General features: G+C 43.4%; 1 protein-coding gene across 1 annotated transcript; it reads left to right on the forward strand.

Annotated features, from left to right (window-relative positions):
- Window positions 1–2,041: 2,041 nt before the first annotated feature.
- PRMT2 (protein arginine methyltransferase 2) lies at window positions 2,042–49,660 on the forward strand. Its single transcript, XM_059065560.2, is given in 12 exon segments — window positions 2,042–2,167; window positions 2,169–2,218; window positions 3,506–3,602; window positions 10,224–10,331; window positions 10,992–11,174; window positions 22,421–22,582; window positions 23,508–23,672; window positions 44,323–44,498; window positions 45,972–46,101; window positions 46,872–47,008; window positions 48,373–48,544; window positions 49,090–49,660. Coding segments are annotated over 12 exon segments (1,524 nt in total). The 5' UTR covers window positions 2,042–2,056; the 3' UTR covers window positions 49,123–49,660.
- Window positions 49,661–72,089: the final 22,429 nt, after the last annotated feature.

Here is a 72,089-nt window from a genome sequence, read left to right on the forward strand (position 1 = left end):
ACTAAGGTATTTCTATTTCTAGTTTTGTAAGAGTTTATTGGGTGTTGAATTTTATGAAATGTTTTTTTCTGCACCTATGTAGATGCTCATGTTTTTTCCCCTCTAATCTGTAATGGGGAAATAACATTGATTTTTGAATACTAAACATTCTTTCATTCCTAGAATAAACCACACTCAGTCATGATATGTAATCATTTTATATATCACCGGATTGTTTTTGCTGATGTCCAGTTAAAGAAAGACGCACGACATAAGGGTTGTGAGTTTAAGTTTTATGTAGGGTCTTGCTGAGCATTATAGCTCAGGAGACAGCCTCTCAGTGGCTCTGACGGAACTGCTCGGAAGAGGTAGGGGAGGAGCCAGTTTATGTATGATTTTTGGTCTGGGAATACATGCAGTCAAGCATACATTTTGGTAAAAGATTGCTGTTAATCACCAAGAACAGATATCCCAAGTTAATGATTTTAGTACTTTTCTATGTATGGGAAGATACAAGAATCCAGGTCATTGAAATTCTTCCTGAGCGATGCATCTAGGGGTATGTGTATGCAAAGCACAGAATGCCAAAGCCTGAATTCCTCTCAGGGTGCACTGTCGTCCAACCGCAGTGGGTTACGACTTAACCCTTGTAGAACTGCGTGGTGAGCAACGCTCTCTGTCTTAGCCATTTTAACTTTTTTCTGCGTCTACTAGTTTGTTTGTTTTTTTTTTTCTGTGGTACGCGGGCCTCTCCCGTTGCGGAGCACAGGCTCCGGACGCACAGGCTCAGCGGCCGTGGCTCACGGGCCCAGCCGCTCCACGGCATGTGGGATCTTCCCAGACCAGGGCATGAACCCGTGTCGCCTGCATGGGCAGGCGGATTGTCAACCACTGCGCCACCAGGGAAGCCCCTCTACTAGTATTTTATAGCAGGGTTATGCTGGCCTCATAGAACCAGTTAGGAAGTGTTTCAGTTTTCTTTATTTTCTGGAAGAATTTGTGTAACAGTGTTATTTTCTTATATGTTTGGAAGCATTTACTGGTGAAGCCATCTACTCCTAGAGTATTCTTTGTAAGAAGATTTTAAATTATGAAATTAATTCCTTTCGAAGATCTAGAACTATGCAGATTTTCTACATATTCTCGTTTAGTTTTGGTATGTTGTTCTTCCAGGAATTTGTCTAATTTGTTAAATATTTTGGACAAAGTTTCATAATATTAGTATATTATCTTTAAAAAAATCGACAGCATCTGTACTGAATTCCTTTTTCATTTCTTGTATTGGTAATTTGTGTTCCTGCTCTTTTTTTATTATGGTAAGATACACATAAAACTTATCTTAACCATTTATAAGTGTACAGTTCAGTGGTATTAAATAGCTCACATTGCTGTGCAACGATCGCCAGCATCCATCCCCGTTAATTCTCATCATCCTGTGAAACTGAAACCCTATACCCATTCACATCGTCTCCCTATTTTCCGCTCTCCCAGGCCCTGGCACCCGCCACCGTACTTTCTCTAGGATTTTGACCACCTTCTCCTACCTTCCCGGCTCCAGCCACCACCTGCCCACCCCCATTAGACCACCACATAGCAGTGGCCAATAACGTTATTGTTTTTCTTTAAATCCCAAACTTCCTCTCGGTAAAATAAAAAATCACTCTGCTTCCATTTGTCAACTGGAAAGAACGACACGGGGTTTACACTTCGCAGTGCGGTTGGGAAGGTTAACTGAATTATTACAAGAAAAGCACGAGAAAGAGGGTCCTGCTCCGGAAATCAGCCGCTTCTGTCACTCATAGCGGGTTTCTGACCCCCAGACCAGGATGGCACCCGCTCCCCGCCGCCTATGCCGCCGCCACGCCTCCTCCCCGGGCTGCCCCCAGCGCCCGGGGACGCGAGCCCGAGCCCGCACGCTTGGAGCGCAGCGCTCGGGCTCGCGCAACAGCCGAAGGCGGGACCGTGTGGGTCGCTCCCCAGGACCCGGTCTTCTCCGGGTTGCCCCCGAGAGCACTGCGCCTGCGCGGTCCAGGGCGTTGGATCCCCTCTCGGGACAGCGGGGTGTGCACGGCGGCGCATGCGCGCGAAGCCGGTCCCAGGGCGGGGCTTTCTACGCGGGCAGCCTGCGCACATTGCGCCTGCGCGGGCCGAGGGCGGCGGCTCGGGTTCTTGGTGGGTGCTAGCTGCCCCTCCGTGCCGGAGGTGTGGACGCCAACCTCAGCGGAGAAACGCGGCTGAGGTAGGTTTCCCGTGGGCAGATCGGACGGCTGGACCGCGCGTGGGGCAGGACATGCCAGGGGAGGGGTCCTTGCCCGATGTGTGCGTCAGCGGGCGGTCCGAGGCCGCCGCCCCCTATCAAGATTTCTCCGCGCCTTCCCGCCTCTGTGCTGACCTCGAGCTTGGTGCCCCGCCCCCGCTAGGGCCACGCCCTCCCTCCGAGCACGCCTACGGCGCCACACCCATCGCCCCGCAGTCCCTCTACCTCCCCAACCACGCCCACAGTGCCCCGCCTCTCCCCGATCCCCGCCCCAGTGCCACGCCCACATCCCGTCTGCCTTTGGCTTCCGGGCCAATCTACCACCCTCTCAGGGAGCAGGTCACATTCCTTTCCCTCACTACCCATTCTGCTCTCGCATCACTCCCTGCCCCTACTGTCATCCTCTCTTCCCGTTTCTCTCCCCACCCCGTTGGCCACCTGCCCTTCAGGATCCTTGGCCCTCTCCCCCAACCCTGCCCCGCCCCTCAACCGAGCTCCGCCCCATCCAGGCCCTGCCTCATTATCCTGACCCGCCCACCCTGGCCCCATCCGTCAACCCGGCCCCGCCCTCCCACCGGCCCAGCCCCATGCTGGTCCCACCGCCATGGCACCGCCCACCCGCCAGGCCCCGCCCCATTCTGGCCCCAATGCAGTTTCCAGCGAAAATGCAATGCATGTGTATTAGTATTTATAATTACAAACGTCACCCAAAGAAGTATTAGGTCTTGATTGATAAAGTGAAGCCCTCATTTTAAACAAAGGATTGCTGTATAATTGAAAAAAACACACATCCATCTCAGAACGTAGTATGAGTTACACTGTCACTGTAAAAATAAGATTGAGAATGAGAAGAAAAGCCTCTGGGAGATGCAGACCGTGGTTCCTGTTAGTGGAAACGCTTTAAAGCCCCAGATAGGAAATTCTAATTGGATTAAAGTTGTCAGGGTTCCAAGGAAGGAATTGACATCAATTTATTGTTTTAATTCAACCCAGTGATCTAACAGAAACTAACAGTCTTTGGCCAATAAACAATTAACACCTTGCAGGCTAGTGATGAAAATATACACTGTTTGGAGTTCATAATTTTAAATGCTTTCAATTGATTTTGTAAGAATTGTGTTTATAAATGTCATTTCTGTTCATTCTTTACATTCTTCACATTTATTTCCACTTGGTAGAGGACCTTTTTCATGGACCTTAGAAGTTATGTGGACGTAATTATTATGCAACATAACAAGCATTTTCTCATTCTTTCTCTTTTTAAAATAGAAATGGAGGGGAAAATGAAACATTAAAGCAGCAGCTATGTGCAGATCCCAAAGGAATTATGGCAACACCAGGTGACTGCCCCAGAAGTGAGTTGCAGGTAATTTCGGTTCTGCTGTGTGAGAACTTATATTTAAAGACCAGGACCATTACAGAGAGTGGAGCTCAGCCCAGAGTGAGGGCATTTTCCTTGGACCTTGGAGGGTGGCCACTAACCAGGGGATGCTTAAATAAAGGAAATGCACAGTGTGTAAAGGTCCCACATGACGTTCTGAAATGGGCACTGTAAACACTTCCAAGGGATCTAGGGTTCCATTTTTGGCTCTTGAGCTGGTTAAGAAAGCACATTTTTTTTAGTTGTTTAAAAACATCCCAGACATAATATGTGAGAGACAGGTTGGACATTAGAAAAGATTTATATATTCATACTGTTTTTCTGCCTGGGACACATATAATTTCATTCAAGTTAACAGTAAAAAAAAAAAAGTCACCTTAAATTTAAAGGAATGTCAATTATGTAAAATTAAAAACCAGAATACTCTAATAAATAATATTTTTTAAAAAACATTTTCATGTCTGTGATGTCAATTTTAACTTTTTTTTCCTCTTTACATTCTAATTATCATTCTAAATTCATTTGGGTTTTTATATATAGAAATTTTATTTATAGTTGGATAATTTCATTAATCTGTTTCTTAAAATTATGAAAATATGATTCTTAAAATATGATTCTTAAAATATGATTAAAATCAATCATAAAATGTTTTAATTTCATGTATCTCAATTTTCTTTTGAGAAATTAGAAAACTACTGGAACATTTACAGAATAACATTGCAGACATCAAGTATCAATACATATTACACAGAAGTGGAAACTTGCTAACATTTTGTCATATTTACTTGAGAATATAATAAGTATATATATGAATAAAAAACATAAATAAAGTTTATTCCCCAACCCCAGTCCCAGTCTTCTTCCTCTGTCTCAGGGGCAAACACTACTATGAATTATGAATTTATATTTGTGTTTCTACACCATCTTTTATACTTTTATACCTTAAGTAGGCATCTTTGAGCAGCATATGATATTGTTTATGTGTGTTTTTTAGAATTTACCTAAGCGGTGTCATAGTCTGTGTGTCCTCTGCAGCCTGCCTTTTCCACCTACGTTACTTTTGAGGGATTTGTCTTTAATGTATGGGTACAGCTGGTTTAGTCCTGAAGGATGGTCCCTGTAGTGTGTTCCTTATATGAAATGTATCACATTCACAGGTAGGTATGTAGGTCTGTTCAGTCTTACTGTTGTACGTTAGGTATGTACCACATTTTATCTCTTTCCCTTTTGTTGGACACTTACATTGCTTCCAGTTTTTCTCTATTTCAAACAGTGCTGCAGTGAACATCCTTCAGTGTGTCTCCTTGTGCACATGTGCTCCAGGGTATTTACCCAATAATGGCATTGTAGGATGGGAGGGATTGCATATTTTAAGTTTTACTAGATAATGAGCAGTTGTTCTCCCAGGTGGTTTACCAGTTCACAGGTTTGCCAGGAGCCCAAAGTGCTTGCTAACACTTGAGAACATCAGGCTTTTTAATTTTGGTCAGTCTGTGGGTTAGAAATGGTATCTTGTGATTTTAGTTTTCCTGGTTATTTATGAGTCATGTTAGTATTTCAATAATATTTGTGTTCATCCTGGTAATAGCATTCTTCATCATAGAAGAGATGCCTGATAGTCACAGTTTGCGTTTTATCTTTTTAGGATTTTATCAATTTTATGTTTTCAAAGAAACCTTTGTTAACTTTCTCTTTGTCTATCTGTGTTCTATTTCATTGATTTCTGCTTTTATTTCCTTTATTCTACTCTATTTGGGTTTAATTTTCTCTTTTCATAGCATCCTGATATGGAAGCTTGGATCACTGATTTTAAACCTTTCTTTTCATATATATTTGTGTGTGTGTGTGTGTGTGTATATGTGTGTGTGTGTGTGTGTGTGTTTGTGTATATATATATATATATATATATATATATATATATATATATATATATCTTTAAAGCTATAACTTTTCCTCTATTCACTGCTTTAGCTGCACCTAACATTTAAATGCATTGTATTTTCATTATTGTTCACTTAAAATACTTTCTAATATATCACAATGGAAATGAGAAATTTTCTGGGCTATTCAGAAGTGTGTTGCTTAATTTCCAAACGTGGGAAATTTTATATTTTTGTTATTTAATTTTGGTTTGATTATGTTTGGTCAGAAAATATAACATTTCAATCTTTGGAAATTTATTCAGGCCTGCTTTATGGTCTCATCATAAGTGTTATTTGGTGGATGTCCCATGTGCACTTGCAGAGACTAAGTTATTCTGCAGTTGTTGGGTGTAGTGTTCAGTGTCTTCACTGTCAAATGGGTTATTAGTATTGTTCACATCTGTATCCTGTTTGATGTTTTGTCCATTTGTTCTATCAATTACTGAGAGAGATGAGTTTCAAAAATCTCCACAGTGATTGTGGATTTGTCTATTTTTTTTGTTATTTCCTTTTGGATCTATCACTTTTTGCTTCATATATTTTGAATCTCTGTTATTTGGTGCATATGCTTAGGTTAGTTTTTGTTTTCTAGATTAGTTGACCCTTTTATTTTTCTGAAGTCTCTCTTTTTACCTATTAATACTTCTTGCCTTGCATCTACTTTGTCTTAGTGCTTGCATGGCACATATATACCTACATTTTCAGCCAAACTAACTCCATATATTTAAAGTGTTCCTCTTGTAAAGAGCTTGTAGTTATATCTTTTATTTTCCTGTTGGATAATATTTGCCATTTAATTGGAGTATTCAGTCCATTAACATGTAACATAAGTCTAACATGAGTCTAACATCTTGCTGTTTGTTTTCTATTTGTCACAGTTCTTCCTTTTTACCTTTCTCCATTCTTTCCTTCTCTTAGATTAATAAAATATTTTCTATAATTCCGTGTTATCTCCTCTGTTGACTTTTTAGCTGTACCTTTTTGGGCTGGCCAAAAAGTTTGTTTGGGTTTTTCCTGAAGATGTTTTGGAAAAACCTGAACAAACTTTTTGGCAAACCCAATATTATTCTAATGGTTACCCAAGAAATTATGATATGCATCCTTAACCTATTCTAGTCTTTTTTTTTTGATCACAAGAATCCTCTAAATTAGTTCCATTTACCAGCCACTATTTTTGTGCTGTTGTTGTAACATATTTTACTTCTATATATGCTATAAACCCCACAATGAATTATTATTGTTTCTCTATACTATCAAAAGTCTTTTTTATAAAGTATAAGTAATAGTGTTTCTTCACATGTTTACCTTTTCTGGAGTCTTTACACCTATTCCTCTGGCAAAAATTAAAGACGTTACTCCATGCAGTGCTGGTGAAGTGTGAAGTGCTGCATCCTTTATGGAAAGAATCGACAAATGTTTGAGTGAAAACTATGTTTATGTTTCAGCCCTGTCAGTCTATCCCATAGAGATAAAATGTCATCATGTCAGGATAAATGTGCACAGACGTTTGTGGTGGTAGAAAACTGGACATCCAGAGCAAGTCCATCAGTTGAAGATGACTTAAGGCTCAGGCAGAATCCTCGCTGCGGAATGGTATGCAGCCATATGTTATGTATGTACATGTGTACGTACATAACATATATACGTATGTTATGTAGAGTTCTGCAGGTCGGGAGTTTGCCACAAGTTACTGTGTGAGTGAAAAAAGAATTTTTTTTTTTTTTTCTGTGGTACGCGGGCCTCTCACTGCCGTGGCCTCTCCCGTTGCGGAGCACAGGCTCCGGACGCGCAGGCTCAGCGGCCATGGCTCACGGGCCCAGCCGCTCCGCGGCACGTGGGATCCTCCCGGACCGGGGCACGAACCCGCATCCCCTGCATCGGCAGGCGGACTCTCAACCACTGCGCCACTAGGGAAGCCCCCCCCCAAATTTTTTTAAAGCTGTCTGGTATCTTTTATAAAAAGCGATGTCAAAAGAAAAACTAAGTTGTGTGTGTGCACGTGTGTGTGCGTGCACGTGTGACACGAGCATGGGAGGTGTGGGGACCCTCCTCCCTCTCCGTGCTCTCCATGTACACCAGGCGACTGTGAGGATGGGGGTGTGGGGGGCCGGTGGCAGACAGCGCGGGTGGAGCCGGACAGGACGAGGGTGAGCAGAAACGAATCGTGTTACTGTGATAGGAAAATGTGCAAAGGATACAAATAGGTGATTAGTAAAATTTAAAAAATGGCCAGTGTATAGGTAAAATCATGTTTGATCACTAATAATCAAAGGAAGGCAAATGGAGGTAACCAAGAGGTAATTTCTTGCCTTCAGACTGGCAGGTGCTGCAGTGATGAACACCCGGTGTTGATCAGGCGCGGGGAACTCATGAGGCTGTGTCCTCGCACGCAGGAGCTCGAGCGGCCGCCCCGTGGAAGTCATCGGGTGGCGGTATCAAAGCCGTAAAAGACCTTGACCCTCAGTGTCATATTCAGGAATTTATCCTAAGAAAACTATCAGGGACAGACCGATTCATGTTAAAGTTCACCTTAACATAATTTATACTAGTCAAAACTGAAAACAGTTTAAATGTTTATAGGAGATTTGATAAATAAGTTACAATAATTCATGGAGTGGAAAACTGTAAGATACTGAAAATGTGCTTAGAAGTGTATTTAATAATGGGGAAAATGTTCAGAATTTAGTAAGTGCAAAATATGTCATAAGGCAGAATTTTATGATCCCGGTACACACCATATAAGGAGGTATTGCATGCACACGTGAAGAAAGCCTGAAGCCTATAAATAACGTGTAACGGTTACATGTTACCGTCATTGATCTCTGACCAGTGAACAAGCTCTCACTTAGTTTTAACTTTCCTCTTTGTGCTCTTGTTCTTACACACATTTTCTAAAATGACCGTGAATGATGGTTACGTGTAGGAAAATCTGTTTAAACGTATGTCCGGGCGGGGTTGCTGCAGTGAACTGGTTGGCGAGCTGGGGCCCTGCCGCCTCTGGGGTGGCCTCCAGGGATACCCGTTTGGACATAAAGGGAAGCGGGCCGCGTGCAGCCGAGACCCAGGGCGCCTCCTCCGAGTCCTGAGCAGCAGTGCGCCCCCGAGGGCTGCGCCCTGCCCCCCGTCAGCCCCCAGCACAGTTGCCCAGCTCTGCCCTCGGGTCTGACGCCCAGACAGGGCAGCTTTCTCCTGGGCCGGTCACCACCTTCAGAGCGCTGCTGCTGATGGGGTCAGTCACTAAGCGGTCACTCACGGTGCCTCTTTCTTGTTCTTTCTCTGACGTTCGCTTAAGGATGCGAGTCATTTTGTACTAGAGACTAAAGTCAAGGTGGAGGGAGGGTGAGATCCTTTCATTCTGCTGGTGGAGACGACCCCAAGTGTTTGTAGGATGAAAACGTGATCACGTGAATCTTGATTTGAAACCATCCTAATAACCTGGAGCCAAGAGAGACAGAGACAGAGAGAGAGCCAGAGGTGGAGAGAGAGACAGAAACAGAGATGGAGGCAGAGATGGAGAGGGACAGAGACGGAGATGGAGGCAGAGACAGAGAGAAGCAGAGACAGAGAGAGGCAGAGAGACAGATGGAGAGGGACAGAGACAGAGACAGAGAGAGAGGCAGAGGTGGAGAGAGAGACAGAAACAGAGATGGAGGCAGAGATGGAGAGGGACGGAGATGGAGACAGACAGAGAGAGAAGCAGAGACAGAGAGAGAGAGGCAGAGAGAGACAGATGGAGAAGGACAGAGACAGAGACAGAGAGAGGCAGAGGTGGAGAGAGAGACAGAAACAGAGATGGAGGCAGAGATGGAGAGGGACAGAGACAGAGATGGAGACAAGAGACAGAGAGAGAAGCAGAGACAGAGAGAGGCAGAGAGACAGATGGAGAGGGACAGAGACAGAGAGAGAGGCAGAGGTGGAGAGAGACAGAAACAGAGATGGAGGCAGAGATGGAGAGGGACGGAGATGGAGACAGACAGAGAGAGAAGCAGAGACAGAGAGAGAGAGGCAGAGAGAGACAGATGGAGAGGGACAGAGACAGAGACAGTGAGAGGCAGAGGTGGAGAGAGAGACAGAAACAGAGATGGAAGCAGAGATGGAGAGGGACAGAGACAGAGATGGAGACAGAGACAGAGAGAGAAGCAGAGACAGAGACGGAGAGGGACAGAGGCGGAGAAAGAAACAGAGGCGGAGATGGAGATGGAGACAGAGAGAGAGACAGAGACAGAGAGAGAGAGGCAGAGAGAGACAGATGGAGAGGGACAGAGATAGAGACAGAGAGGCAGAGACAGACAGACAGAGAGATGGAGAGGGACAGAGGCGGAGAAAGAGAAACAGGTGGAGACAGAGATACAGAGAGAGAGGCAGAGACAGACAGATGGAGAGGGACAGAGATGGAGAGGGACAGAGATGGAGACAGAGAGGCAGAGACGGAGAGGGACAGAGACAGACGGAGATGGAGACAGAGACAGCAGAGACAGAGAGACAGTTGGAGAGGGACAGAGACAAATAGATGGAGACAGACAGATGGAGAGGACAGAGACGGAGAGAGAGACAGAAAGAGAGATGGAGACAGAGAGGGAGGCAGAGACAGGCGGAGTGAGACAGATGGAGAGACAGGCAGAGAGAAGGGCGGAGAGGAATGGCAGCCCCACAGTCACCTCCCTTTCTCCCTTGCTTTGAACAGGAGGGAGAGGACCCCGCCGTGCAGGGTGAGGAGGGGAACCTCCAGGGTAGTGTGCACCCCGAGGAATTCGTGGCCATCGCAGACTATTCTGCCACCGATGAGACGCAGGTAGCCATGTGGGCTTATGCTTTGTGGATTCAGCATGTTCAGGGACAGGATTAGATGTAAAATTTGCAGAAGTCATAGCAGATTTAAATAAAGAAGTATTCAGATACTTCACTGCCACAGGAGACCTGTGGGTGACCCAGCCTAACAAATTCGGGTCCCAAGCCTGATGTGAAGGATTCCCGGGTGAGGAACGGGGGGTGGAGATACCTGCTTCAGTTTCTGTTTTGAAAACCCTTACTTAGAACCTATTCTAATTAACGAAAAATTGGGTGTTAAATAAAAATATCTACTTGAATGTAGCATTATTTGCTTTGTAATAGGAATTTCTTAGCATAAGCCTCCAGTAACTGAATCAGCTACCACCTAGCTGAGTTATGGTGAAGGGGCTGTTAGAAATTGTGTTCTAAGAAACTTACAGTTTGAAAATGTTTGATCTTTTTTAAAAAAAAATATCAATTAAGGTATGGTTTTGTTTCATGTAGATATTCCACAGAAATCTTAAAATCCTGGTATCATTTTCATATCTTGTCAGTTGATGCATTTACCCATTGACTCCTTTTCAAAATTGCTGTGATTTGGGCCCCAGTGATGGTGGATTTATCACTGAAATACGAACTCCAGGTTTTTCTTTAATTTTCATTTCTCTCTATGTTTGTATAGCTCAGCTTTTCGAGAGGAGAGACAATTCTCATCCTGAGACAAACCACTGCCGACTGGTGGTGGGGTGAGCGCGCCGGCTGCTGCGGGTACATCCCGGCGAACCACCTGGGGAAGCACCTGGAGGACTGGGGCCCCGAGGACTCGTGGCAGGACGAGGAGTACTTCGGCAGCTACGGGACCCTGGTACTGCCTCCCTTGCCTGCCCGGCCGGCTGGCGCTAGCTTCTCGCTAGTTTTAGGTTTTAAGTTTAAAAATAATTTCTGAGCTTCTACTCATCCTTCAGAGCAGGGCCCACAGATGTTTTCTTCACCTTAGCTGCTCAGCCCTGCCATCCCCATGCTGAAGCAGCTGTACACAACTTCGAGTGAGCAGGCCTGCATTCCAATAAAACTTTATCCATAGACACTGAAATTTGACTTCCATATGATTTTCATGTGTCATATTCTTTTGATTTTTAAAAACCGTTTAAAAATGTAAAAGCCATTCTTAGCTTGTAGGCCATATAAAAGCAGGTGGTAGGCTGGACTGGCCCACGGGCTGTAATGTGCAGACCACTGGTTTAGACAGATTGTTTGAGCAGTGGAGTTACGAGCCTTTCTCAGTATTTAAAAAAAAAGTAATAAATTTTACATTTAAAATGAAATACAAAAAAATTATATAAATCAACAGTAATACCTATAAATAACTAGCTTATTAGTTTGTTATTTTTCCAATGTGAATAAAGACCCGAAGTCCTGTGGTCCAGACAACCCTGTTTATATTTTAAACTAAATAAAACTAAATGCATGATGAACGTTGCAAATACAATGTTGAGTGAAAGAAGCAAGACATCAAAGAATACCTTATGTTTGATTCAATTATATGTTATAAGGCAGCATTAAAAGGTGTTGCCTGTGAATGTATATATAAGTGGTGGAGCTCTAGAGATGAGGGACCTGATTCCCCTGAGAATCTGGATGGGGGTTACTGGTAAGGGGGGGTTCTATGTTTGTCAAGGCCCGGTGAGATGATCCGGGGTGCTGGCAGTGTTCTGGTGTGGGTACAAGGGTTTGGAATGTAACTATGTTAAGTAAACTCGAAAGTACTTTTTAGTGTACTTTTTTGTAGGTATGTCATAGTTGACAATTAAAAATGTTAAAGGAAATGAAAAACCACTGATGTGTGTACATATTTAGAGGTTTCCGTCTACTAAGAAAGACATAGTGATAATCTGAAGTCTGTCTCCTCACTCTGCTCCTTGAGATTTCTTTCAGCAACAGTGCTTATGCTTCTTCCAAATCTAAGCTGCATCTGTTTTATTCTTTTAAATTTATAGAAGAGGAATAGTTTCACACACACTGTTTTTCACCTTGCTCTTCTCACGCAGCTGGACTGTTTTGAAGGTCTGTTCTTTACAACAGCTGCAGAGTATTGTGTTGATTTGAAAAGGATCATATTTAGTTTTCATCACAGCAAGCAATGCTGTAATGGATGTCCTCCTACATAAATCCTGCTAAACCTTTGCTGGAATTTCCACTGGGTAAATTGAAGGGTGTATGTATGTGTTTTTTACTTGGGTGGATCTTGCCAAGTTGCCTGCCAGAAAGATACCACCAGCATAGAGGGTGTATTTCACCACCACAAGTCTTCAGAGTGAAAAAAGGTTTCCAATCTTTTTTTTTTTTAAACATCTTTATTGGAGTATAACTGTTTTACAATGGTGTATTAGTTTCTGCTTTACAACAAAGTGAATCAGTTATACATATACATATGTTCCCATATATCTTCCCTCTTTCATCACCCTCCCTCCCACCCTCCCTATCCCACCCCTCTAGGTGGTCACAAAGCACAGAGGTGAACTCCCTGTGCTATGTGTCTGCTTCCCACTCACTATCTAATTTACATTTGGTAGTGTATATATGTCCATGCCACTCTCTCACTTTGTCACAGCTTACCCTCCCCCCTCCCCATATCCTCAAGTCCATGCTCTAGTAGGTCTGTGTTTTATTCCCGTCCTACCACTAATCTCTTCATGACATTTTTTTTCTTAGATTCCATATATATGTGTTAGCATACGGTATTTGTTTTTATCCTTCTGACTTACTTCACTCTGAATGACAGACTCCAGGTCTATCCACCTCATTACAAATAACGCAGTTTCATTTCTTTTTATGGCTGAGTAATATTCCATTGTATATATGTGCCACATCTTCCTTATGCATTCATCTGTTGATGGACACTTAGGTTGCTTCCATGTCCTGGCTATTGTAAATAGAGCTGCAATAAACATTTTGGTACATGACTCTTTTTGAATTATGGTTTTCTCAGGGTATATGCCCAGTAGTGGGATTGCTGGGTTGTATTTGTAGTTTGTAGTTTTTTAAGGAACCTCCATACTGTTTTCCATAGTGGCTGTATCAATTTACATTCCCACCAGCAGTGCAAGAGTGTTCCCTTTTCTCCACACCCTCTCCAGCATTTATTGTTTCTAGAGTTTTTGATGATGGCCAATCTGGCCGGTGTGAGATGATATCTCATTGTAGTTTTGATTTGCATTTCTCTAATGATTAATGATGTTGAGCATTCTTTCATGTGTTTGTTGGCTATCTGTATATCTTCTTTGGAGAAATGTCTATTTAGTTCTTCTGCCCATTTTTGGATTGGGTTGTTTGTTTTTTTGTTATTGAGCTGCATGAGTTGCTTATAAATTTTGGATATTAATCCTTTGTCAGTTGCTTCATTTGCAAATATTTTCTCCCATTCTGAGGGTTGTCTTTTGGTCTTGTTTATGGTATCCTTTGCTGTGCAAAAGCTTTTGTTTCATTAGGTCCCATTTGTTTATTTTTGTTTTTATTTCCATTTCTCTAGGAGGTGGGTCAAAAAGGATCTTGCTCTGATTTATGTCACAGAGTGTTCTGCCTATGTTTTCCTCTAAGAGTTTGATAGTGTCTGGCCTTACATTTAGGTCTTTAACCCATTTTGAGTTTATTTTTGTGTATGGTGTTAGGGAGTGTTCTAATTTCATACTTCTACAGGTAGCTGTCCAGTTTTCCCAGCACCACTTATTGAAGAGGCTGTCTTTTCTCCACTGTGTTTCCTTCCCTCCTTTATCAAAGATAAGGTGACCATATGTGTGTGGGTTTATCTCTGGGCTTTCTATCCTGTTCCATTGATCTATATTTCTGGTTTTCTGCCACTACCATACTGTCTTGATTACTGTGGCCTTGTAGTATAGTCTGAAGTCAGGGAGCCTGATTCCTCCAGCTCCATTTTTCATTCTCAAGATTGCTTTGGCTATTCGGGGTCTTTTGTGTTTCCATACAAATTGTGAAGTTTTTTGTTCTAGTTCTGTAAAAAATGCCAGTGGTAATTTGATAGGGATTGCATTGAATCTGTAGATTGCTTTGGGTAATAGAGTCATTTTCACAATGTTGATTCTTCCAATCCAAGAACATGGTATATTTCTCCACCTATTTGTATCATCTTTTATTTCTTTCATCAGTGTCTTATAGGTTTCTGCATACAAGTCTTTTGTCTCCTTAGATTTATTTTATTTACTTGTTTATTTATTTATTTATTTATTTGTTTGTTTATTCCTAGATATTTTATTCTTTTTGTTGCAATGGTAAATGGGAGTGTTCTTAATTTCACTCTCAGATTTTTCATCATTAGTGTATAAGAATGCCAGAGATTTCTGTGCATTAATTTTGTATCCTGCTACTTTACCAAATTCATTGATTAGCTCTAGTAGTTTTCTGGTAGCATCCTTAGTATTCTCTATGTATAGTATCATGTCATCTGCAAACAATGACAGCTTTACTTCTTCTTTTCCTATTTGGATTCCTTTTATTTCTTTTTCTTCTCTGATTGCTGTGGCTAGAACTTCCAAAACTAGGTTGAATAATAGTGGTGAGAGTGGGCAACCTTGTCTTGTTCCTGATCTTAGTGGAAATGGTTTCAGTTTTTCACCATTGAGAACAATGCTGGCTGTGGGTTTGTCATATATGGCCTTTATTATATTGAGGAAAGTTCCCTCTATGCCTACTTTCTGCAGGGTTTTTATCATAAATCGGTGTTGAATTTTGTCAAAAGCTTTCTCTGCACCTATTGAGATGATCATATGGTTTTTCTCCTTCAGTTTGTTGATATGGTGTATCACGTTGATTGATTTGCGTATCTTGAAGAATCCTTGCATTCCTGGAATAAACCCCACTTGATCATGGTGTATGATCCTTTTAATGTGCTGTTGGATTCTGTTTGCTAGTATTTTGTTGAGGATTTTTGCATCTATGTTCATCAGTGATATTGGCCTATAGTTTTCTTTCTTTGTGACGTCTTTGTCTGGTTTTGGTATCAGGGTGATGGTGGCCTCATAGAATGAGTTTGGGAGTGTTTCTCCCTCTGCTATCTTTTGGAAGAGTTTGAGAAGGATAGGTGTTGGCTCTTCTCTAAATGTTTGATAGAATTCGCCTGTGAAGCCATCTGGTCCTGGGCTTTTGTTTGTTGGAAGATTTTTAATCACAGTTTCAATTTCAGTGCTTGTGATTGGTCTGTTCATAGTTTCTATTTCTTCCTGGTTCAGTCTCAGCAGGTTGTGCATTTCTAAGAATTTTTCCATTTCTTCCAGGTTGTCCATTTTATTGGCATAGAGTTGCTTGTGGTAATCTCTAATAATCTTTTGTATTTCTGCAAAGTCAGTTGTTACATCTCCATTTTCATTTCTAGTTCTATTGATTTGAGTCTTCTCCCTTTTTTTCTTGATGAGTCTGGCTAATGGTTTATCAATTTTATTTATCTTCTCAAAGAACCAGCTTTTACTTTTATTGATCTTTGCTATTGTTTCCTTCATTTCTTTTTCATTTATTTCTGATCTGATCTTTATGATTTCTTTCCTTCTGCTAACTTTGGGGTTTTTTTGTTCTTTCTCTAATTGCTTTAGGTGCAAAGTTAGGTTGTTTATTCGAGATGTTTCCTGTTTCTTAAGGTATGATTGTATTGCTAAAAACTTCCTTCTTAGAACTGCTTTTGCTGTATCCCATAGGTTTTGGGTCACCATGTCTCCATTGTCATTTGTTTCTAGGTATTTTTTGATTTCCTCTTTGATTTCCTCAGTGATCACTTCGTTATTAAGTAGTGTATTGTTTAGCCTCCATTTTACAGATCTTTTCCTGTAATTGATATCTAGTCTCATAGCGTTGTGGTCGGAAAAGATACTTGATACGATTTCAATTTTCTTAACTTTACCAAGGCTAGATTTGTGACCCAATATATGATCTATCCTGGAGAATGTTCCATGAGCACTTGAGAAAAATGTGTATTCTGTTGTTTTTGGATGGAATGTCCTATAAATATCAATTAAGTCCATCTTGTGTAATGTATCACTTAAAGCTTGTGTTTCCTTATTTATTTTCATTTTGGATGATCTGTCCATTGGTGAAAGTGGGGTGTTAAAGTCCCCTACTATGATTGTGTTACTGTCGATTTCCCCTTTTATGGCTGTTAGTATTTGCCTTATGTATTGAGGTGCTCCTATGTTGGGTGCATAAATATTTACAATTGTTATATCTTCTTTATGGATTGATCCCTTGATAATTATGTAGTGTCCTTCTTTGTCTCTTGTAATAGTTTTTATTTTAAAGTCTATTTTGTCTGATATGAGAATTGCTACTCCAACTTTCTTCTGATTTCCATTTGCATGGAATATCTTTTTCCATCCCCTCACTTTCATTCTGTAAGTGTCCCTAGGTCTGAAGTGGGTCTCTTGTAGACAGCATATATATGGTTCTTGTTTTTGTATCCATTCAGCCAGTCTGTGTCTTTTGGTGGGAGCATTTAATCCATTTACATTTAAGGTAATTATCAATATGTATGTTCCTATTACCATTTACTTAATTGTTTTGGGTTTGTTCTTGTAGGTCTTTTCCTTCTCTTGTGTTTCTTGCCTAGAGAAGTTCCTTTAGCATTTGTTGTAAAGCTGGTTTGGTGGTGCTGAACTCTCTCAGCTTTTGCTTGTCTGTAAAGGTTTTAATTTCGCCATCAAATCTGAATGAGATCCTTGCTGGGTAGAGTAATCTTGGTTGTAGGTTTTTTTCCTTCATCACTTTAAATATGTCCTGCCACTCCCTTCTGGCTTGTAGAGTTTCTGCTGAAAGATCAGATGTTAACCTTATGGGGATTCCCTTGTGTGTTATTTGTTGTTTTTCCCTTGCTGCTTTTAATATGTTTTCTTTGTATTTAATTTTTGACAGTTTGATTATTATGTGTCTTGGCGTGTTTATCCTGTATGGCACTCTCTGTGCTTCCTGGACTTGATTGACTATTTCCTTTCCTATATTAGGGAAGTTTTCAACTATAATCTCTTCAAATATTTTCTCAGTCCCTTTCTTTTTCTCTTCTTCTTCTGGGACCCCTATAATTCAAACGTTGGTGTGATTAATGTTGTCCCAGAGGTCTCTGAGACTGTCCTCAGTTCTTTTTTTTTGCGGTATGCGGGCCTCTCACTGTTGTGGCCTCTCCCATTGTGGAGCACAGGCTCCGGACGCGCAGGCTCAGTGGCCATGGCTCACGGGCCCAGCCGCTCCGTGGCATGTGGGATCTTCCCGGACCAGGGCACGAACCCGTGTCTCCTGCATCGGCAGGCGGATTCTCAACCACTGCGCCACCAGGGAAGCCCCTGTCCTCAGTTCTTTTCATTCTTTTTTCTTTATTCTGCTCTGCAGTAGTTATTTCCACTATTTTATCTTCCAGGTCACTTATCCGTTCTTCTGCCTCAGTTATTCTGCTATTGATCCCATCTAGAGTATTTTTCATTTCATTTATTGTGTTGCTCATTGTTGCTTGCTTCCTCTTTATTTCTTCTAGGTCCTTGTTAACTGTTTCTTGCAACTTGTCTATTCTGTTTCCAAGATTTTGGATCAACATTACTATCATTATTCTGAATTCTTTTTCAGGTAGACTGCCTAGTTCCTCTTCATTTGTTAGGTCTGGTGGGTTTTTATCTTGCTCCTTCATCTGCTGTGTGTTTGTCTGTCTTCTCATTTTGCTTATCTTACTGTGTTTGGGGTCTCCTCTTTGCAGGCTGCAGTTTCGTAGTTTCCGTTGTTTTTGGTGGCTGTCCCCAGTGGCTAAGGTTGGTTCAGTGGATTGAGTAGGTTTCTTGTTTGGGGGGACTAGTGCCTCTGTTCTGGAGTATGAGGCTGGATCTTGTCTTTCTGGCGGGCAGGTCCACGTCTGGTGGTGTGTTTGGGGATGTTGGTAGCCTTATCATGATTTTAGGCAGCCTCTCTGCTAATGGATGGGGCTGTAGTCCTGTCTTGCTATTTGTTGGGCATAGGGTGTCCAGCACTGTTAGTTGCTGGTCCTTGAGTGAAGCTGGGTCTTGGAGTTGAGATGGAGATCTCTGGGAGATTTTCGCCATTTGATATTGCGTGGAACTGGGAGGTCTCTTGTGGACCAGTGTCCTGAGGTTGGTTCTCCCACCTCAGAGACACAGACCTGATGCCTGGCTGGAGCACCAAGAATCTTTAATCCACATGGCTCAAAATAAAAGGTAGAAGAAATAGAAAGGGAAGGAAGGAAGGAAGGAAGGAAGGAAGGAAGGAAGGAAGGAAGGAAGGAAGGAAGGAAGGAAGGAAGGAAGGAAGGAAGAAAGGAAGGAAGGAAGGAAGAGAGGAAGAAAGGGAGGAAGGAAGGGAGGAAGAAAGGAAGGAAGAAAGGAAGAAGACAAAATAAAGTAGGATAAAATATAGTTATAAAATAAAAAATTATTAAGAAGAAAAATTTCTATTTAAAAGAAAAACGGGTCGGTCTAACCCTAGGACAAATGGTGAAAGCAAAGCTATACAGACAAAATCTCACATAGCAGCACACACATACACACTCACAAAAAGAAAAAAAGGGGAAAATAATCATATATCTTGCTCCCAAAGTCCACCTGCTCAACTTGGGATGTTTTGCTGTCTATTCAGGTTTTCCACAGATGCAGGGCACTTCAAGATGATTGTGGAGTTTTAATCCGCTGTTTGTGAGGCTGCTGGGAGAGACCTCCCCCTCTCCTCTGTGCTCGCACAGCTCCTGGGGTTCAGCTTTGGACTTGGCCCCACCTCTGCGCGTAGGTCGTCCGAGGGCGTCTGCTCTTCGCTCAGACAGGACAGGGTTAAAGGAGCAGATGATTCGGGGGCTCTGGCACAGGCCAGCGGGAGGGAGGGGCGTGGATGCGGGGCGAGCCTGCGACGTCAGAGGCCGGCGTGACGCTGCACCGGCCCGAGGCGCGCCGTGCGTTCTCCCGGGGAAGCTGTCCCTGGATCCCGGGACCCCGGCAATGGCGGGCTGCACGGGCTCCCGGGAGGGGCGGTGTGGAGAGTGACCTGCGCTCGCACACAGGCCTCTTGGTGGCGGCAGTAGCAACCCTAGCGTCCCACACCCGTCTCTGGTGTCCACGCCGACAGCCGCGGCTCGTGCCCATTTCTGGAGCTCCTTTACGCGGTGCCCTTAATCCCCTCTCCTCGCGCCCCAGGAAGCAAAGAGGCAAGAAAAAGTCTCCTGTCTCTTCAGCAGCTCCGCGCCTGGAGCTCCTTTACGCGGTGCGCTTAATCCAAGATTTCCAATCTTAAAGGTGAAATATGTATCTCGGTTTTGATTTCCATTTTTAAAGTGAGATTGATCTTCTTTCATTTTTTATTGGCCTTTTGTATTTCTTATTTTTTGATAAACTTTCATATAATTTGCCCATTTTTCGTTTGATTTCTGTCAATTTATATGTTAAATAGGCAGTTTAGCTTGTATTTATATGTATCACACTGACCATTTGCTGCTTTTTTTTTTCCTGCGGTACGGGGGCCTCTCACTGTTGTGGCTTCTCCCATTGCGGAGCACAGACTCCGGACGCGCAGGCTCAGCGGCCACGGCTCACGGGCCCAGCCGCTCCGCGGCACGTGGGATCTTCCCGGACCGGGGCACGAACCCGTGTCCCTTGCATCGGCAGGTGGACTCTCAACCACTGCGCCACCAGGGAAGCCCATTTGCTGCTGTTTTTCCCCCATGGAACTTTCTATCTTTATATGGTCTAATTTGTCCTTCTTTTCTTTGTAGCTTCTGCGTTTGTGTCCTATTTTCAAGGCCTTCACTCTGAGATTATAAATACCCATGCTTTCTTTTAGAATTTTTGTGATCGCATTTTTTTTTAACAATGAAATATTTAAATCAATCCGGAATTTACTTGTAAAGAATAAGGTAAAATTCCGACTTAATTTCCCCACAAATATACAGCTGTTCCAGCTTTTGGTTAATCTTCCTTTTCTGCATAATGTGAAATGCTCATTTATCATATGTCAAATTGTTAGGATCTGTTTTGTGAATCTCTGTTCTGTGTCATTGATCCGGTTATTTCTTCTGCAGGTCCAGATGCTTTTTAATGATTGGAAGAGCTAGGCCTCTAGCAGTTCTCCTAATTTTTAGCATTTTCATGGCCTCGTCTGTTTATTTTTTTGAAACTGTTGCCAGCAAATTTTTGCTCCCTGTGTGCCAATGCGGAATAGAAATACAGAGACAGAGATTTGGAGGATAAGAAATAGAGAGGCTTTGTATTTTCTTTGCCAGGCAAAGGGAAGACCCAGCAGGCTAGCCCCTCAAGAACTGTGCCTCCCGTTCTGGGGAATTACAGGGGCTCTTATAGGTGGGACTTACAGTCCAGGATAAGTGCTAGGGTCAAAGTGGTGAAGGTCTTGCATTCTTCTTCTTGCAGTATTTTAAAACAGTCACTTGGGCTTCCCTGGTGGCGCAGTGGTTGAGAGTCCGCCTGCCAATGCAAGGGACGCGGGGCCGTGCCCCGGTCCGGGAAGATCCCACATGCCGCGGAGCGGCTGGGCCTGTGAGCCATGGCCGCTGAGCCTGCGTGTCAATTGGGTCCGTTCATCTCTGGGTTATCGGCCTGTGACCTTCTTTCTGAAATGTAAACAGCTACAAGGGGTGATTTGCTACAAGTGAATGCATGGAGAGTAAATGCCAGGTGCAGGGTTCGATTTATATGGAATCAGAGTAATTAGCTTTGTTTAGCTTTGTGAAGGACAAGTCTAGCTACCAGTATTTGTTAGTAGTAATAGTTAAAGAATAACCAAGATGGCTTAATTCTTTCAGGCCTGTTTATGCTGTTTCCCCAGCCCGTTCATTGTTGCTTATTGTTCTTGTTTATCAGAAAAGTCTCATTTCTATTTTTGCTGCAACGAAACTAATTTTATTATCGTGTTTTTGTGCTCCTCCTCCACCCCTGTCCAGTTGTTTGGCATTCTAATGTGTTACATGGAAAACGTGCATTAATTTAGGGAGAAGTGACATCTTTGTGATGACCTCTCTCATTTCTTAAGCCTTGTGTTATGTGTCAGAGTTTTAAGGTTTTGATCATACAGGGTTGTGTACCTTTCTAGGTAAATCTGTTCCTAGATATTTTTGTGTATTATTGTAAATGGCCAAGTGAAGTGTTCTATTAGTTGGATTAAGTTGCCTGAAAGTGTTGTTCACGTGTCTGTCTTTTCTGATTTTCTGCTTCTGTCAGTTGCTGAGAGAAGGGTAACTGGGAGTTCGTCTGTTTCTGGTTGCAGTCTCACTGGCTTTTGCTTTGTGCACTCCGAAGCCCTGTTATTAGGTTCAGAATATTTAGAATTATTATGGGCTCTTGCTGAAGTGATCCCTGATCACAGTGACCATCTCATGCTCTTTGCTCTGCAGTGCATCGTGTCCGAGGTGAAGGCAGCGCTGCCGGCCTCCTCCCCTGGGGCCTCCGCAGCCTGCTTCTGACTCGGCGTCAGGGTGGCCCTGCAGGCAGGACAGCTGGGGCTCGACTCCGTCCACCCCGGTGGCCTCCCTTTGTCCGTCCCCGAGGAGCCGCGGGGCTCGTGAGGCCCGTGCGGGCCTCCTGTCGGTGCTGACCTAGCCTGGGGGCCGGGCCGTCTGTCCCCCTGGGCGTGGTGCTGCCCCTCCCACCAGCGCTGAGGCTCCTGCTGTCCCCAGGCAGCAAGGGGGGGGGGGGTCACGTGAGGGGTCACGTGAGGGGCCTCGCGGGACGCCGCGCGGACAGGGCGCGGCGCGGCGCGGTGGGGCGTGCACCTCCCGCAGCCTTTTCCAGGCTTGGCCGTTCGCTCTCGGCCGGTTGACGGGAACGTGGCTGCTCCTCCGCGGTCCACACCCGCTCCTCCGCTCGCCTGGCTGTCGGGGCGGTGCAGCCCGCTGAGCAGGGAGGGTTCCGGAGGCTTCCCTCTCATTCCTTCAGTGTCTACTCTGACTTGTGTCTGCTGCATGTTTTGGCCTTTTATTTTTTAAACGCTGGCACTCGTAGTTTAGGTGTGGGGTGGCGGGGCCGAGTGGGTAGGTCAGGCTCTAACCCTGCGCCTTAAGCCAGAGCTCGGCATAGCTCTAGCTGCAGGCAGTGACCCTCCCTTCATGTGTATTTCCCCTAGAAACTTCACTTGGAGATGTTGGCAGACCAGCCACGAACGACTAAGTACCACAACGTTATCCTGCAGAATAAAGAATCCCTGAAAGATAAAGTGATTCTGGATGTCGGCTGTGGAACCGGGATCATCAGCCTCTTCTGCGCACATTATGCTCAGCCTAGAGCAGTGAGTAGGAGGCAGCAGCCCTTTCACAACTTCGGAGCCGGGTCCTGGTGAAGCTCCCGCCGCGTAGGTGAAGCCGGCGGCGTGTTCTTGCAGGCTGAGCCCGCCAGAGGCTGCGACGTGGGTTTAGTGAGTCGCAGACAGCACAGAGTGCATAGGCCAGAATAGAAAATATCCCAGTGAGTTGCAGCTGGTGGGCTGTGCTTGTGAAACTTATTTCAGTCACGCAAGGAGACATGTGCGTCCACGTGTCTGGGCTGGGCTGCTTGTGTAGACCACCGTCCCGTGTCCTCCCCCGCCGAAAGTGACCCTTGGCAGGGACAGGGTGGACCACTCTCTGGGACTCCTGCTGGGCTCCTGTCCTCCTCCTCCTGTTAAAGCCTGTCTGGGCCAAGGAGAGGTGCCGCCTCTCGACGGCCCCAGCACAGGTGGATGAGGTTCCTAGCTCACAGGTGCAACTGCAGGGCAGTGACCGCCCGAGTCCAGACCCTGCCAGAACCAGGACGTAGCATTCAGGACCTCCTGAGAATCTGGATTTGTAATTAGCCGCTGCTACCCTAAAAGTCTGACTGTTTAGTGGAGTGCCAAGAATCTCCTGTGTCGGTTACGGACTGTGTCGCTGCGTGTGTCGGAACCGGGCCCTGGGGCGGGCGGCCCACGTGGGTGCAGAGGCTTCTGTCCACCTGCAGCCCTGTGTCTGCGTTTAGGCAGGAAGTGGAGTTACGAGTAGAGGCAGGTCCTCCCAGGGCTCCGTCAGGTGGAGGTGGCACAGCGTGGCCGTCTGCCGTCCACCGCCGCCGTCCAGCACGTTGCCTGCCTTCTGTTGCTGGCTCTGACTCAGCCGAGGAGACTCAGGCTTGGGGAGAGTGGACGGCGGGCCGCGGTCTGGGGCCGGGGCGCGCACGGATGGTGCTTCTGTCACGTGCAGGTGTACGCGGTGGAGGCCAGTGAGATGGCCCAGCACACAGGGCAGCTGGTCATGCAGAACGGCTTCGCTGACATCATCACCGTGTTCCAGCAGAAGGTGGAGGACGTGGTGCTGCCGGAGAAGGTGGATGTGCTGGTGTCTGAGTGGATGGGGACCTGCCTGCTGGTAAGGGGCAGTGGGCACTGCTGGGGCGGCTGCTCTGGGCTCTGGAATCTTCATAAATCATGATTCATTTTGACTTTTTTCCTAAGGTGATGTGTAATTGATTTCTTGTGTGAACATTGGCTCGAAGTCTTGAATATTTAACTGATTAAAAAAATGCCTTTATGAGAAATGTAAATCAAAGCTAATGTGACTTTCTCGTGAGTGATTTACATAAACTCTGTTCTCTTTGGGAACCTGCGAATATCCAGTGCTTGATGTGTGAGGCTGTTTTTAATGCCAGCAGAATCTTTGTCTGCAGCGCCTGATTTGCATCCGTGACCAGCTCGAGGCCCAGGCTCTCCCACATTCTCTCCCCAGTCTCACGTGGGTCGGGGTGGAGAGTTTTCTGGTTCTGCCCACCCACCCTGCTCACGAACTCTCTGTGCTCCGAGGGTAAGTGAGAGGTGGGTGGAAGCCGGGCCTGCGGGTCTCCTCAGACCCTCGGCCCAGCCCCCTTTCTGGCTCAGCAGTCTGAAGTTTAGTCTCTGTCAAAACCCAGAAAATGACATCTGGGGGAAGGGAGGGGAGCACCACCAGGGTTTCCAGCAAGAAATCCATTTAAATAGTAAATGAGTAACTTATATGAATAATAAGAATGCTGGCCCTAGCTTCTTACAGATCGCAGAGATTGAGGAAAATGATAGCAAATGACATTGGGCCTTTAGCCTTGTTGAAATCGTGTTGTCTGGAGATAGAGTGTAAATAGACACAACATCCGTGATACAATTTTGTTGTTAATAACAGCTGTGGATTCACAAGATGATGCACGGGAAAAAGGGACTTGCTACACCTTTAATCCAGGAAGTGGGCATTGGCCTTTGCCCCCAGAACGCTAGCGTTCTTTCGGTAAATGTTATTGAGCACCTTGGGGTGGTGGGGGCACAGAGAGCCCGGCTGCGGTGATGTGTCCTTTGGGGCAGTGCAGGTCGGGGAAGCCTGGCTGCCTAGGGTCCCGCTCTGCCCCTGGGAGGGGTTATGTGGAAACAGAGACGAGGGGTGGGGGGAGGGGAGGGGCAAGAGGTTGGAGGGGAGGGGTGCGGGCGGGGGGAGAGGGGGCGGGGAGCAGAAACCTGGGATTCGGTGTCCTTGCCCCTATGTGCCCGAAGCCCAGTGGTGTGGGCCGGGGGCGGACTGCATGTGTCCAGCGGGGGAGGCTGGACTCGGGCTCTCTGCCTCCCCGTACTTGCGTGTGTCGGGTAGCCAGCCAGCGGCGTCCAGGACTTGGAAGAAGTGGGGTAGGGGTCATGATGCGGTGGCCCCAGGACTGCAGGGCATGGTGAGGCCTGCAGAGCAGAGGGGGGACGGTGCAGGGACCCCTGGGGCGTCTGGGGGTGGGGCCTTGGGGCACCGCAGAGGCCGCTGGGGATGCGCCTGCCGAGGGGGCGGCTGAGGAAAGGGCTGGAGGGGGGCGGGTGGGTGGGCCAGCGGGGTTGGGGAGGCCTGTTCACCCACAGGTGCAGGGTCCGCGGAGGGGGCGTGGCCGGGCCAGGAGGGGGCGTGGTCACGGGGGGCAGCCGAGCAGAGCACGTGCAACGAAGCCGTGGAGAAAGCCCGCGACCCTCTGATCCCCGCCTGTCCATTGCAGAACGTATGGTCAGAGGGGCAGTGAGGACTGTGGCGACAGGACAGTGAGGACAGCCTGAGGTACCGAGTGGCTCAGGGCGAAGTGCCTGACCAGGTGGAGCTGGAGGGCCTGGTGGTTTTGTGCAGACCGGGAGGAGCCGTGTGGCGGTGGTGGCCGTTGTGGGCCAAGTGGCAGAGGTGGAGACGGGGCTGTGAGTCCGGCAGTATCACAAATCCATCAGCTGGACCATACCGTGTCCCACACAGAACCCTCCGTCCCCTGTGGCTGCCCGTCTTCTTCTGTGCTTTTTTGCCTCCCTGGCGTCTCCCCTCCTGTCCACTGCCTGTTCTCAGACCTCAGGTCTCCAGTCTCCCTCCCACCTTCCTACTCTGCTGCTGACATGTATAAAGTTGGGAAACAAACCCCAATATACATGTATTTAGTTTATAATAATAAGTTTCTAATCAGTGAGGTAAAGCTATATAATCATTCAAAGATGGGGCCGAAGCAATTGATTATTTTGGAGAAAATGTTTAGATTCTTCCTCATACCATATGCTGAAATAAATTCCAGATGGGTTATAGAGTTAAGTTTTTTTTTTTTTTTAAGGAAAGAAACATGAAACAATCACTAAAAATATATCTGATGTTGGAATGGGAAGATCTTTCTAAGAACAAAGCACATAGAGAAACTATAAAATATTTGATAAATTTTATGAGACCAGCATTATTACACTAATACCAAAACCAAAGTTAGTACAAAAAATGAAAACTACAGACCAGTAGCACTCAGGAACATTGATGTAAAAATCCTTAGGGCTTCCCTGGTGGCGCAGTGGCTGCGAGTCCGCCTGCCAATGCAGGGGACATGGGTTTGTGCCCCGGTCCGGGAAGATCCCACATGCCGCGGAGTGGCTGGGCCCGTGAGCCGTGGCCGCCGAGCCTGCGCGTCCGGAGCCTGTGCTCCGCAACGGGAGAGGCCACAACAGTGAGAGGCCCGCGTACCGCAAAAAAAAAAAAAAAAAAAAAATCCTTGAAAATCATAGCAAATTGAATTGAGCAATACATAAGATGAATACCACACTGCAACAGAGGAGAGATTATCTTCAGAATTCAAGGCTGGTTCAGTATTTTAAAGTCATTTAATGTAATTGACTGTATTAATAATCTAAAGAAGAAAAATCACATGACTACCAATTAATGCACAAAAATTTGACAAAATTCAAAATACTTGAACAATTTCTGTTATGATTTCTTTTTTGACCCATGTTGTTATTTAGAAGTGTGTTTAATCTCCAAGTATTTTGAGTTTTACAGTTACCTTTCTGTTACTGATTTCTAGTTTACTTCCACTGTGGTCTGAGAGAAGGCACTGTATGATTTCTATTCTTTTAAATTTGTTAAGGTTTGTTCTTGTCCCGGAATGTGGTCTGCCTTGGCGCATGTTCCGTGTGAGCTTGAAAGAATGTGTATCCTGCTGTCGTTGGATGAAGTAGTCTATAAATGTCAATTATATCCTGATGATTGATGGTGGTGGTCAGTTCAACTATGTCCTTACTGGTTCTTTGCCTGCTGGCTCTGACCATTTCTGGGAAAGGGTTGTCAAAGTCTCCAACTATGACAGTGGATTGATCTATTGGTCTTTGCAGTTCTATCACTTTGCTGCTCATGCAGTTTGATGCTCTGTTGTTAGGTGTGTACACGTTAAGGATTGCTATGTCTTCTTGGAGGACTGTCCCTTTATCACTGTGTAATGCCCCTCGCTATCCCTGATCACTTTCCTTACTTTGAAGTCTGCTCTGTCTGAAATTAACACAGCTACTTCTGCTTTCTTTTGATTAGTGTTTACATGGTAAATCTTTCTCCATCCATTTACTTTTTTGTTTGTTTCTTTTGAGCTGCGCTGCCCGGTATGCGTGCGGGGTTTTAGTTCCCTAAACAGGGATGGAACCCGTGCCCCCTGCAGTGGAAGCGCAGAGTCCTAACCACTGGACCATGCCCCCCATCCATTTACTTTTAATCTATAACTGTATATTTAAAGTGGGTTCTTGTAGACCACATATAATTGTTTCTTGTTGTTTGATCCACTGTGACAATCTCTCTTTTAATTGGTGTATTTAGACCATTGGCATTCAAAGTGATTATTGATATAGTTGGATTGATATCTACAGTATTTATTACCATTTTTTATTTGTTGCCCTTGTTCTTTGTTGTTTTTTTTCTTCTCTTTTTCTGCTTTTTTGTTTCTGTGTGTGTGTGTGTGTTTTAAGCAGCTAAAGGTAGGGAGTTTAATCAGCATGAATTAAGGGTGAATTAATTCAGTGCTCACACATATGTTGCTTTAGAGCCTGACATGAACATGCTTTGATAAAAGTAAACTTAAGATACATATTTTCACAGGGTATATGTCCAGTAGTGGGATGGCTGGGTTGTATGGTAATTCTATGTTTAGATTTTTAAGGAACCTCCATACTGTTCTCCATAGTGGCTGTATCAATTTACATTCCCACTAACAGTGCAAGAGGGTTCCCTGTTCACTGCAGCACTATTTACAATAGCCAGGACATGGAAGTGACCTAACATGTCCGTCGACAGATGAATGGATAAAGAAGATATGGTAAATATATAGAATGGAATATTACTCAGCCATAGAAAGGGACCAAACTGGGTCATTTGTAGATACTTGGATGGACCTAGAGGCTGTCATACAGAGTGAAGTAAGTCAGAAAGAGAAAAACAAACCATATATTAATGCATATATGTGGAATCTCAAAAAATGGTACAGATGAACTTATTTGCAAAGCAGAAATAGAGACACAGACATAGAGAACAAACGTATGTAGACCAAGGGGGGAAGGGGGGCGTGGGATGAATTGGGAGATTGGGACTGACATATATATACTACTATGTATAAAATAGATAACTAATGAGAACCCGCTATGTAGCACAGGGAACTCTGCTCGGTGCTTTGTGGTGAACTAAATGGGAAAGAAATCCCAAAAGGAGGGGATATGTGTGTACATATGGCTGATTCATTTTGCAGAAACCATCACAACATGGTGAAGCAACTACACCCCAATTAAAAATATATATGTTTTCATAAATTGATGGGATATTCACTTAATAAGCCCATTTCCAAGTTTTAAAAATTCTCAGTTTTTAAATTCCTCTCTCCTGAAGCTCACATCTTTTATCTATTTTCACTTTTATTGAGGTATAACTGACCAAATTGTAAGGTATTTAAGTGTACAGAATGATGATTTGATATCTGTATACATTGTCAATGAATTGACCCCATTGAGCTAATTAATACATCTGTCACCTCACATATTTACATTTATAAAGTGAGAATACTTAAGTTCTACTCTCTTAGCGAATTTCAGTTACACAGCACAGTGTTATCAACTGTGGTCACCGTGGTATATAGCAGATCCTCAGACCTTGTTCACCTCGTTACTGAAAGCTTGTGCCCGAGTACCAGCCTCTCCCTATTTCCTTCACCCCCACAGCCCCTGGCAACCACTTTCCTACTGTTTCTCTGAGTTCAGCTGTTTTTAAGATTCCACATATGAGTGACACCATGCAGTATTTGTCCAGCTTCTTTCTCTTAGCAGAATGCCTTCTAGGCTCATCCACGTTGCTGCAGATGACAAGATTTCTTTCCTTTTCATGGCTGAATAATACTCCATTGTGTGTGTGAATATATATAGTCACATTTTCCTTATCTATTCCTCTGTCAATGGATAGGTTCTTTCCATATCTTGGTTATTGTGATAATGCTGCAGTGAACATGGGAGTATAGGTATCTCTTTGAGACAATGGTTTCATTTCCTTTGGATATAAACCCAGATATGGAATTGCTGGATCATATGGTAGTTCTGTCTTTAATTTTTTGAGGAGCTCCACAGTGGCTTTACCAGTTTACATTCCCACTAACTGTGTACGAAGTTTCCGTTTTCTCCACATCCTCGCCAGCTTTTGTTACTGCTTATTTATTTATTTATTTATTTATTTTTGTGGTACACAGGCTTCTCACTGTTGTGGCCTCTCCTGTTGCGGAGCACAGGCTCCAGACGTGCAGGCTCAGTGGCCATGGCTCATGGGTGTAGCCACTCCATGGCATGTGGGATCTTCCTGGACCAGGGCACGAACCTGCATCCCCTGAATCAGCAGGTGGACTCGCAATCACTGCGCCACCAGGGAAGCCCCCTGCTTATCTTTCTTTTTTTTTTTTTTTTTTTTTTTTTTTTTTTTTTGTGGTACGCGGGCCTTCCACTGTCGCGGCCTCTCCAGTTGCGGAGCACAGGCTCCGGACGCGCAGGCTCAGCGGCCATGGCTCACGAGCTCCGCGGCATGTGGGATCTTCCCGGATCGGGGCACGAACTCGTGTCCCCTGCATCGGCAGGCGGACTCTCAACCACTGCGCCACCAGGGAAGCCCTGCTTATCTTTTTGATAATACATACCCTAACAGGTGTGAGGTGATATCTCATTGTGGTTTTGATTTGCATTTCCCTGATGATTAGTGATATTGAGCACTTTTTCATGTACTTATTGGCCATTTATATGTCTTCTTTGGAAAAATATCTATTCAGGGTCTTTGCCCAGTTTAAATTGGGTTGTTTTTGTTATTATTTTTGCTATTGAGTTGTATGAGTTCTTTGTATATTTTGCATATTAATCCCTTATTAGATAGGTGGTTTACAGACATTTTATCCAATTCTATAGTATATCTTTTCATTTTGTTGATGGTTTCCTTTGCTGTGCAGAAGCTTTTTAGTTCAATATAGTCCTTCTTACTTTTTTTTGCTTTTGTTGCCTTTGCTTTTGTTGTCTAATCCATAAAATTATTGGCAAGACCAGTGTCTCAAGGAGCTTTCATTCTTATGCAAGTGGCTGTTGAGTTTTCCCAGCACTGGTTTGAAGAGATTATCATTTCCCCATTGTGTATTCTTGGCTTATTTGTTGAAAATTGATCGACCTCATATGTATGGGTTAATTTCTGGGCTCTCCATTCTGTTCCATTGATCTATGTGTCTGTTGTTATGCCAATTCCATAGTTTTGATTACTCTAGTTTGAAACCAGGAAGTGTGATGCCTCTAGCTTTGTTCTTCTTTATCAAGATTGCTGTGGTTATTTGGGGTCTTTTGTGGTTCCATACAAATTTTAGGATTGTTTTTTCTATTTCTGTGAAAAATGCCATTGAAATTTTGATGGTGATTGCATTGTATCTGTAGCATTCTTTGGGTAGTATGGACATTTAAACAATACTGATTCTTCCTATCCATGAACATGGGCTATCTTTCCATTTGTTTGTGTCTTCTTCAATTTCTTTCATTAGTATCTTTTAATTTTCAATGTACAGATCTTTTACCTCCTTGGTTAAATTTATTCCTAGGTGGGTTTTTTTTGATATAATTATAAATGGAATTGTTTTCTTAATTTCTCTTTCTGATAGTTCATTGTTGGTGTATAGAAATGCAACTGATTTTTGTTGATTTTGTATCCTGCAACTTTACTAATTTTGTTTATTAGTTCTAACAGTTTTTTGGTGGAGTCTTTAGGGTTTTCTGTATATAGTGTCATGTCATCTTCAAATGGAGACATTTTTACTTCTTCCTGTCCAATTTGGATGCCTTTTCTTTCTTTTTCTTTCCAAATAACTGTGCTGGGACTTTTAGGACTGTGTTGAATAAAAGTGGTAAGAGGGGCATCCTTGTCTTGTTCCTGATCTTAGAGGAAAAGCTTTTAGCTTTTAACCATTGAATATGATGTTAGATGTGGACTTGTCATATATGGCCTGTATTATGTTGTGGTATGTCCCACCTATACCCAGTTTTTTGAGAGGTTTTATAATGGAAGGTAGTTGAATTTTATCAAATGCTTTTTCTGCATATATTGAGATGATCATATGATTTTTATGCTTCATTTTGTTAATGTGGCATATTACATTTATGGATTTGCTAAGTTGAACCATCCCTGCATCCCAGGAATAAATCCCACTTGATTATGGTGTGTGATCCTTTTAATGTATTTTTTTAATTTTTAATTTTATATTAAAGTATAGTTGATTCACAATGTTGTGTTAGTTTCAGGTGTACAGCAAAGAGACTTTAGTCATAAATATTCATATATCTATTCTTTTTCAGATTCTTTCCCATGTAGGTTATTACAGAGTACTGAGTAGAGTTCCCTGTGCTGTACAGTAGGTCCTTGTTGATTGTCTGTTTTACATTTAGTAGCGTGCATATGCCAATCCCAACCTCCCAATTCATACCCTGCCCCTGACCTTTCCCCCTTAATGTATCGTTGAATTGGTTTGCTAATATTGTATTGAGAATTTTCCAACTATGTTCATTAGGGATATTGGCCTGTGATTTTCTTTTCTTGTAGTGTTCTATGTCTGGCTTAGGTATCAGAGTAATGCTGGCCTCTTGTAGAATGAGAAGTGAGTTTGGAAGAGTTCCCTTATCTTCTGTTTTTGGAAGAATTTGAGAAGGTTTGGTATGAATTCTTTGAATTTTTGGTGGAATTTGTCAGTGAGGCAGTTTGGTCCTGGACTTTTGTTTGTTGGGAGGTTTTTGATTACTGATTCAATCTCCTACTAGTAATTGGTCTGTTCAGATTTCTTGTATCTTCATGATTTATTCTTGGTAGGCTGTATGTTTCTAGGAATTTATCAATTTCTTCTGGGTTATCCAATTTGTTGGCATATAATTATTCATACTGTCTCTTATGATCCTTTGTGTGATATCAGTTATAATAGCTCCTCTTTCATTTACAATTTTATATATTTCAGTCCTCTTCTTGGTAAGTCTGGCTAAAAATTTGTCTATTTTGTTTATCTTTTAAAAAAGGAAACTCATTGATCTTTTCTGTTGTCTTGTTAGTCTCTATCTCATTTATTTCCTTCCTTCTACTAACTTTGGGCTAATTTGTTCTTCTTTTTCTAGTTCCTTGAGGTGCAAAGTTAGATTTGCTTATTTGAGATCTTCATTTTTTCTTAATGTAGGCATTATTACTGTAAACTTCCCTCTTAGAACTGCTTTTGCTGCATCCCATAAGTTTTGGTGTGTTGTATTTCCATTTTTGTGTGTTTCAAGATATTTTTTGATTTCTCTTTTGAATTCTTCTTTGACCCATTGGTTGTTTGGGAGCATGTTGTTTAATCTCCACATATTTGTGAATTTTCCAGTTTTCTTCTTGTAATTGATTTCTAGTTTCATACCACTGCTATGAGAAAAGATGTTTGATATGATTTCGGTCTTCTTAAATTTATTAAGACTTGTTTTGTGGTTTAACATATGACCTATCCTGGAGAATGTTCCTTGAGTTCTTGAGAAAATGTATATACTCTGCTGCTGTTGCCTGGAATGTTGTATAGGTCTGTTAATCCATCTGGTCTAATGTGTAGTTTAAGTCAAGTGTCGCCTTATGATTTTCTGCCTGGATGATTTATCCATTGTGGAAAATTGGCTACTGAAGTCCCCTACAATTATTGGATTTCTGTCTATTTCTCTCTTCAGCTCCCTTAATATTTTCCATAATATTTAGGTGCTCTGTCTTTTGAAGTTTTAATTGAGCATGTTATATGACTCAATTTTCTCTCTTTCCTTAGCATAGCAGTTATACTTGATCTTTTTTGCTTTTTTAATTGGTTTCCCTACAGTTTTCAATATGTATTTACAGCTGTTTCGAGTCTGTTTTCATCTAACACTCTTAGGCTTCATGGTTAGTGTGAGCACTTTATGATAACAGAGTAATCCTGATTTCTCCCTCCTGTCCCTTGCATCATCATATTCATTCATTTTATTATACATAAGCATAGATATACATACATACATAAGCATACATGGTTAAATACTGTGTTGCTATTATTTTGGACAAATTGTTAGATTCATTAAGAATAGGAAAAATAGGGCTTCCCTGGTGGCTCAGTGGTTGGGAGTCCGCCTGCCGATGCAAGGGACGTGGGTTCGTGCCCCAGTCTGGGAGGATCCCACATGCCACGGAATGGTTGGGCCTGTGAGCCATGGCCGCTGGGCCTGTGCATCCGGAGCCTGTGCTCCGTGGGGGGAGAGGCCACAGCAGTGAGAGGGCCGCATACTGCAAAAGAAAAAAAAAAGAATAGGAAAAATAAAAGTTTTAGTTTTATCTTCATTTATTTCTGTTTCAGTGATTTTCTTTCTTTATGCAGATCTGTGTTTCTGATCTACAGGCAGACCACAGAGATATTGCAGGTTCATTTCCAGACCACCGCAATAAAGCAAGTTGCACGAATTTTTTGGTTTCCCAGTGCATATAAAAGTTATGTTTACACTATGCTGTTGTCTGTTAGGTGTGTGGTAGCATTATGTCTAAAACAGCAATGTACATACCTTAATTAAAATATACTTTATTGCTAAAAAATGCTAACCATCATCTGAGCCTTCAGTGAGTTCTAATCTTTTTGCAATAGTAACATGAAAGATGTTGATCACAGATTACTGTAACAAATACAATAATAATGAAAAAGTTTGAAATGTTGTGAGAATTACCAAAATGTGACACACAGACACAAAGTGAGCAAAGGCTGTTGGGAAATGGCGCCGATAGGGTTGCTCGATGCAAGGTTGCCACAAGCCTTCAATTTGTAAAAAGTACGGTATCTGTGAAGCACAATAAAATGAGATCTGCCTGTATATCATTTTCCTTCTTTCTAAAGAACTTCTTTTAACATTTCTTGCAAAGCAGGCCTACTGGCAACAAGTTCCCTCTATTTTGTTTGTCTGAGAAAGTCTTTATTTCTCCTTCACTTCTGAAGGATAATTTCACAGGGTGCAGAATTCTAGGTTGGTGGGTTATTTTCTCTCAACACTTTAAATATTTCACTCCACTCTCTTCTCACTTGCATAGTTTCTGAGAATTCAGATGAAATTTTATCTTTGTTCCCCAGTATGTAGGTGTTTTTTCCCTCCAGCTTCTTTCAGGATTTTTTCTTTATCTTTTTAGTGTCTGTAGTTTGAAAATGACATGCCTAGTTTTACATTTTTTTTTTCCCCCCACATTTATCTTGCTTGTGTGCACTCCTGGATCTGTGGGTAGGTGTTTGACATTAATTTGGGGAAATTCTCAGTCATTAGTTTTTCAACTACTTCTTCTGATCCCACCTCTCATTCTTCTCCTGGTACTTCCGTTTTGTGTCTACTATACCTTTTGTTGTTGTCCTACAGCCCTTGGATATGTTGTTGTATTTTTTAGCCTGTTTTCTGTGCTTTTCAGCTTTGGAGGTTTCTGTTGTCATTTCCTCAAGCTTGGAGGCTTGTTGCTCAGCTGTGTCCTTACTAATGAGCCCATTGAAGACATCCTTCATTTCTGTTACGTTGTTTTTCATCTTGAGCATTTGTTTTTGGTTCTTTTCAAGAATTTCCCTTTCTCTGCTTACATTGACCATCTGTCCCTGCACACTGTCTGCTTTATCCATTAGAGCCCTGAGAATATGAATCATAGTTGTTAAATTCCCAGCCTGATAATTACATTATCCCTGCTGTGTCTGAGTCTGGTTCTAAGCCTCGCTGTGTGTCTTATACTGTTATTATGTCTTGTGGTTTTCTCCTGATAGCCAGGCATGATGACTGGATAAAGGTTCAGTGCAAACAGGCCTGTAGTGATGTGGTGGTGAGATGCAGGTTGGGGAGAGTTCTGTGGTCCTTCTGGGGTCTCAGTGTTTCAATGAGCCTGGGCCTTTGCACTGTGAACTTCACAGGTGCTTCTCAGTTTCTTTTCCTGTTTTAGGTTGGACAGGATGGCTGGAGGGGGCTCAAGTTGGATATTTCTTGTTCTCCAGCTGGTTAGGTTCTGTTAACTAGTTTCTCCTGAGTGGAGACCCTGTTAAGAAGAACAGAATACTCTGGTGTATTTCAAATGCTTCCTTTCGAACTTGTCAGAATCACGAGGGGACTTTTCTCTGATGTTTACTGTGGGGACCCCTGTGACTGAGTCCATCCGGAGTTTAGACTCTCAGGCTTGTCCACAGTGGGCCCCAGCAACTTGTCAACCACAGTTCATGTTTCCTCCCCTGGCAAGTTGTGATTCTCTGTACGATCCTCCTCAACTTATGAAGGGGCTACGTCCTGACACACCCATCATAAGTTGAAAATATCAAAGTCCAAAATGCAGGGACTTCCCTGGTGGTGCAGTGGTTAAGAATCTGCCTGCCAATCCAGGGGACACGAGTTTGAGCCCTGGTCTGGGAAGATCCCACATGCCGCGGAGCAGCTAAGCCTATGAGCCACAACTACTGAGCCCACGTGCCACAACTACTGAAGCCCCCCGCATTCCTAGAACCTGTGCTCCGCAACAAGAGAAGCCACCGCAACGAGAAGCCTGTGCACTGCAATGAAGAGTAGCCCCCATTCGCTGCAACTAGAGAAAGCCCGCGTGCAGCAACGAAGACCCAACACAGTCAAAAATAAATAAATAAATTTATTAAAAAAAAACAAAAAAACTTCAAAATGCACATAACACACCTAAGTTCCCGAACATCACAGCTGAGCCTTGTCTGCCTTAAATGTGCTCAGAGCACTCACATGAGCCTACAGTTGGGCAAGATCATAACCAAAGCCCATTTGATAATAAAGTGTTGACTATCTCATGTAATTGACTCAGTACTGTACTGAAAGTGTCGTTCACCCTAGTGATCTCATGGCTGACAGGGCTGTGGCTTGTGTGGCTCGTGTGTTTTATTGTGTATTGCTAGCCGGGAAAAGATCAAAATTCAAAATTCGAGGCATAGTCTTTACTGAATTCCTATTGCACCATTGTAAAGTTGAACCATCATAAGTAGGGGACCGTCTGTATTAGTCTCTCAATTTCTCCTATTTGGGGGCAGCAGTTTGCTCCGTGACCTCATTTTTCTTGTGGATCTAAGAAGAGTTCTTGATGTTTCAGTTTGTTCAGCTTTTTACTTGCTAGGACAGAATGACAACTTCCCCCCAAGAGCAGGAGTGATGCAGGGAGGGCCGCTCCACCACTTCTACTCCATATTGTACTGGGAAACCTAACCAGTGCAAAAGGGAGAGAAGAAGTGAAAGGCACACAGAATGAAGACAAAGAAATAAACCATCCTTTTCTCAGACAGCATGATTGTCTTTGTAGAAAATCCCAAGGAATCTCCAAAAACTTTCCTAGACTAGTAGGCAAGTTTAAGAAGATCACAAAGTCAACATACAAAAACCAGTCATATTTTTATATAAATACTAGCACTGTACAATACTATTTACAATAGCTACAAAATGATGAAATCTGACAAAACATGTACAAGATCTGTATGCTGAAATCTACGTGATGCTGATAGATACACATTGTTTATGGGCTAGAAGACAACCTTATAAGGATGTCTCTTCTCCCCAGATTAATCTGTAGATTTGATACAATTCCAGTAAAAATCTAAGCAGGAGTTTTTGTAGATAAGTTCATTGTAAAATTTACGTGGAATGTAAACAAACTAGAATAGCTGATACAATTTTTAAAAGAACAAAATTGGAAGAATTATAGTACCGGACTTTAAAACTTAGTATAAAGCTCTGGTAGTCAAGACTGTGAAACTGGTGAAACGATAGACACGTAAGTCCATGGAACAGAATAGACAGTATATTCCTACAAATATGGTCAACTGATTCTTAACAGAGGGGCAAAGTCAATTTAATGAAGAAAAGATAGTCTTTTCACCTAATTATATTGGAACAGTTGTCCATCCATGTGCAAAAAAAGAACTTCAACTTTAAGCCTCATACCTCATACTAAACAATGAACTCAAAATTGATTACAGCTCTAATTGCTTAGAACATAAAACTATAAAATTCTCGGAAGAAATCACAGGAGAAAGTGTTCATGGGTTAGTCAAAGGGTTTTTAGGTGTGACTCTAAAAGCATAATCTATTAAAGATAAAGTTGATAAATTGGACTTCATCAAAAGTAAAAATGTCTGTTCTGTAAAAGACAGTGTTAAGAGAATGAAAAGACATGCTAAGATTAGGAGAAAATATTTGCAAATCACATATCCAGTGTGTATACTGAATATACAAAGAATTCTCAAAATTCAACACTCCCGAGGGGCACCTAGGGGTGCTGGGCCTCTCTTGACTTCGGTGCCACGGGACCTCTGTGGCACTCCTGCTTTGATGTTCCACGTTTTTTTTTCCTTTGTTAAATAAACATCAACATTTAATTCCAAATTAGGCCAGGAAATTGACATAGTCAAGTATAATCTAGAAACAGTTACTTTTTAAAAACATTTTTATTGGACTATAATTGCTTTACAGTGGTGTGTTAGATGCTGCTGTGTAACAAAGTGAATCAGCTATATGTGTACGTATATCCCCACATCCCCTCCCTCTTGCGTCTCCCTCCCACCCTCCCTATCCCACCCTTCTATGTGGTCACAAAGCACTGAGCTGATCTCCCTGTGCTATGCAGCTGCTTCCCACTATCTGTTTTACATTTGGTAGTGTATATGTGTCCATGCCACTCTCTCACTTCATCCCAGCTTACCCTTCCCCCTCCCTGTGTCCTCAAGTCCATATTCTACGTCTGTGTCTTTATTCCTGTCCTGCTCCTAGGTTCATGAGAACCTTTTTCTTTTTTAGATTCCATATATGTGTGTTAGCATATGGTATTTGTTTTTCTCTTTCTGACTGACTTCACTCTGTATGACAGACTCTAGTCCCATCCACCTCACTACAAATAACTCAGTTTCGTTTCTTTTTATGGCTGAGTAATATTCCATTGTATACATGTGCCACATCTTCTTTCTCCATTCATCTGTTGATGGACACTTAGGTTGCTTCCATGTCCTGGCTATTGTAAATAGTGCTGCAATGAACATTGTGGTACATGACTCTTTGAATTATGGTTTTCTCAAGGTATATGGCCAGTAGTGGGATTGTTGGGCCATATGGTAGTTCTATTTTTAGTTTTTTAAGGAACCTCCATACTGTTCTCCATAGTGGCTGTATCAATTTACATTCCCACCAACAGTGCAAGAGTGTTCCCTTTTCTCCACACCCTCTCCAGCATTTATTGTTTGTAGATTTTTTGATGATGGCCATTCTGACCGGTGTGAGGTGATACCTCATTGTAGTTTGATTTGCATTTCTCTAATGATTAGTGATGTTGAGCATCTTTTCATGTGTTTGTTGGCAATCTGTACATCTTTAGAGAAATGTCTATTTAGGTCTTCTGCCCATATTTCGATTGGGTTGTTTGTCTTTTTGATATTGAGCTGCATGAGCTGCTTGTATATTTTGGAGATTAATCCTTTGTCAGTTGCTTCATTTGCAAATATTTTCTCCCATTCTGAGGGTTGTCTTTTGGTCTTGTTTATGGTATCCTTTGCTGTGCAAAAGCTTTGAAGTTTCATTAGGTCCCATTTGTTTATTTTTGTTTTTATTTCCATTTCTCTAGGAGGTGGGTCAAAAAGGATCTTGCTCTGATTTATGTCACAGAGTGTTCTGCCTATGTTTTCCTCTAAGAGTTTTATACTGTCTAGCCTTGCATTTAGGTCTTTAACCCATTTTGAGTTTATTTTTGGGTATGGTGTTAGGAAGTGTTCTAATTTCATCCTTTTACATGTAGCTGTCCAGTTTTCCCAGCACCACTTTTGAAGAGGCTGTCTTTTTTTCCATTGTATACTCTTGCCTCCTTTATCAAAGATAAGGTGACCATATGTGTGTGGGTTTATCTCTGGGCTTTCTATCCTGTTCCATTGATCTATATTTCTGTTTTTCTGCCAGTACCATACTGTCTTGATTACCGTAGCTTTGTAGTATAGTCTGAAGTCCAGGAGCCTGATTCCTCCAGCTCTGTTTTTCTTTCTGAAGATTGTTTTGGCTATTTGGGGTCTTTTGTGTTTCCATACAAATTGTGCAATTTTTTGTTCTAGTTCTGTGAAAAATGCCATTGGTAGTTTGATAGGGATTGCATTGAATCTATAGATTGCTTTGGGTGGTATAGTAATTTTCACAATGTTGATTTTTCCAATCCAAGAACATGGTATATCTCTCCATCTGTTTGTATCATCTTTAATTTCTTTCATCAGTGTCTTATAGTTTTTTGCATACAGGTCTTTTGTCTCCTTAGGTAGCTTTATTCCTAGGTATTTTATTTTTTATGTTGCAGTAGTAAATGGGAGTGTCTCTTTAATATCTCTTTCAGATTTTTCATCATTAGTGTATAGGAATGCAGGAGACTTCTGTGCATTAATTTTTGTATGCTGCTACTCTACCAACTTCATTGATTAGCTCTAGTAGTTTTCTGGTAGCATCTTTAGGATTCTCTCTGTATAGTATCATGTCATCTGCAAACAGTGACAGGTCTTCTTTTCCAATTTGGATTCCTTTTATTTCTTTTTCTTCTCTGATTGCTGTGGTTAAAACTTCCAAAACTATGTTGAATAATAGTGGTGAGAGTGGGCAACCTTGTCTTGTTCCTGATCTTAGAGGAAATGGTTTCAGTTTTTCACCATTGAGAATGATGTTGGCTATGGGTTTGTCATATATGGCCTTTATTATGTTAAGGTAGGTTCCCTGTATGCCTACTTTCTGGAGAGTTTTTATCATAAGTCGGTGTTGAATTTTGTCAAAAGCTTTTTCTGCATCTGTTGAGATTATCATATGGTTTTTATCCTTCAATTTGCTAATATGGTTTATCACATTGATTGATTTGCATATATTGAAGAAGCCTTGCATTCCTGGAATAAACCCCACTTGTTCATGGTGTATGATCCTTTTAATGTGCTGTTGGATTCTGTTTGCTAGCATTTTGTTGAGTATTTTTGCATCTGTGTTCATCAGAGATATTGGCTGTAGTTTTCTTCTTTTGTGACATCTTTGTCTGGTTTTGGTATCAGGGCGATGTTGGCCTCGTAGAATGAGTTTGGGAGTATTCCTCCCTCTGCTATCTTTTGGAAGAGTTTGAGAAGGGTGGGTATTAGCTCTTCTCTAAATGTTTGATAGAATTTGCCTGTGAAGCCATCTGGTCCTGGGCTTTTGTTTGTTGGAAGATTTTTAATCACAGTTTCAATTTCAGTGCTTGTGTTTCATCTGTTTATGTTTTCTATTTCCTCCTGGTTCAGTCTTGGAAGCTTGTGCTTTTCTAAGAATTTGTCCATTTCTTCCAGGTTGTCCATTTTATTGGCATATAGTTGCTTGTAGTAATCTCTCATGATCCTTTGTATTTCTACAGTGTCAGTTGTTACTTCTCCTTTTTCATTTCTATTTCTGTTGAGTTGAGTCTTCTCCCTTTTTTTCTTGGTAAGTCTGGCTAATGGTTTATCAATTCTGTTTATCTTTTCAAAGAACCAGCTTTTAGTTTTATTGGTCTTTGCTATCATTTCCTTCATTTGTTTTTATTTTTGATCTGATCTTTATGATTTCTTTCCTTCTGCTAACTTTGGGGGTTTTTTGTTTTTCTTTCTCTAATTGCTTTAGGTGTAAGGTTAGGTTGTTTGAGATATTTCTTGTTTCTTGAGGAAGGATTGTATTGCTATAAACTTCCCTCTTAGAACTGCTTTTGCTGCATCTCATAGGTTTTGGGTCATTGTGTTATCATTGTCATTTGTTTCTAGGTATTTTTTGATTTCCTCTTTGATCTTTTCAGTGATCTCTTGGTTATTTAGTAGTGTATTGTTTAGCCTCTATATGTTCGTATTTTTTACAGATATTTTTTCCTGTAATTGATATCTAGTCTGATAGCGTTGTGGTCAGAAAAGATACCTGATACGATTTCGATTTTATTAAATTTACCAAGGCTTGATTTGTGACCCAGGATATGATCTATCCTGGAGAATGTTCTATGAGCACTTGAGAAGAAAGTATTCTGGGTTTTTTTTGGATGGAATATCATATAAATATCAATTAAGTCCATCTTGTTTAATGTATCATTTAAAGCTTGTGTCTCCTTATTTATTTTCATTTTGGATGATCTGTCTATTGGTGAAAGTGGGGTTTTAAGTCCCCTACTATCATTGTGTTACTGTCAATTTCCCCTTTTATGGCTGTTAGCATTTGCCTTATGTATTGAGGTGCTCCTATGTTGGGTGCATAAATATTTACAATTGTTATATCTTCTTTATGGATTGATCCCTTGATCATTATGTAGTGTCCTTCTTTGTCTCTTGTAATAGTCTTTATTTTAAAGTCTGTTTTGTCTGCTATGAGAATTGCTACTCCAGCTTTCTTTTGATTTCCATTTGCATGGAATATCTTTTTCCATCCCCTCACTTTCAGTCTGTATGTGTCCCTAGGTCTGAAGTGGGTCTCTGTAGACAGCATATGTATGGGTCTTGTTTTTGTATCCATTCAGCCAGTCTGTGTCTTTTGTTTGGAGCATTTAATCCATTCATGTGTAAGGTAATTATCGATATGTATGTTCCTATTACCATTTTCTTAATTTTTGGGGGTTTGTTTTTGTAGGTTTTTTCCTTCTCTTGTGTCTCCTGTCTGGAGAAGTTCCTTTAGCATTTCTTGTAAAGCTGGTTTGGTGGTGCTGAATTCTCTTAACTTTTCCTTATCTGTAAAGGTTTTAATTTCTCCATAGAATCTGAATGAGATCCTTGCTGGGTAGAGTAATCTTGGTTGTAGTTTTTTTCCCTTTCATCACTTTAAGTATGTCCTGCCACTCCCTTCTGGCTTGCAGAGTTTCTGCTGAAAAATCATCTGTTAACCTTATGGGGATTCCCTTGTATGTTCTTTGTTGCTGTTCCCTTGCTGCTTTTAATATTTTTTTCTTTGTATTTAATTTTTGATAGTTTGATTATTATGTGTCTTGGTGTGTTTATCCTTGGGTTTATCCTGTATGAGACTCTCTGTGCTTCCTGGACTTGATTGACTATTTCCTTTCCCATGTTAGGGAAGTTTTTGACTATAATCTCTTCAAATATTTTCTCAGACCCTTTCTTTCTCTCTTCTTCTTCTGGGACCCCTATAATTCGAATGTTGGTGCGTTTAATGTTGTCCCAGAGGTCTCTGAGACTGTCCTCAATTCTTTTTTCTTTATTCTGCTCCCTGGCAGTTATTTCCACCCTTTTATCTTCCAGGTCACTTATCCGTTCTTCTGCCTCAGTTATTCTGTTATTGATTCCTTCTAGGGTATTTTTAATTTCAGTAATTGTGTTGTTTATCACTGTTTGTTTGCTCTTTAGTTCTTCTGGATCCTTGTTAACTGTTTCTTGTATTTTCTCCATTCTGCTTCTGAGATTTTGGATCATCTTTACTATCATTACTCTGAATTCTTTTTCTGGTAGGTTGCATATTTCATAATCTTCATTTATTTGGTCTTTTAGGTTTTTACCTTGCTCCTTTGCCTGTAGCATTTTTTTTTGTCGTTATATATATATATTTTTGATGGGTGGTGCTGTATTCCTGTCTTACTGGTTGTTTGGCCTGAGATGTCCAGCAGTGGAGTTGGCAGGCAGTTGAATAGAGCTGGGTCTTGGTGCTGAGATGAGGATCTCCTGGAGGCCTCACTCCGACTGATATTCCCTGGGATCTGAGGTTCTCTGTTAGTCCAGCAGTTTGGACTCGGAGCTCCCACCATGGGAGCTCGGGCCTGACCTCCAGCCTGGGAACCAAGATCTGCAAGCTTCATGGCACAGTTAAAAAAAAAAAAAAAAAAAAGGAAGAAATAAAGAAAAAAAGGAGCAGTACAATATCAAAGAATGAAAAACAAAATAAAATTAGAAAGATAAACAATATATTAGGAAAAATAAAACTATAATTGAAACAACTGCAAGAAGGTAAGATAAAACCACAGCAGAAAAAAGAAGTGGGGGGGGGGAGCAACAAGCCAGGAGGAGAGATCACTAATGAAGTAAAAAGAATAAAATAAAATTAGAAAAATAAAAGGTTTATTAGGAAAAACAAAAATCTAAAAGAATCAATGACAGTGAATCAACAAGGTAAGATAGAACCCCAATCTAAAAGAGGAAAAAAGAAAAAAAAAAGCGTTGGCTATGAGGGCAGAGTTCAGGGGAGGGTGGAACAGGCAGAGGTGGGGTTTAGGGTGGGGCAGGACCTAGGTGGGTGGGGGGGTGACGTTTGAGCGTGGGGCGGGGCCTCTGCTTAGGGCGGAAGGGGAGAGGCAGCTCGTGGAAGGGAGGGCCTCTGGAGTGTGGAGCTCCGGAGTCTGGAGGTAGGGCCCTGAGTGGGGTTGTGTGGGTGGGGTTTAGGCCCAGCGCGTTGGAGTAGGTCTCAGAAGGGGTCTCCGGGTGTAGGGGCGGGGCTTGGGCTCCGCATGGCAGGAGGGGGCCTGGGTGGGCAGAGGATCAGGCCCAGGACCCCAACAGGCTCCTGGGGGCCCGAGTGGGCAGGGCAGACCTGACCACGCCCCCTTCCGATCCTCTGCCTTCCCAACGGTCCCCCAATTTCCCCTTTCGGGTGTGGGATCCCTTCCCCTCCCCCAGGCGCCCCTCAGGGGCGCCAATCCTGTCCCACCTCCGCTTCTCCTCCCCCCTCACTCCCCCCACGTCCTACCAGTCATTGAGGGGTCCTCCTGTCCCCTTAGGTGTCCATGGTCCCCCACTGGTGCCTGGTAGGTGCCCTAGTTGTGAGGAGACGCAAATTCCGCCGCCTCCTAGTACGCCATCTTGACTCTGACCCTGATGTTCCACGTTTTTAAGAAGTGACTTCAGCCAACTTAAAGGGTGGTGAGAATCCTGAGGATACCCCAGACCACGTTGATACTGTTGGAGAGTTAAGACCCCGAAACACTTGAGGGCTTTAGGGACGTGGGGACAGCTGACTGCTGAGTGAGTGGGGTGGGCGCGAGGCTGATTTCCCTGACCGTTAGCCACGCCCAGTTCCGAGCTCCACGCGGCTCAATGGGGCTTAAACCCAGGCTGTGACTGGACTCGGTGACCACTGCCGTGTGGGCGCAAGAGAAGCCACCCCCCTGGGCCGGTCAGCTCAGCCCGCTCTGTACCTCTGGAGGTGACAGACGTGAAGACCCCAGAGTCTGAGCATCGAGGGGGCTGCACAGACACGGTGTCTCCTGTGCATCTCCCTCCCTGCAGTTTGAGTTCATGATCGAGTCCATCCTCTATGCCCGGGACGCGTGGCTGAAGGAGGACGGGGTCATCTGGCCGACCACGGCCGCGCTGCACCTGGTGCCCTGCAGCGCCGACAGGGACTACCGCAGCAAGGTGCTCTTCTGGGACAACGCCTACGAGTTCGACCTCAGTGCCCTGAAGTGAGTGTCACCGGGCCCTCCCGGGCTGTGGGAGCGTGCGGGGCGGGCTGCAGGTCTGGGACCTGCCACCGCGCTGAGCTCAGTTTGCTCACGTGATTAAGAAGTTTGCACTTTGCCTTCCAGGTCTTTAAACCAACAACAGATGTGATGGGAAGTTGAAGTGTCCCATTTATAAGACCCCAAATATAATGGAAAAAATAAGGTCATGTTTATAAACGCGTGGGCCGTTAAAACAAATGGATGTTCCCACTAAGAGCCGTAACTTTTATTTTTACTTTTTTTGTGGTATGCGGGCCTCTCACTGTTGTGGCGTCTCCCGTTGCGGAGTACAGGCTCCGGACGGACAGACTCAGCAGCCACGGCTCACGGGCCCAGCCGCTCCGCAGCACGTGGGATCTTCCCGGACCGGGGCACGAAGCCGCGTCCCCTGCATTGGCAGGCGGACTCTCAACCACTGCGCCACCAGGGAAGCCCCGAGAGCCGTAACTTTTTAACAAGAGTCAGAAAATGTGTTAGTGAAGGCATCACAGGCATTTGGCAAAGAAAGCGGTGCTTCGCAAAAGTTCATTTCCTGGTGTGTAACATACGTCAGGCTTGTGGTAGAGCTTCAGGTTTTAACATAAAACAGTACTCTCAAGGCCTTCATGGTTGTCACATCGCCTCCTCTGAGAAGGATAGTGACACGTGTCGGCTGCATCCCCTCTGAGGTGCCGTGGGACGTGGGCAGGAGAGACCTAGTGGCAGCCCTGGAATTAGGGAAGGGCCCCTTTGTCAGAGGCAGAAAGAAGCTTCTGTTCAATGAGCCTGGACACCTGCTAGGTGTCCAGCTGGGGAGTTGGCAGCAAGATGGGGGCCTCTGGGCCTTTTTATTTTTTGTTAAAAAACTCAAAAAAAGAAGAAGTATCAACATAAAGGTATGGAATCTTCCCTAGTCACTGTACTCTCAACCCAAATCCCAAAGGGGATAGAGAGGAAGGGTCTCCAACAGTCGTTCCGTGGTTCATGTAAGACTAATGTGTGGGAAGGGCTGGGAAGGTTTGAAAAGAGCAGAGGGTGGGGGTGTGTGTGTGGTTTCTTATGCTGCCCGAATTAACGCCCAGTAATGAAAGCGACAAGGGAAGACGGAGGAAGCTCTGAACAGGGTCTGTGGTGTCTGGAAAAGGTGCACAGTGAACTGGAGGGTGGGGGGATAACGTGCTGAGGCCGCACGTTACCTGGGACACTGGTTGGCCCCTTGGAGGAGATGTCTGTTCTCCCCTCACACCATTCGTTAACATTTAATTTCCCGTGGATTCCGTGTTCTCTGGGTGTGTGCTGAGCCCCCGCGAGTAGGACACTGAGGGGCCCCGGAGGGCTGGCCGCCTCAGCCCTGCCTCTCGCCCGCTGAGTTAGGATTCCTGCTAACGCAGAGGAGGCGTGATAGCCTGCGATGTGCGTAAATGATATTGAGCAATTACTTTGACTTTTCCCCAGATCTTTAGCAATTAAGGAGTTTTTTTCGAAGCCCAAGTATAACCATATTTTGAAACCAGAAGACTGTCTCTCTGAGCCGTGCACCATATTACAGCTGGACATGAGAACTGTGCAGATCGCCGACCTCGAGGTGACCCTTCCTTCCTATTCAAATAAACAAGTTAAACTTGTTGCTGTTGATTTTCCCACAGTCTTTTTTTTTCCTATTCTGATTTTGTTTTTTAGGTTATTTTCTTTATAGTTAACCTCTTTAACGTCTTCAGTTACTTTTAGATTTATGTGTAATAATCTCAGCATCTTCAGATTCAAATAAATTATATGTTTCATCATGGAATTTGAACTGAATTTTTTTTCTAAATTTTTTTAGCTCCCATTGATGATAAAATTCTTTTACCTGCCCTCTGTGGCCACGAGGTGGCGTGTGTGGGTTCCGGACGGCCCCGTTTTAAGGGCTGCTCTGAGGTGGAGGAACCCCCTTCTGGAACTTAGATGGGCAAAACCACGTGCAAACTGAATTTTTGAGGTTTAGTTAGTTTGGGGATTGTAGAGACTTAGTCTGAAGCTTTGTATTTGTACAAAGAATTGAGAAGAAGGAGTATTCCACTTGAATTTGGGGACAGAAAATTAGGCAAATGAGACCCAAATTGTTCAAAACCTTTTCTGATTATCTGCAGCCTTTGAGTTCAGGATGCAGGTTTTAACATTTACTTTCCCTAGGAGGAAATATGGTTTTTGATGTGTTCAGCTAAACTAGCAAGTTACAGATTTGTGGTATAACTACTGAAATAGACGGTGTGGCTGCCTGGGGCAGTGCTGTGGGATCTGGGACAGAGCCCCACGGAGGCGGAAGCTCCCCCCCGGTCCCCAGCACCCCTTTCTTCCTCATTTGCTTGAACACAGATGATGAAAGGTGAGCTGAACTTTGACATCAAGAAGGCAGGCACCCTACACGGATTCACAGCCTGGTTCAGTGTCCGGTTCCAGAACCTGGAGGCGGATGAGCCACAGCTGGTGCTGAGCACGGGCCCGCTGCACCCGTGAGTGCGCCCCTCCTTCTCCTGTGGGCAGCGCAGAAAGCCTGGCAGAGTCACGAGTTGAAAGATCTAGTAATATTGGGAGTGGGCCCAAATCTCTCCGGACGCGGTTGAGCCCTGGCCCAGGGCATGTGGGTGGGAGGGCTGGCGGTGAGTCCGGCTTGCGCCCCCCGCATCGGGCTTCCTCGGGGCTGGAGTCGGGGGGGTCCCCGACACCCTGGATGGTCAGGCTCCACCTTCTCTCCTTGGCCCCAAACGCTGCTGCAGCTCTTCACCATCTGACACAGGAACAGTCTACAGGGTTCCAGGGGCTTTTACTCCGACTGCTGGGGAAGGCACATGTCTCCCGAGACACGTTTTTTGAGCAGTAAGGTTTTGGGGCTGCTTGCTTCCTCCTGCGTGTGGGGAAGCGCACCTTGTCTGTCGTGGTGCTGGACACAGCGGCCCCTGGCGGGGGCACTGCCTTCATTCGGCAACTTCCACTGCCCCTTTCAGTAACGGCCCCACTGCCCCCCTGCACCGTGTGGTCGGCAGAAGTGAGCAAGGCCCAGGGAGGGACGCAGACGCCCGAGTCAGATGCCCCCGTGGTCTTTGGGCCCAGGGGCTCCTCAGTGTCCTTTGTGGAAGTTGGGCAGGAGGCCGAGCTGCCTGACCAGAGCCCCCTTTCAGGCCCCGCAGGAGAAGGGCCTTGGGCCGCCGCGAGCCGTGTGTGCCTGGCGTTTCCCACCCAAGCGTCTGCATGGGGTCATCCACACACAGGTGGCATGGGGACGGGATGGGGGGCAGGGCGTGCGCCAGGGAGGGAGACCCCCCCGGTGGCTGAGGGGGCAGCCCAGCGTCAGGGAGAATGTGACACGAGGGGGAGACGCAGCAGAGCCTCACTGCGGGATGTGACCTGGGTCCTTTCAGGCGCTTGGGCGTGACAGTCACGGGACTTACAGAATCCGGGGTGTCACTGCTCCCCCAAATGCTGCACTTGTTTGCTCACACTCAACTGAACCTTCACAGGAATTATGACTTTTTTTGGACACGATTTCAGCAGCGTGTATCTCGCTTTAACTGCAGAAACTAGAACCGTGGGCGTCAGCAGTTCAGAGAAGGTGGCTTTGGGTGGGCACTGCTGTGCCAGCTCGTGGAGGCTGGGCTGACCCCACAAGGGGATGGGGACAGGCGGCCCCTGGGGACCTGTGTCTGGCCACGTCTCCCTGCGGCCCTGCCTCCTTGGCACCAGGGAATCTCTGCAGTGTCCAGGAGGCCCCCCGGGTTGTGGGTCCATGCGGGTCCCATGAAGCCATCTGATCACAGGGTGGGGGCATGGCAGTCCCTATGGGCTCCCCGAAGGGTGACACCACGCCCCTGTCTTGCAGCACCACCCACTGGAAGCAGGTGCTGTTCATGATGGATGAGCCCGTGTCCGTCCTCGCAGGAGACGTGGTCACAGGCTCAGTGGTGTTGCAGAGAAACCCCGTGTGGAGACGGCACATGTCTGTCACTCTGAGCTGGGCCGTCACTTCTAGACAAGACCCTGAGTCGCAGAAAGTAAGACATTTAGCTGTGGAGTCACGGGCTGTGGTGCCAGTCCGGGCAGCTGGTGGGTCTGTGATAGTCGCGGTGGCAGATGCCTATTCCCACCCGGCGGACCCCGTGGCCAGAGCTGGGGCCGAGGGCCGGGCCATGGTGCAGCCTCGCTCACCCCGCGTGCCTTGCTGTGGGCAATGTGGACGTGCGGTGGAGTCGTGTTCTGGCTGTGGCAGCAGTTTGAGGGCTGAAGGGACCCCGTGGCCAGGCGGGGCCTTAGGGCTCACGGCTCACAGAGTCCACGGAAGATCCTCCTCTTCAGACTCTGGGTTAAAGCAGGAGAGGGAAGAAAATAATCAAATGGTTTCCCTTTATTTTGTAGTACCTGTTTTGCGCTTTGCTTTACGCTGATTTTACGTTAAAACAGTTTAAAATCTTGTCGTTGAAAGTCTGCACCTGAATACCAGACTCTTGCCCGGTATTAAATTATTATTAGGAAATACTGTGTGTTAATCAAACTGAAATGATGTGTCATCTGATTGGTTTGTTTTCTTTGTCTTTCTCAGGTTGGAGAGAAAGTCTTTCCCATCTGGAGATGACAGGTGCAGCTCTGCGTGGGCTGCAGCGTCTTGGAGGGACAGACGTGACTCAGTGGAGTCGGCCCTGGACGGGAACGTGTGTCCTGTGGAAGCCGCGGACTTGCTCCAGGATGGGGTGGTAACACCCTCACCCGAGGGCACGGGGCCGCGGGCCCTCCCCAGACGCGGGGTCCACGCTCGCCATTGTCACTGCCCTGCCTGTCCTTAGAACTGGGCTGTGTTTCCAGGTGTCCACCTGTGGGTAGTTGATGGCCCAGTGTCCCTCAGCCAGGTCTAGTTCTAAGCTCGTAGGACACTCTCGTCAACCCTGTGCTCCTGTGAAGGTGGCTGTTCATACGTCGTGTGTGCGTGTCCTTCCCGCCCTCGGCTCACCCACTCAGCTCGCGGGATGTGGGCTCACACAGAGCCTTGTGGGAGCCTGAGGTGCGCTGCATGCGATGGGGCTCTGCATGGGGTAGTCCACTTGTAGAGACGTCTTCCAGATAAATTATGTGTTGGCACATAGTACATGCTCAATAAATATTTTTTAATAAATGAATGTTGGTGTATATCCTGTTTCTATGCACACACATTATTTTGCAAAAGCATGGATCATACTGTGTGCATTGCTCTGTAACCTTTCTCATCTAATATTATGAAGAAAATTTCATGCCAGTAGGTACATGTTTGCATTTTTTGGTGTGTGTGGTTTTGATTTTTAGTGAATTTTTATTGAAATATAAATTATGTACACCAAGCCGCTTAAGTCATGAGTATACAGATGGATGAAGTTTCACAAAGTGGGCACAAGTCTATCAGTGCCGTTTTCCCAACAACGTTTACTCATCTCGTGTCACATTTTGTAATGCTCACAACACTTCAAGTTTTTTTTACTGTTATGATATTTGTTATGGTAATCTGCGCTCAGTGGTTTTTGACGTTACTACTATGACTCACTGAAGGTTCAGATGGTGGTTAGCATTTTGTTAGCAATAAAGCATTTTGTAATTAAGGTATGTACTTTTTAAAAGACATATTTCTACAATACACTAGACTACAGTGTAAATATTACTTTTATATGCTCTAGAAAACCAAACGTTGTGTGTGACTATTTACCGAGGTGGTCTGGAGTCAGGCCTGTAATATCTCCAAGGTATGCCTGTAATGGGTATAGAGTTTGTGTCACAAGATAAAAGAGCTTCTTCTATCACGAGATGGATGGCAGTGATAGTAGTACAGTATGATGAACGTCTTCAGTGCTCACTGAACTGTACACTAAAAATGAGTAAAGTAAGCTGGTAAATTTTGCATTATGTGTATTTTAACAATGTAGAAAAATGAAAAATACTTAGAGAAGAATGAAAATGAGAACAATACACCAAAACTTGTGCAAAACAGTGAAAGCAGTGCTCAGAGAGAAATTTATAAGGGTAAATGTGAATATTTAAAAAAAGAATGCTCTCAGTCCAGTGAATAACTTTACACCCTAAGGGTCTAGAAAAAGAAGAGCCAGCTTAAGCCTAGGAAGCTGGACTGAGCTCTTGAGACGCGCGACAACTTGAATGGACCCAGAGACTAATGTCAAGTGATAAGAGCAAATCCCAAAGATTGTATGCTGTAAAATTATATGACCATAATTAGATAATGCTCCTGAAAAAACAAAAATATGGTGAATAAAGAGGTAGCATGAGGGAAATCTTTGTGTGGATGGAACAGTTTTATATCTTCTTTTTCTTTTGTTTTTTTTTGGCCACACCACGACTTGTGGGATCTTAGTTTCGCAACCAGGGATCAAACCCGGGGCCAAGACAGTGAAAGCCCAAGTCTTAACCACTGGACCTCCAGGGAATCCCCAACAGTTTTGCATCCTGATGGAGATGATGGTTACATGAATCTACACATGTGATAAAATGATGTGACTATACATAAACATTACATCGATGTCAAAAATTTTTATATTGTCCCACAATTATGAAAGATGCAGCCATTGGAGAAACGAGGTGAAGGGATAATGGGACTTCTCTGTACTACTTTTACAACTTCCTGTGAATCTACGATTATTTCAAAATAAAAGGTTTAAATTTTAAAATGTAAATTTTTCATGTGTTTAAAGCTGCATAAGTTATATCACTGAGTATGTACTGGGAATTCAAATAAAAATTAGGATTTGGTCATTGAGCAAGAAAGAGCAATACGTTTGTTTTGTATGGAAATGATCGTAACTTGCAATTCAGCTCTGAATAGTCTCCACCCCAGCCTCAGGGATGCTACATGGTGGCCAGTGTAACATCGGCATACTGTTTGTCAGCTGAGAGAATTAAACTTACGATTACCTTCCAGGCATTGTTCTGGAACCCTGAGAAATAATTACCAAGCTTAGTTCAACTCAGGAACAATCTATCACCTCAGAAGGTAATTGCACACTTGAAACTGTTGAGCCTAGGCAGGGCAGTTTAGCCTTCCCTGGGCATGTCAGATTGGGTTCCTGTACACAAGGCCATTTCCATTTTGGATAACAAACTAGTTAGTGCCCAGTGGGAGATGAAATCACACAGCCCCTCCCCATATCTCTGGCAACCGGTCATCGCTTTTCAGAACAGCGCATGAGATTGCCCTCCTACGCCAGGGCAGCGGAGACTGGCTTTGGTCAGGACGCTGGTGTGACTGGGGCCTCAGGGCTGCGAAGGAGATGCTAAGCCTCTTCTAGAATCTCTCCCACTCACTCTGTTCTCTTCTTTCTAAATCAGAAGTCATGCTCATATCTCTTGCATTCCCCCCTCTATTTCAATTTCTTCTTTGTATTGATTTTTTATGGTACGATTACATTATGGTTTTACTATAGCAACTTAAAAAATTTCTTCTGTTTATCTTTTTTTCTGTTCTACTAGTAATTCCCCTTTAACTAAATTCTTTCCTCTTTAAATGTCTTTCTTGGTTTCCCTGGTCATTTCCATTTCTCTTCTTTAATATTTGTTCATTTTCAAAAAAACCCCCAAAATCTCTTCCATGTAATTAAGATAATCAAATATACTTGATTATAGATCAAAATATATCATGTATTGATTGCATAACCATTTTGTCCTTTTTCTTTTATTTTTTCTTCTCGGCCCTTTACACCTTAAGAGTGTGTCTTAACCCCTGTTGTATTTCTATTCCTTGCTTCTTTTCTTGGTTGTGTTTTCTCTTCAGCTTTCATGCACTCATTTTTTTAGAGCCTTTTGTTTCTTTTAAGCATATATCCAATCATTTTTCCTATGAATTAATATTTCAAGTCATTTTCTTCATTCTTCCATTTATCTACTTCTGCAACGTACATCACCCTTTTCTCTTTCTGCTACTAATTACAGTATTTCTGTTGTTTCCATGATTTTCCACCATCCTCTATTTTCAGAGGAGTATTTGTTGTCCTTTCCCTTGTTTTCCTTTGGTTTATACTTAACTCTACTATCTTTTAGCCTACACACATCTGCATACCCTAATACATCTGCACACCCTAATACATCTGCACACCCTAATACATCTGCACACCAGAATTTGCAGTTATGTTTGTGGCAATTATCTTCCTCCTCCATAGGGCTGGTTATTACACTCGCTTTATAGTCTTAACTTTAATGTGGTCAAATCTTTTAATATTTTAATCTTTACTTGTTATTTTAAACATCTGAGGAAAATGTATCTGGCCTAAACTCTTGAAGATATTCTCTATATTAATTCCAAAGTATTTAATAGATTTGTTTTTATAATTAGATGTTCAATGCTTATGAAAATTATGGCATTATATCAGAAATATCTGAGATCATTTGTAGAAAAGAACATCATGTTTGTGAAAGACTCTTCCCACTTCTCTGCTTTACTTCCTCCATCATATATCAGGACTAGAAAAATGTGTAGGGTGATTTCCAGGAATTCTAATGTGTTTTGTAGGGGCCTCCTGGACCAAAATGTTTGTATTTAATGATTTAGCTTTATAATGATTTCTCTTGATACCTCCTGGAAAAATTGCTTACACATTTTTCTTCTGTTAAAAATTGCTTTGACTATTCTTGACATTATGCATATCATAGACATTCTACAGTTGGGAAAATCATTTTTCAGAATTAGATTTAGATTCTGTAATATCCATCCATATTATCATTTCTGAAAAATTGTCATCATTAACATATTAAAGCTTTGAGTCTGAATGTAGTATATCTTTACATTTATTTAGGGTTTTAATATTTCTTAAGAAATTGATATACTTTTCTCTTGCTGCTCTCATGTCTTTTGTATTTAAAGTCATTTGATACTTTTATGCTATTTAGAGAGTATCTCAACCTTAAACTTTACCTTGTAATAGAGTTTGTTTCTGATGTAAACAAATACGAGTGATTATTGTATAGTGATATTTTTATCCACTTACCTTGTAAAGCTCTCTTATTTCTACTTTTTAAACCCTAGGTTATTTGGAGTTTATGTACACAAAATAATAACATCTAATGGGAAAATTGTGTTTCTTCCTTTCCCAAACTTATGCTAGTCATTTCCTTGCCCTGTTTTGTGGATCATGTCCTCTGGTACAAAGATGATGAAAATAGTTATCCTGTTTTCTTTCCATTCACAAAGAGTGAGTTCACAAGGTTTAACCATTATACAGGATGATTATGGACCAAGGGTTATAATTACTTTTACTAGGTTAAGCACGTAACATTTTATCCTTACTTTTCTACAAGTTATTTTAATTTAGAATGCATTTTGGATTTTATCATGGAATTTTGAGGCAAATACTGGGATGGTCATACTTTATTTTGACCTGTGCATATAGTTATTTCATTGACTAATTTCTTTTTAATATTAAGGTTAGGGTTAGAGTTAGGGTTAGGTTAGGGTTTAGTGTTAGGGTTAGGTTTAAGCATAACTGGCCCTCTTCCCCTTCCTCTCTCTCCATCTCTCTGAGACCCCCATGAAGGACAGGACTAGTCCACAGTCACAAATGGCTCAGGGAGTTGAGCTGGACCATTGTTTATCTGCCCCTTAGTCCTGGGCATAGTTTTGTGTACTGTGTGTATCGTCTTTGGCCAGACGTCCATTCAGATCTTTCCCTATTTTAATGGGGTTGTTTGTGTTAGAGTTATTTGTATGTTTTGATACAAAACCTTTATTAGATATGTGTTTGCAAATATTTTTCTCCTAGTTTGTGACTTGTCTTTTGATTTTCTGAGTAAGGTCATTCACAGAGTACAAATCTTTAATTTTATTAAGTCCATGTTATTCCTTGTTTTCATTTTTAGATTGCCTTTTTGTGTTGTGTGTTAAAACTCCAAAGCTCATGATTTACATGGGCAAACCCAAGCTCATGTCGATTTTCTTCTATAATTTTGAATAGTTTTGTATTTAAAAATTGTCTGTGGGGACTTCCCTGGTGGCGCAGTGGTTAAGAGTCCGCCTGCCAATGCAGGGGACACGGGCTCGAGCCCTGGTCCGGGAAGATCACATGCCGCAGAGCAACTAAGCCTGCGTGGCACAACTACTGAAGCCCGCGTGCCTAGAGCCCGTGCTCCGCAACAAGAAAAGCCACCGCAATGAGAAGCCCGCGCACCGCAACGAAGAGTAGCCCCGCTCGACGCAACTAGAGAAATCTCACATGCAGCAACGAAGACCCAATGCAGCCAAAAATAAATTAAAAATTAAAATAAAATAAAATTTGCTTCTGAATAACTTTGAGTGAATTTGGTACAAGTTGTAAAGTTTGCATCTACATTCATTTCATTCCAAATGGTTTCCAATTAATTGTTCCCTAGCTAATTTTAGAAAACTTTTGGGATAGAGACTCCATTTTAGTTTGAATTTCCAGTTTAATGGATTCAGCAGTTCTGTCAGTAGGGGGCGCTGGCTCCAGTGACCTGGGAGGGAGGTGCGGCCTGCACTTCCTGCAGTGACCACAGGGTGGCGCCGAGCTCGCCTCTCTGACCCACAGCGCATGCTCGTTCCCTGCGAGCTCGATTCTGCGCGCAGCTGAGAGGAGTGGAGCCGCCTCCGGCGCGGGGGCGGGGGCTTCGGGTGGGACGCTCGGCTCGGCGTCTCTGCTGACGGGAGCTCGGTCTCCGTCTCCTTAGGACTCGCTGGGGTTTCGGCTTCAGGGCAAAGTGGGGCTGCGTCCACGCTGACGAGGGAACTAGGTTTCCTGAGGACCCAGGTGACGCCTGAGTGAAAAGTGAAGAGACAGTGAGGAAAAGTGGGGAGAAGCTCCCTGTGGGCGACAGACTGCTGAGGGGGTCCGTCTTCATGTGCCCGAGGAAGGGCTTGGTGTGGAAAGCTGGGCTTTGGGTCAGGTTTGTGTGCAGGGTAGCCAGCATGAGTTATGGGGTGCCCGGTTTTCCCAGCACCATTTATTGTGGGGACTGTCGTGCTCCTTGGTGTGTCCTTGGTCCCTTTGTCGTAAAGTAACCGACCCCGTCCGTGTGGGTTGAATTCTGGGCTCTCTGTCCGGTGCCTCTGGTCCCTGCGCCTGTTCTGGGCCAGTTCCACACTGTTTTGGTGACTGTAGCTTCGTGATGTAGTGTGAAGTCAGGGAGGGGGATGCCTCCAGCCCGTTCTCTTTTCTCAGCGTTGCTTTGGCTCTTTGGGATGCTTTGTGGTTCCACACAGATATCAGGAGGATTTGCTCTATTTGGGGGGAAAATACCATGGAATTTTGGGAGGGATTGCATTCACTGTGTCCATTGCTTTGGGTAGAATGGATATTTTAACAATATCAACTGTTCCATTCCCTGAGAACAGGATGTCTTTCCATTTATTGGTGTGTTTTTCAATGTCTTCATCAATGTCTTAAAGTTTTCACTGTGCAGGTCTTTCACATCCTTGGTTAACTTTATTCCCAGGTATTTTGTTCTTTTTGATGCAGTTGTAAATAGGGTTGCTTTCTTTCTCTTTCTGATGGTTCATTTTTAGTGTTTAGAAATGCAACTGATTTCTATGTATTGATTTTGCAACTTTACTGAATTCATTTATTAGTTCTAATAGTTTTTTTGTGGAATGAAGTGGAAAATTGGAATAACAAAATCCCAGTGTTTCTACCATGTCCAGGTCGTCCACAACACGGAGGACAGTGGCTCCTAATATAACCTCCCACAGTGCCTCGAAATGACATATGGACTTTGGGTGAACTGGATCTGGGTAAAGCTTGGCTGCTATATGGAAGTCTGATGTTTTCTCTGCTTTTCTGGCGTGCTATTGACATACATGATGTTTTGAAAAGTAATTTACTTTCCAGTAACTTCAAACATACAGGCTTTACATACATGAAACAAGTCTTGTACCTTGATTAAGTATACTCCTAAATATTGATGTTGACATTATTAAAAATGGAATTGTTTTCATAAATTCTTTTTCAGATTATTTTTTGCTAGCATATACATATAAGATAGATTTTCATGAATTGATATTTTGTTCTATAACTTTGCTTAGTTGATTAGCTCAAGTAATTTCTTTGCTGAATATAGGTAGTTTTATATATAAGATGATGTGACCTATGTTCTGTGAAGGGACACAGTTTTAATTTTTCCGTTCACCCACGGATGCCTTTAATTTTTTCCTCAAGATTCTGGGTAGAACTTCCAGTACACCACTGAGTAACGGTGAGGAAGGCCAGCTTCCTGGCCTTGTTCCTGATTTCAGGAGTAAATCTTTCCGTCTTTAACGTTGCGCACGATGTTTGCTGTGGCTTTTTGTACTACTCTTTAACATATGGAACAAATTTCCTTTTAGTCTTGCTTTCTTGAGTGTTTATCACGAAATAACACTGGATTTTCATTGTAGATTTTTTTGCATTTATTGACATGATTACGTGTTTTTACTTCACACCATTATTGTGGTTTAATTCATTGCTTACTTTTAATATGTTGAGCAACCTGAAATTTCTGGTGTAGAGATACTTGCTTATGGCATTACCCATTTAAAGTTCTGTTGGTTTCATGTTGCTCTTATTTTGTGGTAGATTTTTACATTCATATTTATAAGTTATATTGGGGTAGTTTTCTTTTTTTCTTTATTTTTAAATCTCTTTTTTAAAAATAGTGGTTTTATTTCATTTTATTTATTTATTTACTTTGGCCACATCCCATGGCTTGTGGGATCTTAGTTCCCCAGTCAGGGATAGAACCCAAGCCCTTGGCAGTGAAAGCACAGAGTCCTAACCACTGGGCCACCAGAAAATTCCCTAGTTTTCTTATTAAAGATGTATTTGTATAATTTGATTAGATTTGGCTTGGTGTAAGTGGTTTGAACGGTTAGCATTAGGGCTGGGACTGGTGTGAGGGCTGGGGCTGTGTATGGTTTATGGTTGCTGTTAGGGTTTACGTTTTATGGTTATGACTTATTTATGGGTATGGTTAATGAATATATTTTATGGTTTTGCTTATTGGTTAAGGTTTATGGTTTTGGTCTCAGGGTGTTAGCGTTCTGTGTTAGAGTGGATGTTAGGGTATGGGTTAGAATTGGGGTACAGGTAGGATACGGATAAGAGTATGGGTTAGGGTAAGGTACAAGTTTAGGATACGGGCTAGGGCTAAGGTTAGGTCAGGGCTTAGGGTCAGGATCAGAGTTTAGGGTCAGGATCAGTGTCAGGATTAGCGTCAAGGTTGAGCTAGGCTGTTGTTTTCTGCTCCTCCAGGCCTGGATTCTGATTGATGGGTGAGTGAAATGTCTGCTCTGGTCACTCACTGTTTCAAATTGCTCAGCCTTAGTCAAGGGTTCTTAGGGCCTCAGAGGTCATGCAGGGTTTCCCTCCACCCTCCCTCCTGGGAAGGGTGATGCAGGCCCCACTCTACAGATTCAATGCAATCCCTATCAAATTACCACTGGCATTTTTTACAGAACTAGAACAAAGAATTTCACAATTTGTATGGAAACACAAAAGACCCCGAATAGCCAAAGCAATCTTGAGAATGAAAAATGGAGCTGGAGGAATCAGGCTCCCTGACTTCAGACTATACTACAAGGCCACAGTAATCAAGGCAGTATGGTACTGGCAGAAAAACAGAAATATAGATCAATGGAACAGGATAGAAAGCCCAGAGATAAACCCACACACATATGGTCACCTTATCTTTGATAAAGGAGGGAAGGAAACACAGTGGAGAAAAGACAGCCTCTTCAATAAGTGGTGCTGGGAAAACTGGACAGCTACCTGTAGAAGTATGAAATTAGAACACTCCCTAACACCATACACAAAAATAAACTCAAAATGGGTTAAAGACCTAAATGTAAGGCCAGACACTATCAAACTCTTAGAGGAAAACATAGGCAGAACACTCTGTGACATAAATCAGAGCAAGATCCTTTTTGACCCACCTCCTAGAGAAATGGAAATCAAAACAAAAATAAACAAATGGGACCTAATGAAACTTAAAAGCTTTTGCACAGCAAAGGATACCATAAACAAGACCAAAAGACAACCCTCAGAATGGGAGAAAATATTTGCAAATGAAGCAACTGACAAAGGATTAATATCCAAAATTTATAAGCAACTCATGCAGCTCAATAACAAAAAAACAAACAACCCAATCCAAAAATGGGCAGAAGAACTAAATAGACGTTTCTCCAAAGAAGATATACAGATTGCCAACACACACATGAAAGAATGCTCAACATCATTACTCATTAGAGAAATGCAAATCAAAACTACAATGAGATATCATCTCACACCGGCCAGATTGGCCATCATCAAAAACTCTAGAAACAATAAATGCTGGAGAGGGTGTGGAGAAAAGGGAACACTCTTGCACTGTTGGTGGGAATGTAAAATGATACAGCCACTATGGAGAACAGTATGGAGGTTCCTTAAAAAACTACAAATAGAACTACCATATGACCCAGCAATCCCACTACTGGGCATATACCCTGAGAAAACCATAATTCAAAAAGAGTCATGTACTAAAATGTTTATTGCAGCTCTATTTACGATAGCCAGGACATGGAAGCAACCTAAGTGTCCATCAACAGATGAATGGATAAGGAAGATGTGGCACATATATACAATGGAATATTACTCAGCCATAAAAAGAAATGAAACTGAGTTATTTGTAATGAGGTGGATAGACCTGGAATCTGTCATACAGAGTGAAGTAAGTCAGAAGGATAAAAACAAATACCATATGCTAACTCATATATATGGAATCTAAAAAAAAAATGTCATGAAGAGATTAGTGGTAGGGTGGGAATAAAACACAGACCTACTAGAGCATGGATTTGAGGATATGGGGAGGGGGAAGGGTAAGCTGTGACGATGTGAGAGAGTGGCAGGGACATATACACACTACCAAATGTAAATTAGATAGCTAGTGGGAAGCTGCAGCATAGCACAGGGAGTTCACCTCTGTGCTTTGTGACCACCTAGAGGGGTGGGATAGGGAGGGTGGGAGGGAGGGTGGCACAAGAGGGAAGAGTTATGGGAACATATGTATATGTATAACTGATTCACTTTGTTGTAAAGGAGAAACTAACATACTATTGTAAAACAGTTATACTCAAATAAAGATGTTAAAAAAAAAAACAAAGCAAAACCAACACCCTCCCCCCTTAATACAGCAGGTGCAGAAGGGCATGCTGAGCCTTCTCCTCTTTCTTCCTGGAAGCAGCAGATAACATGTCCCCCGCCCCACCCCCAGAGGAAGACGGCTTCCCTCTCCTGGAAGGAGAGTGACATTGTGACTGTCGAGGGCAGAGAGTGGAGAAAGAGAATTCTGTACAAACAGACCTTGTTCAACCTAATTCTCATCCTCTTTAGCCTCCCCACTTAATGTGGTTCCTTTTCCACAATCGACCCTCTTTGTTTCAACCCAACAAAAGCATCTAGGTTTTGCCACTTCTCTGGGTCTTTCTTCATTTCCTTAGGAGGGCGCCCTGGGTCAGGTAACACTTGTGGGAAATAAATGTGTATGGTTCCCTCCTGTCAATCTGTCTCGTGTCTGTTTAATTCTCAGGACCAGCCGTCAGCTCTAAGAGGGTGGAGGTCAGGTTCTGTTTCGGCCACATCTTCCCTGCTGGCATCTTTGAATTCTACCTCCTTCCTTGGCTTGATTCCTCAGCATGCTGACATGCTCTCAGCGACCATCTTCAGAAACTCTGTGAACATGGGCTGTGTGTTTCAAAATGAAACACATTTGTACCCTACGATACAGCCCTTGAATTTCTTGGTATTGATGGACCCAAATGAGTCGAATGCTTATATCTCTACAGAAACCTGTATGGGACATTTATGGCAGCTGTATTCATAACTGCCAAAACTTGGGAGCAACCAAGATGTCCTTCAGGAGGTGAATGGACACACAGACTGGTCTCCATCCATGCAACACAATGTTCTTCGGCACTGAAAAGATATGAGAGAGATATGGAGCCATGGGGAGATGGGAGGGGCACCTTAAGTGCCTATCACTCACCAAAAGAAGCCAATCTGGAAAGGTGGCATAGTTTAGGGTACCAACCACATATGACATTTAGGAAAAGGCAAACCAAAGAAAGGGTGGGTTGCCAAGGGTTTGTGGCAGGGTTGAGGGGTGGGGCATGATAAACAGGTCGAGCACAGAGGATTTTTAAGGCAGTGAAACTATTCAGTGTGATATATTCATAGTGAGATAACATTTGTCAAAACCCATAGACTGCAACGCCAGGAGTGAACCCTGGTGTAAATTCTGGGCTCTGGTGATCATGATGTGTCCATGTAGATTCATCGATAGTGACCAACACACAGAATGTTGATAGGATAGTTGGGGAGAGGGAAACTCTGAACACCTGTGTGGGTGGGGAGGGGGTAGATGGAGAGTAGTAACAGGAGGAGAGCAGGGGGCATGTGGCACCTCTCTGTACTCTGCCCAATTTTGCTGTGAACTCAAAGCTTCTTTAAAAAATGATAACCCTTATTTAAGCAAAGAAACAAATAGCATTCCATTAGCATCACATGGCTGTTCCTCTTCAAATCCTCAGTCTGTCTGGGTCACTTGAAAGGCAAACTTCATGGGCTTCCCTGGTGGCACAGAGGTTGAGAGTCCGCCTGCCAATGCAGGGGACGCGGGTTCGTGCCCTGGTCCGGGAGGATCCCACATGCTGCAGAGCGGCTGGGCCCGTGAGCCACGGCCGCTGAGCCTGTGCTTCTGGAGCCTGTGCTCCACAACGGGACAGGCCACGACAGTGAGAGGCCCGCGTACCGCAAAAAAAAAAAAAAAAAAAAAAAAAAAAAAAAACGTCAAACTTCAGCAGACACTTGACCTGTCAACCCGCATCCTTTCAAAGTTTCTTCTACATCTGCTGTTTATCTCACTACACTTTTGTTTTTTAATTTTTATGTTTAAAAAAAAATTTTGGCCGCACTGTGAGGCTCGCAGGATCTTAGTTCTCCAGCCAGGGATCGATCCCGCACCCTCAGCAGTGAAAGTGTGGAGTCCTAACCACTGGACTGCCAGGGAATTCCCCAACACTTTTTTTTAAAGATAGTATTTTTTCTTCTTCTTTAAAATTGATGTCTACTTGATGGGCAATATTACATATTAGTTTTCTGGTATACAACATAGTGACTTGATATTTTTATACACTACAAACTGATCACCAAGGTAAGTCTAGTTACTATTTGTCACCATGCAATGTTATTACAGTATTATGGCCTCTATTCCCTATGCTGTACATCACACCCCAGGACCTTTGTTTGATAACAGGAATTTGGAGCCTCTCAGTCTTTCTCACCTATTGCACTCATCCCTCCACCCCGCCCCCCATCTGGTAACCATCAGCACGTTCCTGCGATCTATGAATCCCTTTCTGTTTTGTTGTGTTTGTTCATTTGGTTCGTTTTGTTTTCATTTGTTTTGTTTTGTAGATTCTATATATGTGACATCATAAAGTAATTCTCTTTCTCTGTATGCCATATTTCACTTAGCATAATGACCTCTAGGTCCATTCATGTTGTCGTAAGATTTCATTATTTTTTATGGCTGAGTCATATTCCAGTGTGTGTGTGTGTGTGTGTGTGTGTGTGTGTACTTTTCATATATATATATATATATATATATATAGAGAGAGAGAGAGAGAGAGAGAGAGGGAGAGAGAGAGAGAGAGAGAGAGAGAGAGGGAGAGAGAGAGAAACTATATATATGAAACTTTCTTTATCCATTTTTCTATCAATGGATACTGTGCTGGGCTTCCATATCTTGACTATTGCCAATAAAGCTTCCATGAACATAAGGGTGCCAATATCTTTTTGAATTCGTTTTTTGGTTTCCTTCAGAAAGATACCCCAAGTGTAATTCCTGCATGATATGGTATGTTTATTTTTAATTTCTTGAGGAACCTCCATACTGTTTTCCATAGTGACTGTACCAATGAGCATTCCCAGCAAAAGTGAATGAGGCTTCCCTTTTTTCCACATCCTCAGCAATACTTTTTATTTGTTATCTTTTGGATGATAGCCATTCTTTCAGGTGTGAGGTGATAATCTCATTGTGGTTTGGATGTGCATTTCCCTGATGATGAGTGATGCTGACCATGTTTTCATGTGTCTTTTGGCCATCTGTATATATTCTTTGGAAACATGTTCAGTCTTCTGCCGATTTTTTATTTGGATTTTTGTTTTTCTACAAGTTGAGTTGTGTGAGTGAGTTCTTGGTCTATTTTGTGCATAAGTCACTTCCAGCTATATTGCTTGCAAATATTTCTCACATTCAGTAGGCTGCCTTTTTGTTTTGTGGATGGTTTTCATTGCAGTTAAAAAGCTTTTCAGTTGGATGGAGTCCCATTGGTTTATTTTGCTTTTATTTCCCTTGCCTGAGGAGACAGATCCAACAAATATTGCTATAATTCATGTCAGTGTACTGTCTATGTTTTCTTCTAGGTGTTTTATGGCTTCAGGTCTTATATTGAAGTGTTTGATTCATTTTGAGGTTATTTTTTTAGATGGTATAAGAAAGGATTCCAGTTTGATTCTTGTGCATGCAGCTGTCCAGTTTTCTCAACACCATTTATCGAAGAGGCTATATTTTCCCCATTGTATATTGTCACCTCCTTGGTCATAGATGAATTGACCATGTAAGCATGGGTTTATTTCTGGGCTGTCAATTCTGTTCCATGGGCATTTGTGTATTTCTTTTGTTCCAATACCATATTGTCTTGATGATTCTAGATTTGTAGTATAGTTTGAGATCAGGGAGCATGATATGTCTAGGCTTGTGCTTCTTTCTTAAGACTGTATTGACAATTCAGGTTCTTTTGTGTTTCTATACACATTTTATTTTATTTATTTATTTTTTTAGTACACATTTTAGAATTCTTGGTTCTAGTTCTCTGAAAAATTCCGTTGGTATTTTGACAGAAATAGCATTGAATCTCTAAATTGCTTTGGGGTGTGGAATCATTTTAACAATATGACTTCTTCTAATCCAGGAGCATGGTGTATATTTCCATTTGTTTGTGTCATCTTCATTTCTTTCATGAATGTCTTCCAGTTTTCTGAGTATAGGTCTTTTACCTTCTGGGTTAGATGTATTCCTAGGTATTTTACCTTTGTTAATGTCATTGTCAGTGATATTTCTTAATTTCTCATTCTGACAGTTGTGACTGTATAGAAATGTAACCGATTTCTGTAAATTAATTTTGTATCCTGCAGCTTAACTGAATCTTCTGATGAGTTCTATTTGGTTTTGGGTGTGGTCTTCAAGATTTTCTGTATAGAGTGTCATGTCATCCACAAACAGTGACAGTTCTTCCTCTGCCCTGAGATTCCTTTTATTTCTTTTTAAAATCTAATTACTATGGCTAGGACTTCTTAGACCATGTGGGATGAAAGTGGTGAGAACCGTCAGGGTTAGAGTTAGGTTTATGCGTAATTGTCCATAATTGTGTGAGTCTGTTCAGGGGCTGCCATAACAAATACCACAGACCAGACAGTTTAAACAACAGACATCTCCCAGTCCTGGAAGCTGTCTGAGATCAAGGTGTCTGCAGACTGTTTTTTCCCGAGGCTTCTCTCGTTGGCATGTAGACAGCCATCTTTTCCCCCTGTCCTCACATGGTCTTCCCCTGTGCCTATCTGTGTCCTAATCTCTTCTTGTAGGACATCAATCCCATTGGATGAAGATCTGCCCTAGTGACCTCATTTTTACCTTGATCACCTCTTTATTTTTTATTTTATGTTCTAAAATAAATTTATTTTATTTATTTATTTTTGGCTGTGTTAGGTGTTCATTGCTGCACGTGGGCTTTCTCTAGTTGCCATGAGTGGGGACTGCTCTTCATTGTGGTGCATGGGTTTCTCATTGCGGTGGCTTCTCTTGTTGCAGAGCATGGGCTGTAGAGTGCAGGCTCAGTAGTTGTGGCGCATGGGCTCAGTAGTTGTGGTACACGGGCTTCAGTAGTTGTGGCTCGCAGGCTCTAGAGCGCAGGCTCAGTAGTTGTGGTGCACGGGCTTAGTTGCTCCGCGGTATGTGGGATCTTCCTGGAACAGGGCTTGAACCCGTGTCCCCTGCTGCGCCACCAGGGACGCCCTATGTTTTCTTTTTAATTTGGAGTATAGTTGCTTTACCATGTTGTGTTATTTTCTGCTGTACAGCAAAGTGAATCAGCCCCACGTATCCATATATTCCCCTCTTCCTTGGATTTCCTTCCCATTTAGGTCACCACAGAGCATTCAGTAGAATTCCCTGTGCTATACACTTTGTTTTCCTTAGTTATCTATTTTATACATAGTAGTATATATATGTTAATCCTAATCTTCCAATCCATTCCACCCTTCCCTTCCCCCCTTGGTATCCGTACGTTTGTTCTTTATGTCTGTGTATCTATTTCTGCTTTGTAAATAAGTTAATGTATACAATTTTTCTAAATTCCACATATATGCGTTAATATACGATATTTGTTTTTCTTTTTCTGACTTACTTCACTCTGTATGGCAGTGTCTATGTCTATCCATGTGTCTGTAAATGGCACAGTTTCATTCTTTTTTATGACTGTGTAGTAATCCACTGTATATATGTACCACATCCTCTTTGTCCATTCCTCTGTTTATGGACATTTAGGTTGCTTCCATGTCCTGGCTATTGTAAATAGTGCTGCAATGAACATTGGGGTGCATGTTTCTTTTTGAATGATGGTTTTCTCCGAGTATATGCCCAGGAGTGGGATTGGTGGGTCATATGGTAGTTCTATTTGTAGTTTTTTAAGGAACCTCCATACTGTTCTCCATAGTGGCTGTATCAATTTACATTCCCACCAACAGTGCAAGATGGCTCCCTTTTCTCCACAGCCTCTCTGGCATTTATTGTTTGTAGATTTTTTGATGATGGGCATTCTGACTAGTGCGAGGTGATACCTCATTGTAGTTTTGATTTGCATTTGTCTAATGATTAGTGATGCTGAGCATCCTTTCATGTATTTGTTGGCAATCTGTATATCTCCTTTGGAGAAATGTCTATTTAGGTCTTCTGCCTATTTTTCGATTGGGTTGTTTGTGTTTTCAATATTAGCTGCATGAGCTGTTTGTATATTTTGGAGATTAATGCCTTGCCAGTTGCTTCATTTGTAAATATTTTCTCCCATTCTGAGGGTTGTCTTTTTGTCTTGGTTATGGTTTCCTTTGCTGTGCAAAAGCTTTTAAGTTTCATTAAGTACCACTGGTTTAGTTTTGTTTTTATTTTCATTACTCTAGGAGGTGGGTCAAAAAAGATCTTGCTGCGATTGATGTCATAGAGTGTTCCACCTATGTTTTCCTCTAAGGGCTTTATAGTGTGCAGCCTTACATTTAGGTCTCTAATCCATTTTGAGTTTATTTTTGTATATGGTGTTAGGGAGTGTTCTAGTTTCGTTGTTTTACATGTAACTGTCCAGTGTTCCTAGCACCACTTATTGAAGAGACTGTCTTTTCTCCATTGTATATACTTGCCTCCTTTGTCAAAGATTAGGTAACCTTAGGTGTGTGGATTTATCTCTGGGCTTGCTATCCTGTTCCATTGTTCGTTTCCTCTTTAAAAACTCCATCTCCAAATATAGCCACATCCTGGGGTCCTGGGGGTTAGGGATTCAGCATATGAATTTGAGGGGACACGACTGAGCCCACACCATCCTGCTTAGGAACTAACATCTGCCTCGGTCCTTCCTTCCCCCAAGTCCCACTGGGGTGATGTGATGGGTGAGGGAGAGGCCACTTGTGCAGTGTTTATGTCCCAGCTGGGGAACCCTTCTCTGCTCTCTTTGATCAGGCAGCAGCAGTGCCAGCCCCCTCCTGAGGTGAGTGGTTCTGGGGTTTTGTGCTATGTCTGTCACCTGGCCTGCTGAGGTGCTCAGTGACAGGGAACCCAGGAGCCAGCAGCGCAGTGGGGAGTCTCAGGGCCTTGGCAAACACTTCTCCCACCACACACCCCAGCAAAAGTGGGGAAACCTTTGGGGGATTACAGGAGGTCTCATTTATGCGTCAGAAAGAGCACATTGGGGTGGGATGTGAGATGCACCGTGGAGGCAGGGAGCTATGTCATGGCCTACAGAACGAGGTACAAGATCGGGCCTGGGCCAGGGCTGTAGCTGTAGAGGAGAGTTAGTGTGGGGACTGGCCACAGGCTCTGGAGCAGGAGGTGGCAGTCACTGGGCAGAAGGAGAGTGGGAGCCTGGGATGCCCTGGGTGTCTGGGCTGAGTCCTGGGGTGTGGGGGAGTGATAGGGTCACAGTCCTCTGAGGGGCCTGTTAGCCCCCAAGGTGAGATGGGGATGCAGTGGCTGCACAGATGCCTCTGGCCTGGGAGAGGGGTCCAGGCTGGAATTACTGCAGGGAGGAGGAGGAAAGGCCGGGTGGGGGCAGGTCAGTACAGCAGGCTACCTGCCGGTGACTGTGGTCCTGTTGGAAGCAACTCAGAGCCAGAAGGAGTGGCCATCAAGAGCTCAGCTTCCTTCTCTTGTTCCTTTGTAAAGTCACTGTGTTAGCGTCCAAAATACCACCAGGACAGTTCTGAGCCCGGTGCTGCCGTGGGTTCATCGAAGGGGCCTGGGTGATCTTACATACAGATCCACTGCAGGCCCGACCCATGTCCTCACTGGGGATGAATCCCATCAGGGTACTGGGGCTCACAGACTTTAGGGAATCCCTGCCCGCAGCACTGGTCTTCTTTCTTCCAGCCAGCTGCTGGCCAGAGGCCCAGGCACCCCCATCCTGGCTCCAACCCCTAGGGCCTGGATTCTGGGACAGTTTAGGGGTAATGCAAGGCCCTCATGCTCTTTTATCTGCTAGGGGGCAAGAATGTCTTAAAAGCTGCAATTAGCTGATTTTGGAGGTCTGAGTGTTTCTAGCTGATATGGGTGGAAAGGTGGGATGTGAGGTACATACGTCTGCAGAGCCTTCTCAGTGTAAAGATCTGTGCCTTCCACTGCCCAGTCAGTTCCCCACACCATCCTCCCAGGAAGCCCAGATCCAGGATTAGGAGGGCAGAGGCTCTCCCTTTGCTTAGCTGTAACTTCCCACTCCCACCCTGAGGAGCCTGGGTCCGACCGTCTGCCATTTACCTGTGCATTGCTCCTTTCCAGGTTACATGTGCAGAGGTTTCAGAATTGTTAGCTACTACACCCTGGAAAGAACTTTATAAAATAAGGTCCACTGTTTTTGTGTGCTCCATTTAGCCTTTAGTCTACAGAGTCTATTGATTTCCAAGGTTAACTTAGGTCAGCGCCTTTTGCCCCACTGCCTACAGTGAGGTTTTTCATACATTTCTAATACAGTTACATTCTGTTGCATTGTGTATTCCATCCTGTGACACTCCTACACCCTAAATAAATTTGAATAGATTATGATTGACTCCTTGGACTCTACAAATCTATGGGCTTAGACGTATGCACAGTGACAGTATCCATCCTACAGTATCACATGGAATACTTCAACCCCCACCCCATGATCCGCTTATCTGTGCTGTTTTGCCTTTTCCAAAATGTTATAAATGGGGTCATACTCTGCACATCCTCCTCAGACTGGATTCTTCCACTTAACAATGTATACATAAGATTTATTCTTGTCTTTTCACGGGTTGATGGTTCATGCCTTTTTTTTTTTGGACGGCATCATACTTATTATTTCCTTTAAAGTTTTACTTGCTAGAAATACAGTGTTATTAATCTTCAGAATAGTATCTTTCAGGTCCTCCTTTTTTAAAAAAATGTTTATTGGAGTATAGTTGCTTAATGTTTCATTCCTTTCTATTGCTGAGTGGTATTCCATTGCATGTGTATGGGAGGAAAAACCATTTTCCCTCTACCCTTCTAGGTTCTTGGTTGAGAACCCCCCGCCACTTAAAAAAACAAAATAAGACAGATTACTAGGAGAAAACCAGAAGTTTAATAACACGTATACCTCCTGTATACAGGGGAGCTACGCAGAAAAACGGAGTCACTGCCTGATATGGCCAAAGCCATCATCTTAAATACCATCTTCAGATAAAAACAAAAGAAAGACCTTGGGGAAGGGGCGAAGCCAGTTATGGCAGGTTATCATGCAAAGCACGGTTAACAAGGGAATGGTTGTATGCAGATTTAAGTCAGGACTTGTACATTGATAAGAGTTAGTTGAGTTTTAATCATCCTTCTATTTCTGGTGCAAAGAGGGACGCACCCTTACAGATGTAGATTTCTCTATTGTAAATATCCTTCACAAAAGGGCAATCTCTGCTCAGTTTTCTGAGACTCTTTTTTTCTTTTTTTGAATCAGACTGAAATAATCCTGATGCCAGAGGGGCATATTTTGGGATGACATATTCTACTTTGCTTGACCTGGATGTACCCCACTTTGCTTAAGCATTCCTCTATTGAAGGATATCCTGATTTCTTCAAGTTCTTCACCATTATGAGTAGTGGTGCTGTGCATAATTGCATCTTTGTTTGCATTCGGCTATAGATTTTCTTTATTATTTATTTGTTTGTTTATTCATTTATTTATTTTTGGCTGCATTGGGTCTCTGTTGCTGTGCATGGGCTTTCACTAGTTGCGGCGAGAGGGGGCTACTCTTTGTTGCGGTGCACGGGCTTCTCATTGCAGTGGCTTCTCTTGCTGCGGAGTATGGGCTCCAGGGGTGTGGGCTTCAGTAGTTGTGGCTCGAGGGCTCTAGAGCGCAGGCTCAGTAGTTGTGGTGCACGGGCTTAATTGCTCCGTGGCATGTGGGATCTTCCCAGGGCAGGGATTGAACTTGTGTTCCCTGAATTGGCAGGTGGATTCTTACCCACTGTGCCACCAGGGAAGTCCCTTTTCTATTTTTTTTTTTCTTTTTTCGGTACGCGGGCCTCTCACTGTTGTGGCCTCTCCCGTTGCAGAGCACAGGCTCCGGACGTGCAGCCTCAGGGGCCATGGCTCACGGGCCCAGCCGCTCCGCGGCATGTGAGATCTTCCAGGACCGGGACACGAACCCGTGTCCCATGCATCGGCAGGCGGACTCTCAAACACTGCGCCACCAGGGATGCCCCCTTTTCTTTGTTCTTAAAAACTTTTTATTTTATATTGGAGTATAGTCGATTCACAATGTTGTGATAGTTTCAGGTGCACAGCAAAGTGACTCAGCTGTACATATACACATATCTAGACATAGATTTTCAAAGCAGTTGCCTAAATACTGGAAGCACGATTGTTGGATCTTAAGGTGAGACTTGTTTAGCTTTGGGAAAAACTGCCAAACTGTTGCAAAGTGGCTGTACATGCATCCCAGCAGCAAAGTGGGAGAGTTCCTGTTGTTTCTCACCCTCTAGCAGTTGGTATTGTCACACTTTTGGAGTTTAGCAATCCTAATAGGTGTACTGTGATACCTCATGGCTTTAATTTGTAATTCTCTAAAGGTACATGATGTTGAGCATGTGTTTGTATGATTTTCACTATGTGTATTTTTTTTTGGTGAGGTGTGTGTTCTAAACCTTGCCCATTTTTTATGGGGTTGTTTTAGAGGCCTTTGCCTATTTTGAGTCCCAATCCTTTATTGATTATGTGGTTTGCAAAGATTTTTTCTCCCAGTTTGTGGCTTTTCAGTTTCTGAATAAGGTCTTTTAGACTACAAATCTTTAATTTTATAAAGTCCATAACATGACTTTCTTTCTTTTGTGGATTGGCTTATTGTGTTGTGTGTTAAAACTCAAGCTCATGATCTACAGACCAATCCCAAGGTTATGTAGAGTTTCTTCTGTGTTTATCTCTGTAATGTTGATAGTTTTGCATTTTATAATAAATGTCTGTTAATAAGTTTGAGTGAATTTCGTGTAAGTTCTAAAGTTTGTGTCTACAGTCATCATTTCATTTCATACAGTTTCCATTTAAATGTTCCTTAACTATTTTGGAGAAGGCATGGGATATTTGGCTCTATTTCAGTTTGAATTTCCACAGGTTAATGGATTCGGCGGAATTGCCCTCAGCGGGCGGGGCCTTCGCTGCACGGTGAGGGCGGCTCGGCGTGCTCCGTTCCCACTGGCTGGCTGGGAACGCGAGTCCGCCTCCCTGGCGCTGCGCGGCAACTCGCGTTTTGCCGGCGGCTTTGGCTCCGCGGTCAGCTGACCGGGCCCCTTGTCTCCTCAGGACCCTCTGAGCCTTCAGCTTCGGGACGTTGTGGGGTCCCGTTCTCTCGGACAGGAGCCCTGTCTCCTCAGGACCTGACGGGAGGGGTGCCGCTGAAGGAAAAGGTGAGGAAAAGTGGGGAGGAAGTTCCTGGGCGTGCATGACCAATGAGGGTGTGCGTCTTCAGAGGAAGCGAGGAAAGCTCGGCTTTTAGTTAGTTTGTGTGTGTGGTGTAGACAGAGCGCAGTGTTGTTCTTTGGCCTGCGGCGTCCAGTTTTACCAGCACCGTTTATTGAGGGGACTGTCCTTTCCCTGGTGTATGTTCTTGGCTCCTTTCTTGTGAATTAACTGATCACATACTTGTAGGTTGATTCCTGGGCTCTCTGCTCTGCTCCTCTGGTCCGTGTGCCTGTTTTTGTGTCAATTCAACACTCGTGTGGTGACTGTAGCTTTGTAATGTAGTGTCAAGTCAGGGAGCGAGATGCCTCCATCCAGTTCTGCTTTCTCAGGGTCACTTTGGGTATTTTGGGTCCTTTGTAGTTTCACAGAAATCTTAAGATCTTTCTGTTTCTGTGAGAAATGTCAATGGAATTTTGGTAGGGATTACATTGAATGTGTACGTAAATTGGGTAGAATGCATATGTAAAATATTTTATTTTTTTTAAAAATTATTTATTTATTTTTGGCTGCGTTGGGTCTTCGTTGCTGTGCTCGGGTTTCTCTAGTTGTGGCGAGCGGGGGCTACTCATCGTTGCAGCGCGCAGGTTTCTCATTGCAGTGGCTTCTGTTGTTGTGAAGCAAGGGCTCTAGGTGACTGGGCTTCAGTAGTTGTGGCTCATGGGCTGTAGAGTGCAGGCCCAGCAGTTGTGGCACATGGGCTTAGTTGCTCTGCGGCATGTGGAATGTTCCCAGGGCAGGGCTGGAACCTGTGTCCCTTGCACTGGTAGATGGATTCTTAACCACTGTGCCACCAGGGAAGCCCAGCATGCATATTTTAACAATATTGTTTTCACCCATGAGCATGAGATATTATCCCATTCACTTGTGTCTCTGTTCAGTTTCTTTCATTGGTGTCTTACAGTTTTTAGTGCGCAGGTGTTTCAGGTCCTTGGTTAGGGTTAGGGTTGGGGTTGGGGTTAGGGGTTAGGGGTTAGGGGTTAGGGTTAGGGTTCGGCCCCTGTGAGGCTTAGGGTCGAGATTGGGGTACGGATATGTGTTAGGGGGAGTGTACGGGCCAGGGTACAGGTTATCGTTACAGTAGGCCTCAAGGTTCAGGCTACGGGTGAGGCTTAGGGTTCAGGGTCAGGGTTGGAGCTAGGGTTAGGGTTAGGCCCCTGCTGAGGCTTGGGGTCGAGATTGGGGTACGGATATGTGTTAGGGGGAGTGTACGGGCCAGGCTACGGTTATCGTTAGGGTAGGCCTCAGGGTTCAGTCTACGGGTGAGGCCTAGGGTTCAGGGTCAGGGCTGGAGC

Source organism: Kogia breviceps, chromosome 5, assembly GCF_026419965.1.
Source record: "Kogia breviceps isolate mKogBre1 chromosome 5, mKogBre1 haplotype 1, whole genome shotgun sequence".
Lineage (NCBI taxonomy): Eukaryota > Metazoa > Chordata > Mammalia > Artiodactyla > Physeteridae > Kogia > Kogia breviceps.